Source organism: Thalia democratica, chromosome 5 (assembly GCF_965202585.1).
Source record: "Thalia democratica chromosome 5, ktThaDemo2.hap1.1, whole genome shotgun sequence".
Lineage (NCBI taxonomy): Eukaryota > Metazoa > Chordata > Thaliacea > Salpida > Salpidae > Thalia > Thalia democratica.
In genome coordinates this window covers 15199800-15271888 of record NC_139169.1, presented here as the reverse complement: position 1 = coordinate 15271888, position 72089 = coordinate 15199800, and the positions used below count along the sequence as shown (strand labels likewise).

At 24.0% G+C, this 72089-nt stretch overlaps 1 protein-coding gene across 1 annotated transcript; it reads right to left on the bottom strand.

The window, feature by feature from the left end:
• Window positions 1–36979: 36979 nt before the first annotated feature.
• Window positions 36980–40313, bottom strand: LOC145836276 (polyadenylate-binding protein 4-like). The gene is made up of 8 exons (XM_082944095.1): window positions 40136–40313; window positions 39735–39925; window positions 39379–39504; window positions 38590–38715; window positions 38300–38435; window positions 37974–38161; window positions 37389–37589; window positions 36980–37114 (listed from the first exon to the last, which is right to left on the bottom strand). Exons 1-8 carry the CDS (start codon window positions 40311–40313, stop codon window positions 36980–36982), a joined length of 1281 nt encoding a protein of 426 aa, XP_082800221.1.
• Between the last annotated feature and the right edge of the window lie 31776 nt (window positions 40314–72089).

Here is a 72089-nt window from a genome sequence, read left to right as displayed (position 1 = left end):
TTTATAACCCAGTAGCAGAGTTTGTTTGGTTTTGACCCATTTTACAAGTGAGATTTATGATAAAATTGAGGTTAAATTGAGTTCTTTAATTAGAGCAGAAAGTTTTAGGCAAAGTCAACAAATTCAACGGTCACTTTCTTTCTTAAAAATAGCTCGAGTCACTTTAGATATATTGTTTTTAATTCTAGTAATTTTTAAAATAAAATTTTATTACGCTTTTATTATTTTTGATAAGTATATAAAATTTAAATGTATATACTTTGTATGTTTATCAAACAGCTTTCGTATAAAATATTCTTCTGAAATACCTTTATATTTTTTTGAAATGTTCATGCGTAACTTAACACTTTTAATAAGAGACCAAAAATGATTAAACTGAAGTTTTTAAGATTTAGTTCACCAACTATTACATCTTTTAATTAAGCAAATAATATCCCTATTATGTTTAAATTAAAACTCACAGGTGTGAGATTTTGTTTTAAAATCATAACTGTTACAAAGAGTGTAAACTTTTTAAAAAATTGTTTAGATAAAGATCATCATAAATCAATCAACCAGGTTCAAAAGTAGCTCATCATATATATCAATCATTAATTTATCTACTAGTCTTTGGTGGTGAAGCATTCAAATATGTTTTATAAAACGTAAACAGTTATAGGACAAAGCTAGAAGTAGCTCAAGTAATATGTAAAACGTATAGCCGATAAACGTAAAAAGCATTGTCAACAGATGATAAAAGTAAATGGTTTTCTACGAGATATATGTGTAATTTAACCTTTGATGATCCTAAAGTAAAATTTATTTCAAACAATTTTTCTAAAACTAGCAAGAAAATAAAACGAATCAATATAAGAGCTTTTTTTTCATCTTAACACGCACAAATATTAATCGCGTTGTAGCTCTATTTGTAATTTGACATTCTACAACCTCTGATTTATTTATTTTTGCTTTAAATACGTTTCTATGAAAACATATACCAAAATTTAACTTAAATAGAAAGTCAAATGTGACATTTTAAAGTATATAGTAGAAAACTAAAGTATAATTCATGGAAATAAGAAATTGATGCATGTTAAATGAATAACTTCTGAACTTAAAAAACTAAATTATTATTAATTGATATAAAAATAATGCTTTTAAGTTGTTTTTATTTGTGTAAATAGAAGAAACATAAACAAAAACTAAACCTATTGACAATTGTTTTTCAAATCATTTGCGACAAACCTTAATCTTATTGTTAAGTTTACTGAGTTATTATAACTTCCATGTAGAAAATTTTTATTTTTTAAAACAGAAAAAAACAGCTGTTTAATTAAAGCAAAACCTAAAAAATGTAAACTTCAAAAAAAATGTAGCTCAGAATATGCAGTTTAGAGAATATTTTTCTTTAATTTTAATCTGGTTTGCCCTTAGTGAAAAGTTAATTTGAATATATTTTATAAACAAAAAACAAGACAAATTATTTTTTGGACTATTAAAAATTATATTTTAGTTTGTACAAGCTTGTCACTAGAAATATAATGACATTAAAACATTTTGTGATTATGTTTGAGTTAGTAAAAAGCTTAGATACAATTGTTAAACAAACATTATGTTTCAGTCATACTAAACTGTTTCAAGTAAAACATTCCACCAAATATTTTGTCATTTAATGTGTCACAATATTATGACCGACGTTTTGCTAAGACATTTCACTTACGTCAGTTGTTTGCGCGATTTTTTACGTTTGAATAAACAGGAAAAAAACGAATTTCAAAAGATTCGTAAATATTTAGACTTTTACACGGATATTCGGTTAAACAATCTTAGATGAATATTTATTTAATATCAAGCTATACGGTTTAAAAAATTAATGTTTTATTTTTTTTTGCTAGAAACTTGTAATTAAAACGTAACTCTTCAAAAACTTCTCAGAACAAATTTTGGGTAATATATATTTTTTGATTTAAAGAGATTCGCTTGAACTTGAAAATTCTTGCTAGCAGAGAACTTAAATGTTTTAAAGCAAATATTTCTACTATATTTTCAAACTGTTAAGTAGCTCTATATATTTTACCGTCTATTACTTCAAGAAAGTTCTTCAAAAAATTTATAAGTTTTTTTCTTTTACAAATATTTAAACTGTTTATACGCAACTTTAAGTGTATAGTTTGTACATGACAAGATTGTAACAACGAGGTTTGAAAATTTCTTGTGATTACAAATAAACTAAATTAAACATTTGTCTATAATTTTTTTTTTAATACTTAAAAATTTTGTTATTAATATCTTTTTATTTGTAAAATACTTAAGTACAACTTGACTGACCTATTTTATATATTTGTCAACGTCAAAATTGCATAAAAGTTTTAAATTACTGTGTGCACATTAGACCTAATTGTAATTGACATTTATTAATAATGAAATGTTCAATTATATTACAAATACGCATGAGAAAGTTTAAAGCTAAAAACAAAAACTCAGACATTGAGGTAAAACACAAAGTAAAAAAACAGTTTTTAAGCGTAATTAAAGTTGTTTTTTTGTCAATATGAGTGCTATAAAAATTAAAAATATGCAGGCAAAATGATAAAAAAAAGATATTTTTCAATACCAAAACAAACTAGTCAAAAAAGAACAAATGTAAATATAAGATAAATATGCATTAAAATCAAAAAAAAATGTTTTTCTTTGTATATTTTTAACTGTCCTTTTGGCAACATTTAAATTAAAATGAATTTATTTCTTATGTTTTAATTTCTTTGTTTAAGTAATTTTAAAAGTTTACTAGACAAATTTTCAATTCACCAAACTTAATATTCTAAAAAACAATTATTAAACTTTGTAGATTGTTTTTTTAAGCAACCATTTACTTGATAAAACCCAGTTTAGGTTACTTTATACTTCAATGAAAAATTCTAAGATGGTACATTTTTATCAATAAGTCTTTCTAGTAAAACAAACAGGACTTTTTTTTCTTTCAAACAATTAAATCGAGATATATTTAGCTAGTAGCAAAGATATCTGAACTCTGCATGTTTTTATAAGTTTAGGATTTTGGATAGAATGTAGTTAGAATAAGAATAAAAGTTTTTCAAATGTGAGCAAACTGTTTAATTATAAATAATTTTTAAGTGAAAAATAAATGTTTTGCTACTCTTTCTTTTTAAATATGTAAACCAATAAAAGTTGATAGTGTGTGGCTTAGCATAAACTAATTAATAGTACTTTAGGTATATAGTTTCAACGTATAAGACTTTGTTATATCGCTGTACAAAAACAACTATTTTCATACCTGATAAAGTTTTTTTTGCCTTTGAACAGATTATAACAAGTTTTTGTGTTTAATCTTGTTCTATATGCATTATCTTATCTAAATTAATAGCTTAACTTTAGCATACAAACCGGTTTTGTTAGTTTGAGATTCATCATTAAATCCTAGTAACGTTAAACTTTTGTAAAACATTTTCACAATCATAGCTTAAATATTTACAACATTTTGTTATATTTTAGTTTTAATGTTTTAACAATGGTCATTACTGGTTTAACTTATGCGTTATGTTTTATGTGGTTTTAATAAAGTCAGTAAAAATCGGCGTGAGCATTAGTAATGCTACATATAATGAAATCATTTAAAACTTGATGACTTTAATAGCAAAATTTTTCATAAATTTAATCTTTAAAAACAACATGCAATTTTAAGAAAGTAAGTAAGATGTTTCAACTATTAAATACTTTTTCAACGTAAAAATGAATATTTGTCAAATATAAATAATATCTAGGTATGTTTTTAGCCGGGTAATTTTATTATTCTATTACATCAAATTACTCTTTATTAGTAGATGTAACAACCTTGTGAAAAAGCTTTTAAATTTACATTTTTTCATTTATACTTGACGGAAAGATATGTAAAGTGATTTTTAAAAACCATTACAAATAGATTGTTTTCTGATCAGAACTTTTGAAGACCAACAAGCTAAGGTTAATTTAATAACTTATTAGAATCTGAAACAGTATTCTATTTTTACTAAAAATCATAAGTTAAAAACAATACTTATTATTATTAATATAAAGTTAAATATTGTAAAAAAATGTTACCTTTTAATGTTTAATGGTCGCAAAATATTTTCACTATATTGAAAACATGGATGCTCGATTTATTAAATTAAAGTAACACACATTTCAACAACTAAAATCCTTAAAAAAATTTATATAAGCGACAACTAGAAAAGTAATTTATATTTATTTATAAAAATTTGGTCTGCGTGTATTTAGTAACTACAAAACTTTAAATTAAATTTAAATTAATATTCTAATGAAGAAAGAAACAAGTTATCAAAGATAAATTAAAAACAAATTTTTATTAAATATAAAATATAGACCAAGATTTAAACACTGAAGCACTACTATGTATAAACATAAAACTAAATTAATTTTATTATAAAGTACTTAATGTTTTAAATTTTTTGTTAAAACTGTTGTTTATTTTTTTACAAAATTTGCTAAAAGTTACTTTATTTTTTTAACATAAAATATTAAAGCCTGCTTTAAAATCTAACCTACGACTTTATTGAGCTTACATACAGTTATATAATTTTTTTTAATATTAAAAATAAATAAACAATATTCAAGTTGTGTATAACTTTGTTGTTTTTTGTTTTTAAGTTGTATAAAAGACGACAATTATTTTTAAGAATTAGGTTACAGATTTTAGTTAAATAAATATTTATTTAAAATTTGACTATAACATGTTTAAACCTGAGTAAGAAGATAGCCTAATTCAAATATGAAGCCTAAGATAAAAAAGCCAAAAATAATCAGTTTATTAAAAGTAAAAATGAAACCAACAAGCATTTTAAATATAAACAAATATTAACCTATCATGTTTCACAATAATATTTTTTATCTGTAAGAATTAACTTAATAATAGCTGTTTTATTAAGTTTAAATTTTTGTTTAGATATAGATCACCATAAATCAATCAAAGTTTTCTGTCTATAGCAAGTCAAATTGCAATTGAAACTAGTAATAAATCAATCATGGCTAAAATAGATAAGCTCATAACTAATGCATTAAATAAAGTAAAAAACGGGTAAAAACAACACATTTCATAAAGTTATTGTTCACTAAAATATCAAAGTAGTAAACACAACACTAGTAAGATAGTTTTTAGATTCAATGTAAAACTTGACGTTTTAAATTTTTTAATTGCTAATTTTTGTCATTTAAATTACACAAAAAATTAGCGACTAAAAAATTAACGATGATCTTTTGCATATACTCAAATTTATTAAATTTTTTTAATGGTTATAACAGAATCATCTTAACTTAATATAACTTACTGGTAACCAGAAAAAAAAAATCAAAAATTTTCTTTTAATTTTGAATTTCACAAGAGTTTGACACTTTTCACATTGTTTTACAATGTGTGTTTATTAACTACTTAGTTAAATAAAATACAACTTAAGTCAAAATTAAATAAATCTAGAGTATTAGATTTTTATTTTCTTTGTAAGTTCTATGTAAATAAGTTTTGATCTGCAAAAAATAAATGACGAGTTCACATAAATGGTAAAATAAGTTAATTTATTTGTGTTCGTTTATGTGCTTATACCTTTAACTAAAGCTTGTAATATTTTGCCTTCTAACCATAGTAAACCGTGAAAAAGCATAAACGAACACTTTTTAGGTTAACGTGAACTTTTATCGGTAACTAGTTTCGTTAAACGGTGTTTGTTTATAAAACTAGATGAAAATAAGTTATCTTCTTGAAATAATACAACAAATACTGTGCACATGTTTTTACTTTAGTGCTTACGTTTTTGAAGATATCAGCTGCAATTTATTAAAAGAAACATTTGTTTTCTTGTTAGCTTGTATGCAGTTTTATTAGCTTTTGATTTCATTTATATCTGTTATATTTATATCTGTTTAATTTGATTCTAAAGATTATTCCAACGAACGCTTTTGAGTTTATTTACCTTTAATCACCGAACAAATCAACAGATTAATTTTCTATATTTGTATTTTTTAAGAAGCTTTAAATACTGTGTACATGTGTTTACTTTAGCGCCTACGTTTTTTGAAGATATCAGCTGCAATTTATTGGAAGAAACATTTGTTTTCTTGTTAGTTTGTATGAAGTTTTATTAGCTTTTGATTTCATTTATATCTGTTATTTAATTTGATTTTAAAGCTTATTACAACGCTTTCGAGTATTCTTTATTTACCGAATAAATTAACAGACTAATTTTTTGTAATTGTATTTTTTAAGAAGTTTCATTAGTATTTAGTTAATGTGAATAATATTAAAATGTTTATTTAAGAAATGTTGTCTGCTTAAAGTAACACTTAAAGTTTACAACACAGTGTAATCAAATTACTAAAGTAGACAAGTTAAAATAAGTTTTATAAAACAGATATGAAATTTTAAGACAAAATAAAAAAAAACACTGAGAATAACTTGTATATATTTTTGAAATGCATGAGAAAAATTTTATGTAATAAATTTGACTAATGGCTTATTATACTGAATGTATTTTAGAACAATTAATGTTCACATATAAATGTTATCTACAATTTACATTCATAAAAAACTTAATGTTGCAATTGTATTACGTATATTCATGTGAAAATATTATCCAAAGATTACAACTTATACATTTGGTATAATTTTAAGTTTACTATAAATTACATAATTACTTTATCATAAAATTATTTTCAAATTTTGAAAACATATTATTACTTTACTTGAAACATTTTTCAAGTATAGTTTTTTTACTTTAGTTTTTTAGAAACATTATAAATTAAAATTCGAACCTGAAACAACTTTAAATTTTTCAAAAAAAAATTGTTTGATTACATACACAATACTTTCTTTGTAGTAATATTTAACAGCTTTTAAACCTACTTCTTGTATTAACCCTAAACAGCAAAAATGTATTTTTTATGTAAATTAGACAATTAGTTAAAAAATAAATTATAGATTTTTTTTATTTTTTTTTTACGTTTACTTAATGTAGTTTGTTATAGCATTCTAAAAATTTTCAAGCCAAAAAGCAATCGTAAAAAAGTTTCGTTAACTACATTTAATAAATTTTAATAAACCAACTATATACCTAAAGTAAAATAATTACATTTTAAACGTAGAAATTTGTCTGAAATAACTTAACTTTCATGCCGATAGAATTATTCATAAAAAAACTTTATTTTGCTCATATCACACTACAACAAATTTATTGTCAAGGGTTTAAATGCGCTTTTAGCAATTTAAGTATATACACGCTTACCATCTAGACCTAGCACTTCAAACGAATTTGCCTTTAAATTAGAGTAATAGCTCGCAGGTGACATCAATAGAAGCTAGAACTTTTTAAGTGGTTTAAAATAAATGGTTAATTTTAACATTTTTAACAAGTAACAATATTTTACGTTGTCACAGCTTTGTAACACTTATACATTAATTATAAAGTTTATTCAAAACTGTTATTTTAAACATCATTTATTCATTCTTTAAAATTACTATTTTTGCTCAAGTTATTGTCCTTGGCGATCTTAACAATAATCGAAATATCTGCACATCAAACTGCAAAAATAACTAAGATGTAACTCAATTTTCTTATCATTTGAAATGATATTACGAAATGATATACAGATTAAAAATTTTTTAGATAATCAGAAGTTTAAAATATTAATCTATTTCAGTTTTCCTTATTTTTGAATTCGAATTTAGTTTATTCCTCTGACTATTTCATTACAGCAGATACGTAATGATACGATATGTTTGTATTTTAGATGTCAGCAAAAGCACACTTGTAGTTAAAGTTAAGTATTTTGAATACATTTTTGTTCCAGACTAAATAAGTTTTATAAATTTATATCAATGCAAAATTTTACTAGTGTATTTTTATCGCGAAGAACTTTAGGTTTGAACTTTTAAAACCCGTTTATTCTTTTAGTTTTAATATCAGATTAATTCATATAATCTAAACTTTAGGAAGTGTTTTTATTAAACTTGTTTTTACTATTGTCTAAATGATGAACTGCTTATTTATTATAATTGTTTTTTCTTTTGAATTATTTTATTATAAACTATAAAAGTTTTATGTTATGTTTAATTTTTATGTTACTCAATTTTACGATTTAAAATAGAATAATTGTAGTTTGCAAAATATTATCTTAATTTAATTATTAATTCATATAAGTTATTGAAGTAAATATGCTAAAAACTCTATTTTAAATAAAATTGATGATCTTATACTATTTTTGTTGTTCATTTGGTAATCTTTAACCAAACAAAAATTTACTCAGCATAAAAAGTAATGGTAAAAACTTTGAAACGCACCACAAATAAATGGTTTGTTATTAGATTATAAAAAAAATGTTTACTCAGATTTTATATATAAATAATAGTACTATTTCAAATGCGACAAATATTTTTATTTTGTACATTTCGTCTTCTTGAACTGTTTATTGTAAAAATTGTCACACATAAGTTAATAATTGAAAATTATCGTGTTGTTTGAAAATATTTAAAGGTAATAAAGGTTTTCGTATGTAAATATAAGTTTTAAAGATGTTTTGATAAAAACAACAAAAATAAATATTTTAGTATTATGATTTACTATACTTAATCTTTGTGAATGTAAAAAACTTAGGTAGAGAAAAAATGCTAGCTTTTATTTGTTTCTAAGATAAATAATGACATTTAATTAAACCAGATTTCATTCATACTTAAATGTCAAAACTTTTTCAACGGCTAAAAGTTTAACAAACACGACTAGTATTTAGAGGTTTTGTGAAAATAAATGTGAAAAATATCTTCTGTATATCTAACACAGCTTAATTTTTATGGTTTAAATTAACGGAGAATTAACCGAATTAAGCCTTTAAATGAAGGTAATTTGAAATTATTAAGCAAATTATTTACAAAAATCGTAAACAAAACTTTTTTAAACCTTTCGTCTACTGGTGCACACTAATAAGTGCTTTATCTAGAAAGTTACAAACAGAACTATAGGCCAGATGCATTAGTGATTTAAAGAATTTAATTATTAGTTTTGTATAAACAAAAGATAAAATATATTGACATTTGCTAATTAGTGCAAAACATTTTTTTTTTATTCAACTATTGCAAGAACAGAAATTAATACTATTTAAACAAAACTGTAAGGTTCTTAAACAATTAAAAGTAAAACATTTAACAACTAGCTACCAAATAAGTTTTTAACGGTTTTTGTAATGATTTATGGATGTCATTCGCAAGAAATTTTAATAACCTAGTGAAAATAAGTTAATCAATTTGTTAGTATTTGTTATATTACACCAATAAGTCACGTTTTAGTAATGATGAAAATAGTGATTTTTGTCAGAATTTTATTAGCAAAAAGTCACGTATTGGTTAAAAATAAAGTTTTCTTTGTCAGTTTAATCTTCTTTTCAACTTTTTGTTTGTTTTTCTGCTACTTTTATTTGCATTTTTACGGATGGTCAGGTTAGGTGAAAATAAAATAGCTGTACGATATCGTAATTAGATCAAAAGTAAAACTATAGTTAAGTATAAATATACCTTTTTATTATAGCAATTAATTTTCTAGCTCGATTAAACTCCTTTTTTATTTTTGATAATATTTAAAGTTTTTATAAAACTATAAACAAATTAGCAACTTTTTTTCTGTTTAAAACTTAATTTAAATTTATATCACTTAAATATTTTAAGAAAACATTTTTTTTTAATTTGATATCATTTAATTTAATTGATTTCACTATATAGTTTCATAAATAATGTTTCAAACTGAAAGATAAGTTTTATTAAGTTAGAAAATGAAAGTAATCAATCAAAGTTGAAGTTAAACGCAAGTGTCAAAAAGATAAAAAATATTTCTGTACAAGAGTTACTTGTTTGAAATAATTTGTTTTATATTACGGTGGCTTTTTTTGTAATCTCGTATAGCTGAATGTAATCCTATCAATTTCCGTGTTTGTCGACCAAATTAAAATGTAGTAAATTTAAATCTTTTATAGCAGTTTTAGGAAATTTCTAAAACTTAGTGTTAAGTTTTCACACTTATCGTATAATTAAATATTTCAGTCATATGCAGAAACAGAGTTTTGAAGTTATATTAACATATAAGAATATGTTTTTAATAAAATATGAACATATATTTGATTTATTTGATTTATTTGTACTTTTGTTAAATGTTTTTATTTGAAAATTAGAAGTATAAAACATAATTAAAACCATTGCGTTAACAAATATTTATAAAAACTAGATATCTTCAAGAAAACTCAAGTTTACTAACAACATAATTAATTGATTTTTTAATAGTTTTATCCGTCTAATACTTATAATTAGAAAGTTAGAATTTTTATAGCAGGTAAAAACATTGATAGCAATTTTTACTTATCGAAATTAAAAGCTCGATGTACGTGCATGCAATTAATTTAGTTTAAATAGTTGGCACCAAATACAAAAAATTGGTATTTGTTTTATAATACTTCTATTGCAGTTTGTAATCTTTCATTACTAATTTATTTTTATAAAACATTTTATATAACGAGCAAAAATGATAATACTGGTTAAATCAGAAACAATTGTAGTTTGTTTACAATGCCTATACTGTAGTTTGTAAACTTTTATTACATTATCTATCTATAAATATTCTAATCATAAATAGGAAAAATAACAGTGTTGAGTTAAATCAGAAAAACAATTGTAGTTTGTTTAGACTACTTCGTATTGTTTCATATTTTCATTGTTGTTTCTTTATATCACGGGTAAAGATTTGTTTATACTAGAAAAAAAGAAGATATTTTGTAAAATTTTAAACTAAAAACATCAAGAGATTACTTAAGGCGTTTGGCTTACGATTTTAATTAATTTCAATTTTAATTGCTTCAATAAATAACTTTAAACACAAAGAAGTTGTTGTTTTTAATCTAATTTATATACGTTAGTGGGCATTTCGTTAATGTTTTTACTGTTAGGTCTGACAAAGCTGTCGATATAAAAAAAAACTAAATCGATAGCTACTATTGCCTATTTTGAAAAAATAAAGTGGTTTCCTATTTTGATAAAACTTTTGAACAATGATTAATTTGAAGCTAATAATATAAGAAATGCTTTTAGGCAACGTTAACAAAAATATTTAAGAAACAAATTATAATGTTTTTTTTATAATCATGTTTGTATGCTTATTTAAAAAGTTTGAATAACTAGTAATAAAGTAAACATTATATTTTTTAACCACAAGTATCAACATCAATGTTTAACTTGACTTGAAAACTTTTTAAATATAACAATAAATTTATTACTTAAAAATTTTAATAGACTGACACTTAATAGTAACATTTAAACTACAATTTGATAATCAACATAATTCAGACACTTTTTTCAACCTTAAAAAACTTTCAGACTTTATTTAACGGTGAAAAATGCAAAAGTTAACTACATTAATCAATTAAACCGATTAGTGCATTAAACCTGTTAGAAATTATACCGGTTATAAGAAAACTAAAACTTTGTTCGTTTGAATCAAAAAAAATTCATTTAGTATAAACTAAGTTAAAATTGTTAATGCGTTTAATCAGCCAGTAAAAAACATTTACTTTAACATGCTTGATAAACCAAAAACAAAGTTTATATACTTTATAACTTTTTATTGAAATTGTAAACATTTTAGCGCTTAATCTGTCTACAGTAGAAGTTTTAAATGCATTAGTTAGAAAAGTATCTTAATCCGATAAATTTTTGCTGTTTTTACGTTTTTTTTCAGTTCATATTCATTTTACCTGTCTCTTTTAAAAGAAAACCTGTAATATTTCTAATCGGAATAGTTGTTGACACATAACATTTTGTTAATTTTTTAAACATTTTAAGAACCTTTTATATTGAGACCACCCAATAATTGGATTTTATAAAGATTTGTTTATGTTATTTTGTTTTAGATTATTTTTTTTCTATTTTTATTACAGTTTTATATCCTCCAATTCTAGTTTCAACTTAAAAGCAAATAAATTTTTGTTATAAAAGTAAGAAACTGTTTATCGTATAAATTGTGTTAGATATTTTTTAATGTATCAAAAACTAAAAAAAAAGTAAATTTTTAAACACTTTTATTTAGATTCTAGTCAAATTCTTTTAGTTATCCACTTATAGAAAACTTTAGTTACCCGCGAGTGAATTTTTAACTTTAGTTTTTATTAAGATAATATTTTTTTACATAATGAAATACTTTTAAAATCAGCATACGAGTTTTGTTTTTTCATTTTGCTTTTTTGTTAACATTGCAGATAATATTTTTATTCCAGGTAACTAAAAAAAAGTTCAATGTTGTCTGTGTATATTTTTTTCATTTGAAAATATGTACATAAATAATCTAATTACGTTGTTAAATAATAAAAGTATATTTTTTATCTGTATCAGACCGGGTCCTACTTTATAAACGAAAGCCGGTTCCGGACGGGTTTCATAATGTGGAGCAAAAATAAATGTTTTACTTTTAAGCCTTACACTTGGTATTACAAGGGAAACGGGTCTAAATTGCACAAAGATAACAATGTACAAGGAGCAAATTGCACGAGAAAAAAATTGCACGTACCAAATTGCTAGAGGGCCGAAAATTGCACGAGGGAACATAATTTCACGAAGACGATTTTGCCCAAAGGGTCAATTTTGCATTTTGCACGAGTTACAATTTTGCAAGAGAGTAAAAAAATACAAAAATTCATGACCTTTGTCACTTAAAGAATAGTAACCATATTTAGATAGAAGTTGAACACAACGAAATGGTAGTAGTTTATTTTAAATATTCAATATGCTTAAAACTTAAAAAAAATATTATGCTAAAATAGTAGTAATTCTATTTTTTTTTTAATATAAATCATTAAATTTCCGAGTAGAACAAATACTTGTACAATATCATAACAAATTAATGTTTACTGTATGTTTTAATATTAACCGATATTTTTATACAAATTATTTCTTTAATCTTTTAACTGAAGTTCTGCTTAACATTTTTGTTTATTGATTAGTTTTAGATTATATAAGACACAGCACACAAAGTTTGGTTGACTTTATAAAAACTTGTCTATCTTTATTTTCAATAGTTATTAAAGAAGTGTTACAGTAAAATATGAATAGATATTTAAAAAATAAAAAGTAACATATTTTTGAGTAATATAATCAACTTTGATATTTGCAAATTACTTCTTTAAAAACTGTCATCTTATCAAACAAATGCATTTAAGTAAGTAAAAGTTTGGGTGGCAAAATTGCGTGTTTTGGCAAAAACATTATTCTTTTGATTTATTATTTAGCATAAGACACTTTGTATAGCGTTTATTGTAAAGCGGTTTCTTTGGTAATTGAATACAAACAATAACATTTAAATGATTATAAAAATTATTATTTTAATACTGCTTTGAACTTTAGACTTTACCTACTGGAATAAGTAAAACAGTCTTTATAAGCTTGTGGTAGAAGAACTTATTGGATGAATGTAACCTCTCTTGTAGCCGGTACTTCTGAGAAAGTAACAATTTCGTCTGTTATCGATAAGCCTTTCTGGTAAAATAAATAAAAAATATGTTTATCGCACACAACGTGATACGTTTGTGATAAAGTTTGCTAAGATAAATTGAGCTAAATGTAAAATATTTCATCATTTACCTGTTTATAGATATAAAAAACTTACTTACCAACTTTCGAAAGTACAAATAAAAAAACAATAATTTTTTTATCATAAATATTGAGTTAATCTGTGAATCAAAAATTATTTCTTAAATTCTTATAAAATAAAGTTGTTTTATAACCTTTTTAATTTATAAATTTATTGGACTATTCTTTATACTCTTTTGGAACTCATTGTGATCTTAATAACAAAAAAACTAGTTAGACATGTTTGTTGTTATAAGACATAAATGTTTTTATGTTTGTTTACTTACATAGTAAAATTTGTGCCTTGCCATAAACCCATTTATATCCTTTTTGTCACACAATGTAAAATACTTGTTTTTCTTATTTAGATTCATAAGCCGCTATCTATAAAACATTTATTTTTAATCTAGTTTATTACTTTTTATTTTATTAATTTAGAAACGAAGCGTTTTACAATTTAAATCATAAGTAAATTTTTGAAGAAAATAATTACTTATTGTTTTATTTTCGTTTTTACACTACTATCTTAAGCTTTTATTTTATTTATTTTTAGTCTTCATTAGGTACATAAATTGTTCAACTACTGCCAACAATACTTTTCTTTTCATTATTTGTGCATATAAGTGATAATTTTGCAAAATAAATTTCTATATAAAACAGTAAAAACAATTGGAGCCAAATTAAAAGTGAATGTAGTAAATTATAAATTTATAAAATTTCACAGTAAATTTGTTAGTCTTTGGTTTTTCTGCACTCTAATCACTTACAGATAAAAAAGGTATAAATTCTCATGTCAAGTAAAATAAAATATTTGTCAAAAAGTTTAATAATGCTTAGATGTTTTTTAGCGAGGTAATTTTAACGTTTTATATTAGCCAATTATTTAAGGTTCGATTATATAACTTTGTTGTATACTCGTTTCTGCAGTCACTTATTTAAAGTTATTATCACTAGAAAAATTTGACAACTGTTTTCCTTTTCAAATTATAATATAACTATATTGAACACTTATAAAAATAATTAAATTATAAAAAGTATGCTCGAAAAATTTCAAAATACACACAACTAACTTTTTAAAACTTTTTTAGGCTATAAAAATAGTGTTAAGTTATAATAAAAAATTACAAAGAATTAAATATTTATATTTAAAAATAATAAATAGTGTTTATATTTTAAAGCTTAAAATTAAACATTTATTTCATTGTTATTTTTACATGATGTTTAATAAACATGGTAGGTGCAAATCTGCTAAAAACATTAGACTTAAATTATTCAAAATATGTAAGTTAGTATTTTACAAACATTTTACCATACAATAAAAAATTTCAAAGTTGTGACGGGACTAGTTTGAATTGTTTTTCTTTATTGCAGCTTTAATTGTGTTAAAACTAAAAAGAACATAAAATTCGAATTCGATATTAAAAAATGCTCAAAAAATATTTTGTTTAGACATATTATTAATTTATGTTGCACAAGCTGTTTATTTGTTAGATAAGTAATGAAGAAAATTTTCATTAGATTTTATAAGGACTAAAGAAAGTAAAAAATTATATTTTTAATGATTAAGAAGTGGAAATATTTTAAAGAAAATATCTTAAATAAATCAAAATAAAACTTTAGTTGAATTCATTTAATGTTAAAAAAACGGTTAAAGTTACTTAAATATAACTAGATTAGAATTTGTAATGGTTTGATTTAAGATTATTTATGTTTTAATAACTGTTTATAATGATAAAATAATGCGGTATATAATGAATATAAATTAAGTCAGTATAGTAAAACAAATGTTGAAAATAAGGAAATTTAATACTTTTTTTTTATTTGTTTTAGCAACTTTTAAAGTAAATATGTTGTGCCATAATTTTTATAACTATTTTAATATTTTTATTTTTAACTCTCACATTTATTACCTTTGTGTGAGTTAATAACGTTTAGTAAATATTTAAACAAGCGGTGTTTGATGTTTTATGTACTTAATTTTATTTATAATCTAGTGGCAGAGTTTGTTTGGTTAACCTATTTTAAAAGTGAGATTTATGATAAAACTGAGGTTAAAATGAGTTCTTTAAATTGTACTATGTTTAGTTGTTGTAATTCTTCAACATAAAAAACTTATTTTTTTGCTTTAGTTTCTTAAATTTAAATTTGTATAACTTTTAAATCAAAAAACAGCTTTTGAATTACATGTTAATTTTATAAAACTTTATGTTTTCAGGTTTATTTTCATAAGTAATTTTGCACTTTAAATTAGTGCCATTAAAATCAAAAATCGATTAGAATGAAGTTTATTGAAACTCTAAACTGTTTATATAGTTCAAAACTTAAACATACTAATATGAATTTTAAGTAAGCTAATATTTCTTATCCTGTTTATTTTGATACTGAGCAGCTGTGAGATAAAATAATCATAATTGTTACATAAAGTGTAATCTTTTAAAGAAAATTTTAGGATATAGATCATTTATGATGTGTTCAAAAGTAGCTCATCATATAGACCAACCATTAATTTATAGACGAATCTAGGGTGGTTTAATACTCAAGTTTGTTTCAGAAAATGTAAATAGTTATGGAAAACTCTTGTCAAAAGTGGATCCAATTAATTATGTTTACTGCATATATGCGTATTTTCGTCATTGATAATCCTTAACTGAAATTTTCTTTAAAATTACTTACGAATAACTTGCCAGAAGAACATTAAAAAAAGATTTGTTTGCAACGATTTTTTTTTTTAATGATAACACAAAAAAGTTTAAATTTTTTATAGCTCTACTAGTAGTTTGATATTTCACGAGATCTATTGTATTTTTTTTTGTACTAAAGACATTTTTTTTACTAATTTTTCATGAAAATGAACTTGATTAAAACACTTTAACTTGTAAAATAATTCGAAAGGTATTAATGCACTAGGGACACATGTAAGTACTCGATGGACGTTTTATAATATAACTTATCGTAATCATAATTTTAATTGATGCTAGTTTATTGAATACAGTTTTGTAAAAAAACGTAATAGTAATATTGATTGAGCTTTTTTATGAATGTTAATATGAAATAATTCAAACTATAATTTCCATGAACAAATGTATTACTTCACTAGTCTTAGTATAAAGTCTTAGTATAATAGTCTTAGCCTTAAACTTTATGATAGCTTCATACAAATTTTATAATTTTTTTATTTCAAAGCGTGAACTACATTGTAGTTTAAAGACAATAAAACTTTTAAATATTTAGATAGAAATCATAATAATCGTGCTACGTAAAGATATAAGTTTTTTATAAAACAACCGTCAAAAAACAAAGCAATATTTTTATTATCGTTAAAACTATCAATAACTATATTTGATTAGTAATATATGATTTTAAATCGCCAATTTTTTTGTTTTTTTCTAACGTATTAAAAGCTATTGTTTATTTTTGTGGTTTTCAGAGCCTGAACTACATTGCAGTTTCAAGACAATAGTCTTATAAAATATTTAGATTCAAATCATATTAATCGCGCTACGTAAAGATACAAATTTTTTATAAAAATTCTTTGTTATCGATAAACAACTGTCGAAAAACAAAATAGATTTTATATTATCGTTAAAATTTCAATAACTATCTGCAATTATTAATAGTGAATTTTATATCCTCGAAATAAATATTTTGTTTTTATTTAAACTTAATACCAGCTATTATTCATACTTGTATCAGTTTTTTACTAACAAAAAGAAAACAGACACTTTTTTCAAAAACTAGTTTTTACTTTAGTAAAAGTAAGTTATCTTCAACTAAATTTACCATTTGGTCTTAAAATCTTTTTTATTAATGTTAAACCAATTATAAACACCTAGTAGCTAAGTCAATTTGTAAAAAGCATTATGATACACTCTAGTTAAACTGGATAAAGAAATTCAACTTTAAATTAACTAAAAACAATTTGAAATACTGAAAAACCGGTTGAATTTTGTTTACTAGTTTAACTTTAATCAGCACTTTATAAAAATTTCAAATTTAAAATATCTCGTATCAGTTAGTATTAAGCAATAAAAATATTTTTATATCTTTCTACTGTTTAGAACAATATGCCAAAGTTTTAGTAACACAACAAGAATGTATTTGTAAAATAAACAATCGTCAATTTCATTAAGCATTTCTTCTTTTTTATATATAGGTTTAAAAAAAACTAGTATTAAAAAACTTTTTGTGATTATTTTTGTCACTATTGTGACTAAAAATTTATTTTTATGGTTTTAATGTACTTAGTTTTACTTTTAAAACGGTTAGAGATAGAACAGATCTAAATTACTACTATAAACTATCTACATTTGAAAAAAAATAATACAGTTTTTTGCAAAAAAAAAGTAAAAACTTTTATAGTGAAATTTAGTAGTAGTATATTTGTTTAATAAAAGACCATATTGAGTTGAACAACAAATTTATTCATGTGATTTATTTATGTTTAAAAGTAGTCGCAATAGTTTTAGTAGTTTTACAACGGGTTTTTAGTTGCTTTAAAGTTACAAGTAGAAGCCTTTATATTCATATAGCTTGAAGTTTACGTTGTAGTAGAATAAGTAATACTTAAATTGCAACAAAGCTAAGTTTTTCATAGAAAAGTAGTTATGTCAGTTCAAGAAAATGCAAAAATATTTTAACTTATTTGTATGAGCTTATGACATATACATTCTTTTATAAAATGAACAGAAATAAGTTTACTCAATTACAGTTATTTTTAAAGTAACTTTTGTTTGTGTCAATAGCAAAAACATCAAAATAACTAAAAGTAAACATAACTGACTTTAAATCTGAATAAATAAGTAAAAGAGCCTTTATATGCTTGTGGTGGAAGAACTTTTTAAATAGTAGTAATCTCTTATATTGCAAGTACTTCTGAGAATGGAACAATTTTATCTGTTATCGATAAGCCTTTCTGGTAAAATAAATAATATTTATGTTTATCACACACAACATAATACATTTGTGATAAAGTTGGCTGAATTTTTTCTAGTAAGAATAAAGCTATCTCACAACTTGAGCGTTTTATAATTTACTATTTATGAAAAAAAACTTATCTGTAAAATTTCAAAAACCCCTGAAAAAACTAATAACTTATATCAATATAAAACTACTTTGTTTATTAAAATATCTTGTTTAATTTTATAAACTTAAAAGCGCCTTGTAATGTATTTAGTCTAAAAAACGATTAAAATACTTTATATATTTTTTTAACTTATTCTGATCTTAAAATACTCTGATCTGATATTAAAAAACAAACTGTTTTGACAATATTTTACTGTCTTTCTTTTAAATACTGCATTGTTAGTTTAGTTAGATTGTAAGTTTTTTTAAATGTGCTATAAAGCGATTAAAATCTATTTTATCACCAATTCTAACGAGTCCGATTATACTGTAATGGTGTTTCCTTAATATTTGCTGAGTAGGAAAAACACAAAACTTCTTTTTTTTTTAATTTATAACCTTATTCTTAACCTATCTTACCCAAACATATAAAAAATTTGTCAAAAAGTAAATTCTAATAACTTAAAAAAAAAGAATCATCAAATATTAGGGGAAATATTACGACAATACCTTATTGTAACACATTTTTTTTTAATATATAGGTATTGATTTTGCGGAGTAAGTTTGAATTCAAAAATAAATAGTAAAACAAAAATTTTATGTACTAAATTATAAACTTATAATAAAAGTAAATAAATAAGTTAGTTGAAGTCTTTCCTGTAATCTAATCTGTTACTAAAAAAAAATAATACATATAAAGTTAAGCAAAGTTAATCCTATGTTTGTCAAGAAACTCAATCTTACTTAGAGGATTTAGCCGGGTAAATTTATTATTTTATTACATCCAATTATTTTAGGTTCATTTATGTAACTACCTTATAAATGCGTTTCTACACTCATATTTTTACGTTTATACTTTTTGGACAAATTAGTAAAATGGTTTTAAAAAATAGTTCAAATAAGTTTATCGAACATAAAAAGAAATCGAAGCTCATAAGTACTCTAAAAGGACAACGATATATGCGCCATTAATAAATTTAAAATACAGACTTGTTCAATATTAACAGATTTAATACCGAAATAGATTAATTTCTACCAATTTTAATTTGTAGTTTACCTAATAAACTATATCATAAATGATTTATAGAAACCGCTAAAAATGATATCCTAGCTTAGTTCTTACTTAAAAAAAAATTTTACTACCAATCGATCATATTTTTAAAACATAATAAAAAATGTTAAAGTTTTAACTGTACTGTAATATTGATTACCATATACAAAAATTTTCAACAGGACATAAATAAATGTATTTCAATTGAAAGAAAATACAATTTAAACTTGTTTATTGTATTTGTAAACTACTATTTAATAATCGTTTGTAAACAAGTATTAAAAACTAATGTTAAACAAGCTATTTAAACAAAAAAAGATGAGTTAAGAAAACTCTTATAAAAGTTTATAAAAATTAAATAAAAATTGTAGCTATTATTTTCTAGCGACTGTTAAAAACAGTATCAAATTTATATGTTGCAATCGAGAACAACTCATACAGAATAATTATATATAATGAGTAGATTCAACAATTGTTTGATATGATATTCGCTTATATGTATAATAAAAATTATGAGTATATATAAATATCTATATCTATCAATGTTTTTTAAATTTATTCTAAAAAATTATACTCTAAAAAAGTGTTTACAATAACGAATCAACATAGGTTGTAAGTAATACTAGTAAAGTGAAATATAGTATAACAAAATCAAACAATGTTCATTTAAAAGAACAGTTTTTTATTTCTACTTTTATAAGATTTGTATAATTTATTTAAGTTGAAAGATATTGCGCCATTACGTTTATTCCTATATCATTTTTAACTTTATATTTATCACCCATGTGTGAGTTAAAAACGTTGCGTAAATATCAGACAATTGGTGTTTGATGTTTTATACACCAAGTTTTACTTATCACACAGTTTGTTTGGTTTACAACTTTACAAGTGAGATTTATTATAAAACTCAGGTTAAATTGAGTTTTTGAAATAAATCATAAAAATATAAATGTGAGTAGTAGCTTTTACATTGTACTTTTTATTAATAAAAGTTGAATTTTATTTTGTGAACACATTTTGCTTATTAGTTTTATGAAGTAATAATTTTAGTTAAAAAAGATATAAGCATAGCTTTTGTAGCAGTGATTTTATTTATAGTACTTCTTAAGTTTTATATCTTAATCAATAATTACAAAAATTTAATAAAGCAAAAACTATTCTGTTGATTTTAAAGAAAATAAGCGTTTTAATATTATCGAATCTATATCAAGAATAAAAATTTATTCACAAACTATTTTTAAGTGTGCTAGTAACCGCCCATCTTAAGTAAATTAATACAGAGCAGCTGTAAGAAACCCTTTAAAAATTATAACTGTTTCATATATTTTATTAGTTCAAATTAAATCACCATACATCAATCAAACATTTAAGATGAATAATAATCAAATAAATCAATCATCGTTTTACAAACAAGTTGTAGGTGGCTGAAACACTTAAATCTGAATTAGAAAACTTGAGTAGTTGTAGATGAAAACTAGAAACAGTTCGAGTCGAGTAATACATAAAAAACAAAATGATGTTTGTCTACCAACTGTTTGCTTTTAGTTATTTGAATCTTTTTTAAAATAGCTACAGAGAAATATGCATGCACTATCGATTGCTTTTTAAGTATTTCCAAATATATGTGTAGATTTATTGTATATCGTACTTAATTTTTTTTTCCGAAATTTGTCCGAATAACTTACCAGAATAAGACTTTTGTGTTGATTTATACAAACGAGCACAAATTATTTTCGTATTTTAGCTCTAATGATGACTTAATGTTTTAATTTTACGGTTTTAATGTATTTATTTTTAATTTTAAAACTGTTAGAGATAAAATACATCTAGGTAACTACTATCAACTACCTACATTGAAAAGTGTACTTAAAGCTTTTTAAAGTATGTTTAAATTTTTAATTTATTATATTAAAAATATAAACTTACTAAACTTAGTATACTTTATAAAAATTAAGATTACTTGATAAAAAAGTACTTAATCTTTTTAAGCCAGAGCTGCATTTAAGTAGTATCATCTGACATATTAAAATAATAATGTTACAAAATATTTAAAAACAAATCACGATAATCGCGCTACTTACAGAGATAAACTTGCAATATTTTTTTTGTATTAAAGCGTATTAAAGCGTTTTAACCATAAACAACCATTTGAAAACAGAATATTTATATTTTTGTTGTAAAACTTTAAAAAAAGTCTGCGAAATTAATGTTTGTTTTTATACCATTGCCAAGAATGTTCTATTTCTTTCTAAAAAACGTTTTTTTCTTTAAATATATCTATGTAGCAAAGAACTAAAAAGTTTTTATTCGAAGTAATTTTACTAAATTTTTAACTTCTAAAGTGATCAGATTTATTGTCTTATACTTTAAACTGTTACTTAAAAGATTTTTGCATTAACTATATTTATGTAATTATTCTTTATAGCCTTATACGCATAAATTGTAAAAAACGTTTTTTTTTAACCTAATTACACTGGATAGTCACAAAATTGATTTCATATTTGCAAATAAGAAAACTTGAAATAACAATTTTTTAAAACGTCTAAACGTTTATTTAAAAAAACCTAAGTTTTTGTTTTTGTTTTGAGTATAATATCTATGTTATTTTAAGTTGTTTTTATATATAGAAACTTTAAACAACTTATAACTAACTAAATTGCGTATGTAAAAATTACATAATGTTGTTACATTACTGTATTCATATTTAACTTAAGTATAATTGACATTCATTATGATTATTATGTTGCAATTATATTACAAATACGCATGAGAAACATTGAAGTTTAAAATAAAAACTCAGACATTGAGGTGTAACGTAAAGTTTAAAAAACAGTTTATAAGCAATACATTATTATTTAAATTTTTTCGTCAAAATGTGTGATATAATATAAAAAATACAAAGACAAGTAAATAAAAATAGGTAAGATTTTTTTAATACTGAAATAAGCTTGTATAAAAAATAAAGGGGTTTATAAAAAGATATGTATCAATTTAAAAAAAAGTTTTATTTTGTTACTTAATTTTAAGTGTCTTTGCGTAAACGTTTAAATTAAAAATATTTTTATTTTTTATAACTTATTATTATTGTAAACGATCCTAAAGCTTTGATTTTTAAGTATAAGTACAAAGAGCAATTAAAAATGTTTTCAAGAAAAATCTTCATTTAATTGAATTTAAGAGAAAGCTAATATTAAACTTGATAAATTACTTTTCTAAGCAACCATTTACTTGATAAAACCTAATCTTAGTTACTTAATACTTTAACGAATATTTCTGAGAAGGTACAAACTTATCTATTATCAATACGTCTAGTTATAAAACAGTATATGTTTTTATCTTTCAAACAATAAAACCGAGGTATATTTAGCTAATAGCAAATGTATCTGAATTGTGTATGGTTTTTGTTAATGTAATTGTTAGTTATAAGTAATTAAGTAAATAAAATAAAATTCTAGCTATTCTTTTTTTAAACATGTAAACTGCGTACTTTATACTTTAAAGGTGGCAATTAAAGTTCTCAACTTGAATAAAATAAAAGGAGATTGATCAATAATAAATTTCAAACTTGATTTAACAAAACATTGTTTCACTCGTTTGAAAACAAGATCTTCAGTTGTTGTAAAAATTTATATAATAACATGTAGGAAGACATTATGCTAAACTTGATACGAAAGAAATTAAAAAAATAATAATAAATAAAATTATAACAAAAAACTAGTGATGTACCGGACCCACAATTTCGGGTCCGGCCGGACCCGGATCCGGACTTATTTTTCAAATTAGAATCCGGCCGGAACCGGATCCGGATTTTTTTTCAAATTAGTATCCGGCCGGAACCGGACCCGGACTTTTTTTTCAAATTAGAGTCCGGCTGGAACCGGATCCGGACTTTTTTTTCAAATTAGAATCCGGCCGGATCCGGATATCAGACAAAAATGGCAATATCCGGCCGGACCCGGACCCGGATAGTGAGTCCGGTAAATGACTAGAATAAACTAGCCTGAGTCAGAATGAGATTTTTAAAAACTGATTAGAAAGAACTTATAACAAATAATAAGTAGAACAGCTAGCAACAAGGTTTACAAATATAGGTGTTATTTACAATTGAAAATCTGAAATCAAGTTCTTGAACAAAATACACTGGAAAATTACAAAATATTGAAAACTAGATCAGCTCAAACTCATTCTAAATCTAAAAGAAAACTAGCCTGAGTTTTTATAAAAAACTAAACTAGCCTAGGGCAGTCCAAGATTTTCTAAAATTCCCAAAAATTTTCAAACTAGCAGGGTTGCCACTGTTTAAGTCAATAAAACTAGCTAGAGTGAGTATAAACAAGCCTGAGTTAGTATGAGGTTTTTAAAAACTGAAAAAATTACTTTAATCTAATAATCAGTAGAACAGCTAGCAAAGTTTGACAATTTGGTAGTAAAGTTGTTGACTGATTGTGGTACACTTAACTTATTAGTACTACCCATCATAATTAATTCCTACCTTATTTAATTAATATCTAACAAATACTAAATTCTAACTGAGACTACTTTCTATAATCAGACACGACAGTTTTGAATGATAAATCTTTTATATAAAACACAACAAGAAATACTAGCATATAAAAAATTATTAATTACTTTAGTAACACTTTAAAAACTGGAAGCTATTTAAATCTATATCAAAAGACTTATAACAAAAAACTAAAAATTAAATAAAACTTTTAGTAAACAAGAAACTGTAAAAATTTTAATAAACTATTAGACTATAAGCCTGGCTTAAATATTTAAACAATTAAACACCTGTTGAAATATTCACTTTTAAAACAAAACACTACTTACAATAAGCATTCACCAAAACGTTCGAGATATTTTGTTGCTTCAAGCTACACACCAAACTAACTAACTGCTTACATATATACTGCCTGTCATCTTCTGATTTTTTATTGCATCAGTATTTAGTTTGAAACATTTCGTCATATGATTCTCATTGGCTCGTACATTCAACCATATTAATTATAAATATTCTCTGAGCTCAACTTTAAGCAATAAATAATGCAAGAACTCATTGCAAAATTTTCAATTTTACAACATATATAAAGATTTGCATTTCATGAAATGTTTATTTCATAGTTTAAATGTAAACGAATGTAAATTAGTCACGTGTAAAAAATGAGCCAATCACGGTAGGTGTTGAATTTTAACTGACGAAAATGACTCATATTAATTTACATAGGGTTTGTTTTTGAAAAAATACCTTTCAGTATGCTCTTTTTGAATAACTAGATCCGGGTCCGGCCGGATTTCTGTTAGGATCCGGCCGGACCCGGATCCGGACTTTTTTTTCAAATTAGAATCCGGCCGGAACCGGACCCGGACTTTTTTTTCAAGTTAGAATCCGGCCGGAACCGGATCCGGACTTTTTTTTCAAATTAGAATCCGGCCGGATCCGGATATCAGACAAAAATGGCAATATCCGGCCGGACCCGGACCCGGATAGTGAGTCCGGTACATCACTACAAAAAACTGAATAAAATCTAATTAAAACTTATAGCTAAAAGTTACTAGTATACGAAGTTTATGTTGTTAGGTTAGATTTAGATAAATGTAAGTTACTTAATAATTATATAATCTTAAAACTTAAACAGTTAGATAAAAAATAAAATAAATAAAAATATCTATACTAACATTTTAATTTTAAATTCTTTATTACTACTACTTGTTGGTATGCTCTTTAATGAGTTACTTAAATTAATAGGTCTTAAGTCCCGTATACTTTTAATCATCTTACAAACTCTAAAGACTAAGATTAATTTTCTCGCTTTTTATCTACTATTTAATTGAGCTCTAATGGAATTCTCTTTTTTTATTCAAAATATTTATAAAACATCAATATTTTGTAAAGTTTTTCTATTGTTTATGAACAACTTTTTCAAAGTTACAAAAAAGAGAACTGTTAACGTTTAAATATAAGTTATGATTCTATAACTAAGTCTATACTGTATAGTTGTATGAAAAAAAAATTGGACTATAGTTTAATTTTGAGTAAAATGATAGGTTAATTTATGTTTGTAGCCTGAGATAAGCATAACGAAGTACTTTGTTATTGAAAGTAAAAATTTAAACTATAACGTTTTTAAAATGTAAAAATATTTACTTACCCAATTTATAATTAATACTTAGCACCTGTAGCAGTTTATTAAATAATGATAGCTCTGATATTCTTTTAAAAAGTTTTAGATATAAATCATCATACGTCAATCAAATGTCTTAGCAAGTCAAATTGCGATAAAACTTACTAATAAATCAATCATCGTTAAATGTACAAAACCGCTTAGAACTGATGTATCAAGTTATATAAAAAATGAAAATATTTTTTAATATTTTAAAGTAGTTTACACGATATTCAGTAAAGAGTTTTATAATTAAACGTAAAACTTGACGTTTCATATATTCAATTATTTATTTTTGTCTTTTCAATTTTATCAAAAAAAAACAGTAAATCACAAATGATTCTTATTTGCATATACTATAGTTTGTTCAAAGTGTTTTACAATTACAGTAAACTTTTTTGACTTAAAATAACCTATTGGTAACAATAAAAAAACATTAAAAATTACCGTTGTTTTTCGTTTTCAAAAAAACTTGATATTTTATATATAAGTTTCACTACAATATGTTTTTTGTTTAAACTATATGATGAATTGTAATTTAAGTCATTTAAAAATGAAAATAAGGTATTTGAAAAAGTTTCTTATTCTTTTTGTATGGTCTTTGTAAAAAGCTTCTGATAATCTGTGAAAAAAAACTAAAAAGTTCGTATTAAGTGGAAAAAGTAAACCTGTTTAAAAAATATTTTATGTTTTTATACTTATTAAAAAAACTTGTATTTTTTTCCGCACAACCACAAACATCTATAAAAGAGTAAAGGCAATAACTATTTACGCTATCATGAATTTTTATGGATAACTAGGTTTCATTAAATATTGCTGGTATAAAAAACTAGACCGAATATTTTTTATACTAAAAATTTAAAAGCAAATTTTGTTTGTTTATGTTCTACTTAGCTTTTACGTTGTTTGTAGTTTTTAGATACAAGAATTATAAAAGACTAAAGTTGTTACTTTATTTTCGTATACGTTTTTAGATTTTTAGTATTAAGCTGTATACATTAAAGCAAATAGAACTTTTTAAAACATTGTAAAAAAATGAATTGTTTTTAGTTATTTTCTGATGGGTTTAGTTTAATAACGTATAAAAAATTAGTTAAAATTTTTTCAACAAAGGTTAGACATTTTTTTGAAGCTCTATTTTATTTTCTCAGTTAATTCGTAAAAAAAAAACACTTGTAACTGATTTATAGCTTTAAAAAAATTTTCAATAATAAATAGTGGTTTGCAATTTTGTATACCGATTACATCAACAAATTAGTTCTCTGTATCAATAGTTTTTCTTACAAACTTAATTAGCATTCTATTTAAACAGAAAATTTTTAAGTTTTTCTTAAAGTCTTTTTTTCAGCTTTAAGTAATGTTTTAAAATTACATGAGCTAAAGTAATAAAACAAATTAAAGTTAAATAGTCAATATTTTTAGTAGGTGAGAGGTTTATAAACAATACAACAACAAAAAACAAAGATAAGAAAAACAAAAGTTGTATTTTTGTAATGCCTGAGAGAAAAATATGTAATTAATATGACTAATTGTTTATAGTATTGAATGTTGTTTTAAATCAATCACTGTTCCCATATTAATGCTATCTACAATTTAAATTTATTAAATATGTAATGTTATTATTAAATTACGAGTATTCTTGTGAAAGTTTGAGAGTAAAAACAATAAGTCAGACATTTAGGTAAAATTTTAAGTTGAAGATAATCATAATGCGTGTGAAAACTTATATTGTAAACAACCCAGACGTTTTAGTTTATCATAAAGTTTAGAATAAATTACACACTATGTGATTTCTAACAGAAATGTTGTGTAATAATTTTTTACAAGTTTTAAAAGTGTATTAATGAAACAAAGTTTTATGTTTAATTGATTTTTTTTAAATGTGGAGAAACATTATAGTTAAAAAGTTAAGAGACAAATATGCACGAAGGGGCACTTTTGCATGAAAACATTTTTGCACGGGTGGAAATTTTCTTTTTCTTTTTTTCTTTTTTAAATTAAAATTTCTTTCTTTTAATTTTTAATTATATTTTTTTATTACCACTGTTACCCTTAACCCTTATCTGCGGTCGATATTTTTTTTATAATTTAATTTTATTTACTAATTTTTCTTGTTAGTTTGTAATAATAACTTTTATTATTTTTTTATTGTTATTTTTACTATCACTGTTACCTTTAACCCAAACTCTCGGTCGGTAGCTTATTTTTTCTTTTTTTTTATGTTTTATTTTTTAATGTTCTTACTTTTTATTTTTTCAAAATAACCACTGGTGCAAAATAAAACCCTCCGTGTAAGAGTGTCTTCGTGCATATTTGACCCGTTCCATAGTTGGAAGCATGTAACCTAAATTTATTTTACTTATTTTAAGTTTTTTTCTACTTTAGTATGTTTTACCTGATTACATGAACAATGATGTTTTGTCGTAAGTAAATTTAAAGTATACGAAACAAAAAAAAATTATAAAATTAAACATTATACTTTAGATGTTATTCACTAGTAATAAAATAAATAAAACTAATAATAAACCAATAAAAAGTAACTTAGCAAAGTTTATATAACTTTGAAAACTTCATGACGATTTTTATATGTTCTTACTTATTTTATCTGATTTTTATGAAGCGTAAGTCAACTAAAACCTGTTTTTTCCTAAATATTTTTTTCATTTTGTATACATTATCTAACCATACATTAAATAACTATTTTTTTCTGATAAATTTTAAATCGTTTTTTATTTTCAGTGTCCAAGATAATGAGAACTCTTTTGTTCAGACAGTAAATAATATTAAAAAAGTATAACAAAAATATTGTAAAAAATACAATATTGCTTCTACTATCTTGAAAATGAACGAATAACACGCTTTTGATTCACTAGTATTAATTCTATTTGAATAAGCCGTTTATCGCTTGATAATGTTTTATTAAACGAAAGTACTAGTGAATCGAAGGCGTGTTATTTGTTCATTTTCAAGACAGTAGAAGCAATATTGTATTTTTTACAATAATTTTGTTATAACCAATTTTTTATTATATTACAAACATGTACTTAAATTTTTCCTTATAAATAGTGAACTAGGCAAATAAAATAAATAAGTTGTAAATAGAAAATACTTCTCACATATACACGGTTAGTTATAAACAACAATTATTTTTATTTGTGAAACAATCAAGCATTTATTAATATTCTATCATTTTAAATTATCATTTGACAATAGTATTGATATTTTATTCTACTAAACCTATTTAAAGTCTTTTTTTTTAAAGTTTGATAAATTAGTTTTTGTTTTCAAAAAACTAAAGTTTTTTAATTAAACTTTAAATTTGAAATATTGAATTTTTAAAGAACACTTTAAGTAGTTTGCATCTGTAAAATAAGCAGATTATATATTATTATACCGCTCATTTTTACACCTAAAAACAAACTATATTGTTTACAAATAACTTCCTTTAAGTTATTTCAATGTGCTAATCATGTTTTACACACAATATGTTTTAAAGTTTATAAAAACAATTTTTAAAAACTTCTCTCTCACACTACAATAATTTTATTGTGATCGACTAAACTACACTTCATAAAAGTTTAATAAATATACGCTTACCACCTAGATCTTGCAATTTTACGTTCAATAAGAATAATAGCTTGGAGGTTTATCAATAAAATACTAAAATGACTTAAGTGGTTTAAAATAAGTGTTTTAATATAGCATTTCTAACAATTCAAAGAAGTTTACTAAATCACACGTTTTAAATTAGACCACTTATAAACTAATTATACAACATACTCAAGTCTTGTATTCTAAACACGAGTTGTTCTTATTTTAAATTTGTAATGTTTAGCTTATAATGAAGGCTTACGTTACTTAATAATGTGTATAAACTATTTAACCCACAGGGAAACATACAACTTCTTTTTAACTTTCATGTTCGGTTTTCTAGTACTTTATTAGTTATAATTATATGACTAATGAAAGTTAAACTAAATATTTTTATAACAAATCCATCGTAACAATTTTTAAGACCGTTTTAAAAACCTATAAAAATTAAAATTTTAACAATTCGTTTTGGAAACTTAATTATTAGCTGATTAATATGGTAGCATTTTTTATTGTACTACTGATTTTGATTTAATACAGTTTCAAAGGCTTTCATAGTTTTGAATATTAACTTTAACATTCAACACCTTTAAACGTTAACGCTGAAAGTTATACAAAATACGCCATAGTTAACATTACAAAATAGTGTAATTTAAGTAACAACGTTAAAGAAATCAAAATATAATTCAAGCACCCCTATAAATAATTACCTACTTAACAGACTTATAATTTATTTGCCTACTTTAATATACAAAAATTAAGAGTTTAAAACTTAGCTTTGTTATTTAATAAATAATATTAATTATACATGTCCATATAACTGTGTACAATTATTTTATAAAAAAATTGAAAACTTTATTAAGCATTAGACTTATATTTGAGAATCTTAAAAACGGATAAACAATAATAATCCTAATTAAATCACAAAATTTTTCTATATCATAAAAACATTTGCCTATTGAAATTGATTTCAAATCTTTTTAGGAAAAAAAAATTCTTTTAAAGTACAAACATTACGATTTTCTAAAGTATTCAATACTCCCTAAGTTGTTTTTTGTTTTCCAATTACTTATAAATAAACGAAATCATGTAGACTTACGTTTTAGATATCTTTAAAATTCTTTAAAGTAGTTAGTGTTAATGATTAAAAAAAACTAATAAGTTTTGAAATTTTATTAACAAACCATATAATCTAAAAATGTTGTTTGGCTCTTTTTATTTATCATCTACTTTGTGATTTTTTTATTATTGATCTGGTTCAAATAATTTGGAAACAAACACAAAAAATGACAGTTGTTTATAGTACTTCTATTGTAGTTTATAATCTTTCATTACTCATTAATTTCTAATAACTTTCTATTAAAATGATAAAAAATAAACAATATTGGGTTAAATCATCAAAAAAGTGGTGGTCTGTTCACTATACCTATATTGAAGTTTGTAAATTTTCATTACTTATTTTTATCTATAAAATTTTCTTTTATAAAAAAAAACAACAGGCTTGAGTTATATCAGAAAACAGTTGTAGTTTATCCAGATTGCTTCAAATTATTTTCATCGTCTTTCTTTATATCACGGAAAAAGTAATTGTTTATACTAGAAAACATGTAAACTTTTGTTAAAAATCGAAACTAAAAACATTTAGAGCTTATTAAAGGCGCCTGGCTTAAGGTATTACTAAGTTTTTATTGTTTGAACAAATAAGTCTAACACTAAGAAGTAGATGTTTTTAATCCAGTTTATTGACATTGATGTGTATTTTCTTAATGAATTTACTGTTAGGTCTGACTTTTGACAAATGAAATAGCAAAAAAAAATTAAAGATTGTAGCTACTGTTGTCTATTTTAAAAATTCTGTGGTTTCCTATTTCAACAAAAATTTTGAAAAATAATTCAATTAACGCTAATGTAATAATAATTTATAAACTTATTTTAGGCTACGTTATTTAAGAAAAAACTAGTTATGTTTAACTTTTGTTATCATGTTTGTATGACTACTTTAAATAATAAGTATTAAGTAAAACTTAAGCAAATAATATCTTATTTTATCATTAGTATTGGCATAGATGTTTAACTTTGCTCAAACTTTTTTAAGTTTTATCAATAAGTTCATTTTATTTGATGCTAATGTATGCATAAATTGCAACTTATTACATGCAACATTAATAGAACTTTAAAAGAAACTAGTTATAATGTAACTGATAATTCATTTTAACCATAATTATATGTTTTACTGAGAATTTTAAATAAAAAATGATTTTTAACCATATAATATATTATTAAGTAAATAATATATTACATTATTACTAGTATCAGAATCTATGTTCAACTTGATGTAAATGTATTTAACATTTATCAATAAATTTATTAATTTAATAAACATTTCCAAATAGTGTACCCTCAAAATTTAATAGAAAAACCAGAATCTCAACTACTTTTTTTAATAAACATAACTTGAACACTTTATTTTTGTAACCTTTATATTTCAAAATCTCATTTTACAGTGAAAATGCAAAACTAAAACACATTAATCATTTAAAGCAATTAGTGCTATTAAATTTCACCGTTTATAACTTACTGCAAATTTATACATTTATTTTTAAAAACAACTTCATTTGGTTTTTGTATAAAAAATATCACTGCGGAAAACCAGACAATGAAAACATACATTTGATATGTTTGATGAACCAAAAACAAAGTTTACACATTTCGTCACATTTTATTGAAATTGTAAACATTTTAGCGCTTATTCTGTTTACAGTAGAAAGTTTTATTGCACTAGTAAGACAATTAAATTAATCTGATATATTTCTGTTGTTTTTACGTATTTTTTAAGTTCATACTCATTTTAACTGTCTACTTTAAACAAAATTTGTTGTATTTCAAACCGGATTAATTATTAAAAGATAAAAAATGTAAAAGTTTTCAATCATTTTAAATACCTTTTTTTTAAGACCACCCAATAATTGAACTGTATTTAATTTTATTTAAGGTTGATTGTAGTTTTAAAGTAACAAGTTTATTTTTTATAGCTGTGTAAACTATAAAAGTAGTTTCAATACTAAAGTAAATTAGTATTTTTAAAAAAAGTAAGATATTATTTTTTTGAAAAGTAAATGATTTTACCTAAATGTATTTAAAACTGTTAAAATTATTAGTTATGATCAAGTATTTGTATTTAGATTTTGCTAAATACTTTAAAATAGGCAAAAACCACCAAATTTAAAGTATATATTAGATTGGAGAATTTTTTTACAAACTTTAATTACTAGAAAGTGAATTTTTAGTTTAGTTGTCTCATTTAATACTTTTTAAATAACGTAATGCTTTCAAAATCAGTAAATGAAATTTGTGTTTTGTTTTAATTGCCGACAATAATTTTTTGCCAGTGATTAAAAAAAGTTTAGTGTTGTCTATATTTACTTTTGTATATACTAATATGCATAGAAATCGCTTTAGTTATAACTTTTATTTTAACTTAGTTATTACTATAACTCCAGTAAAAATAATATTAAAATTGGTAAATAAAAATATGTTTTGTATTCATTTATTTGTTAATAGATAAATCACATTCTTAGACATTTAAATTTACTTTTAATTACCTAAATATCTGTTAGAAAATGTTAAGTATTCAACTACCCGGATAATGAATTGAAGGTAATATTCAAGTTTTATTACTTTACACTGTGAGGAAAAAACTATTAAATTGCAAGTCGAGCTAATTTTAAGTTTCAACACAAAACAATATTAAAAGTTTAAAATCATTTTAAATATTTTTTATTATCATACTACCCAATTAAACACTGGGTTTTTATTTATAATGTTTTACTTTATGCATGACTAAGTTTAAATACATTTTTCATAATGTTAAAACAAAAATATAATTTGTCAGAATTTTTTAATAACTTTTTTCTCATAAAGATATAACTGGCTGTATTTTGATAAAATAATAGATATTTTAGCCATCAAATTTACAGATGGTTTTATCTCAAAGACAATTTAATAATAAAAGAAATAAAACCTTTTCCAATTTAGGTGTTAAGTTTCAAACGTTTTATCTTCACAAGACGTTTTTTAATGTACCATTGAAAAACAGTTTACGCTTTTTTCAGTTTACGCATTTTCCGATGAAAAAATAATATTTAAATTATAACAATTCCCTTTTCCTTAATTTTACGTATCAGACAACAGATAATTGTCAGTAAATTTAAAGTTTAAAAACGATAATTTTTGTATTGGTAATTTTTGACTACCTAAGCTAAAGTTGTTTAAGTTTTAACATTTTAAAAAGTATTTACTAAGTATATTGTAAATGAAAACAACTAGTTTTGTTTTAAGAATATGACTAAGATACATTTTTAGATGGTTTTACTAAAACGCATAACTAAATCGCTGTAACTACTTTAATTTTTTAATTTTAAACAATTTATTATTTCATAATTTATACTTTTAAAAGAAAGTAACTATAAAAAATGTTTAGAGGCAATATGTATGTGATTATGAAGTGACCAGATGTGATCGCATTCTACTGAAATCAATTCAATATTTACAACCATTTGTCAAACTCTGGCAAAAAAAAAATTGTTTGTTTATAAGGTAATTTGTTAAATTTTCATAAATATTTTTAAACAACAATATACTGATTAATGCTTAAAAACTCAAAATTGAGTAGAATTGACATAAAATGCAATTCTTCAAGCATTTATAAGGATTAATTATTAATTTAAAAAAAAAAAATTTTATAAGTGTTTTGTTAAAGTTATACTAGCATAGTGTTAGTACAAAACCTTTACAAGAATTTTAGGTTCCTTTTATTCAATAAAAGTAATTTTTTTTTTGTTACATACTTCTACTTAAGTTTGAAATAAGTTTGATCTTTACTTACAAATTCTAACAACGATAAATATAAGCAAGATAAAACAAACTCAGTTTCCAAAACTTATTCTAATTCTTAGTTTTAAAAAACAAACTCTAATTAAGTTACTAGCTCAACTTCTCATTAGAGCTTAAAAGATTACAAATCATTTATGACTAACCTCATATAAACTTATAAAACAATGCACAAAAAGCTTAACGATGTTTAGAAAACAAAGTTAGGAAGGTTTATCTGAAATTGAAAGTATACGTAACTTGTTTTCCTTAAAAAAAACCGTTTGTTTAAAACTAAAATAATGCTTTAAGTTAAAACCGATCGCTTTTAGATTAAACTTTGAAGTTTTTGATGAAACAAAACCAAAGGATTTTTTTTAAAACAAAATACCGAAATTAAACAGACTTATTTGTTAAAATATTTAAACACTTAAAGAATATAATTTTACAGATACGGAATAGGAAATTATATACCAAAAAGCAGAATAATTTGGAGATGCTGCAAGAATTTTGTTTTGAACAAACTTAAAGGTTATTGTGTTCCAGTAAACAAGAGTGTAGGTTTGTAAAAACATTAATACTAATTTACTGTTATTTAACGCAAATGTGCTACTCATAAAAACATTTGAACTCATTATTCTATTTAAATTATGTAATTTTTGAAAATTTTACTGGTAAAAAGCAACACCTACAAAATTTTTAAAAACTTCAATAAAATTAAAGTCTGTTTTTTCCAATATGACATTTGTGTTGAAGTTTTATTGATTTTTTATAACATTTACTCTGTAAATGTGTGAGTTGATTTGTGATAAAATTTTAGCTGAAAAGTAATGCTATTTATATATATAATATTAATTAATTCATTTACAACTTGACTAACTTTAGAAACAAGTCAAGGCTAATAAATACATTTTCGTTATAAAACTTGAAAAAAATAATTTAAACTGCAACAAGTTTACTTTTAAACTTTGAAGTTGATGTACACACTCATCATAATCATCTTAACCACTTAAATCGAAAAATGTCACAATAAAATGAGAAGTTAAGTTGTATTAATATAAACTACCTTCTGTTATTTCACAATTAAAACTAATTTTGGTAAAAACCTTTAAAATGCAAGTTTAAACGACTTTATTGAGAAGGTCTTTGATTAGTTTATTGAAAATTATTATATTAGTTTAACTTAACTTCACAAAGCTTTAAATATTTATTAAGACAAAAAATAATTAAGTTTTTCACAAAAAAAAGGTCTTGTATAAATAAATAAAAAAAATATATATATATAAGAGTTGCAAGTTAAAAGACTCAAATAAAGACTTAATTAAAAATGGGAAATACTCTGCAAGTCTAAAAGAAAACCGAAAAATAACAAAGCATGCCACTTATGTTGCCTAAAATAAAAAATTTTAGGTCAACAAAATTTAAAAAGAGTTATCATTATAATAAAAAAGAAAGGCACAACCCTGTCTCCCCAATCAAAATATGTATTTTAAAAAAACGAAAAAAACTAACCAATAACCAAAAATATTTTTATTTCGAATGGGATGCGGCCTATAAAATGTAAAACCACAGGCAATGAATGATATATTTTAGCCCTCAAAGCCAAATAATGGCCAACAAAATAATAATTTTAAGTTTAGTTTAGATACATTGCAGTTTTAAATGAATAGTAAATAAAATGGTCCGGTAAAAGTTACGATAAATTATCAATTTGAAAATATAAATCTCCATTAGTACACTTTCAATGGCTGTCAAGATCAGCGAATCTAGCGCGCCGATAAGAAGTTGTTAATTTAAACACAAAATGTTTTAAGATTTATAATGAAATTTTAAAATATCAACACAAGGTTCAATCGAAATAAGTCGATCATCAGACCATAAGCATCGGTAGACTGAGACTTGTTCTGTCGTGATTAGGACACATCAGTCAGCCAAAACCGAAAACCTTGCAGTCATCAATCTACAAACGACTTAAAATGCTAACATATGAAGCAACCTGTTGCTAGAATAGAACCGTAACGTCAACGTTGTATGCATTGTTCGATAGACAAGTACAACTGGTACGCTCGTATTGAAAACGATCAACGAAAACATTGGCAAAAGTATACTAATCCTAAGCTTTGAATCAGTTAATCTTTGCGTAGTGAACTACTGTTTGATTATCTCGAGTGTTAAGTTTAAACTAGACTACAAATATATAGGGACAATTTAAAAATAATCAATACTAGAAAGTTGAGAGTGGTAATTAGGGAAAGTTATAGTTAGTAGCAACTCTAGTATTTGATATGTATTTTGTTTAATCAAACATTAGTATTAAGGAAAACTTTAACTTTTTGCATCAAGTATAACTGCTTTTATTGGTCTATATTATTAGTATCATTATTTATGGATATTTGCGAACCTTCAAATTTTCAAAATATAAATTATTAATTCATACAACAATCATATCTTATATAAGGTACAACCTAATAGTTTTCACCACTGGTGTGAACTAAATAAATACTTTTTTAAACTAAAATTTATTCAGCGTGATAAACGCACTAAATGTCAAGGGGAAGCATCTTCTACGCGTTGAAACCGCGGAGTTGCTGCCCACTTGAACTGGACGTCTCACAAATAGTAGTGTTGGTCCATTTGTCTGCCAGGAAGTCCCTGCTGATGCCGGTTCATCGCGTTGTTCCCGGGATACACTGGGTGCACCTGGTTAATTGGTGGTTGGGCTGGGTTCAGCCCATGGTTCAGGTTCTGGTTGCAAAAATACATTGTTTATAATATTTTGACATAATATCAGGTCAACAACTTTTCTTATCGCATTTTGAAATTTGTATTTTTGTTGAAAAACAATACCCGTTTTGCAAAAAAAATACCTTATAGTTAAAAAAAATGCAGTTAATAAGTATAACAGGAGCTGATTTATTTTAAAATAGTATATTGTTTTAGATATAATGTTTTATGTCAGTATATAACTTTATATTCTGACAACCACATGATTAAAAATCTATTAAACAACCCGACTCACCATGTTACCCATTGTTTGGGCCAATTGTTCTGCCTCCAATTGCACTGCAGCCCTGCTTTGCTCTACCTCCTCTCTCGTCTTGTACGCTTCGACTTTGATGCTCATTGCACTGTTGTTAATTGCTGTTAGGGCAGCTTTAGCATCGTCAGCAAAGGCATAGTGGACAAAGGCAAAACTTGCTTTTTCATTTCTGAACACAACCTTTAAGGATAAAACGAGTTTTATTAATCAAAGTTTTGAAACTACTGCTTACAAAATTAGAAAGACCTTTGGTTGAAACAATAAACTAATAGAAAAACTTTTATTAACTGTTAAAGTTCAGAGCACAAAAAGTATTAATTTAATCAATAAATCATTTTAATTACAAGTAAATGTTCAAGTTACTTATTGATTTCTATCAAAATCTTTATTGAGTGTTACAGAAAAAAATTCACTTACTTTCTAATGAGTCTATTTCATAAACTTAAGGCAAACAGTTAAAATTTGTTATTAGGTTTATAATCAAAACTACTTTGGCATAACATAAAATACAATAAGAATTGTTATTTTAGTTTACGAGTAATTTAACGAGCTGATTGAACAAACCTTAATATCATTGAGGGCCCCATGGGCTTCGAAGATTGGTCGCAGATGGTACTCTCTCATCCACGCCGCAAGATTCTTCACGAACAGCGTGCAGTGCTTTGCGTTGACCTTCCTCTGCTCGTTCTGCTTCGTCAGCTCAACTTTGCGCTCAGTCTTTTTCTTAGCGCGTCCAACGTACAACTTATTTTCTGTTGATTAAACTCAAATGTAATGGGTACATTTAAAAAAGTAAAAGTACCAAAAGTATGCTTTGGTTTTACGAAGTTTGTATAAAAATATGAAACTATTTATTTAAACATTACATTAAGTAAAATATTTAACAAAACCTCCAACAAAACTGTTGTTGAGACTTCTCACTGCATTAAGTGCTGCTTGGTGGCTAGTAAAATCCACGAATCCGAATCCTCTGCTGTTGCCTGCATTGTCCTTCATTATCTTAACACTTGTCACTTCTCCGTGTACCTAAAATCAGGAGTTGTGTTGTGAACTAACATCACTTTGAAGCAGTATATAGTTACGCGCAAGTTTAAAACAAAGTACCTTAAAAATATCAAAAGACTTGCTATAAGTACTAAAAAGATCTTAGTATGAAAATAGGATAATAAAAATTATTTACTTCGAACTTTTCTTTCAACTGCTCTTCAGTGAGAGAAGTGCCAAAGTTTTTGACAAAGCAGTTGGTGAAGGTTTCGTCACTGTTATTTGCTCGCCTCTTCCTAGGTTTGTATTGGCAAACGACAACCTACAAAAGTGTATAAAACTTGTTTTAGATAAGCCACATGAATAAAACAAAAAGTAAACTTTTATATAATGATCAATTAATGTCACTTTCTTTGAAGCAACTTAGTACTATGTTAATTCAAGGATATAATAAGATATACTGTGTAACAGCATAAAAAACTAACGCCGAAGTAGAAAAAAGATTGAAATAAAAGTATACGCAAAACTCTTATTTTATATTTGTGTTTTTAGCTTTATGTAATACTAATCAGTTTAAAAAGCCTTATTGCAATCAAATATAATACCTGGCATATATTTTGACTTAAACAAATAATTTTGTTCAAGCAAAATAAGTAATTACGCTATTTTTAATCCTTAAAAAAATAGAAAATTATCTTATTTTTAAGATCAATTAGTCATTTAGGATTTTAGAGTTGTGCTAAAAAAGAGATAACCGAAAAGCAGCACATATACTTGAAACCATAATAATTTTGAAACAAAACTTACTTACTGTTTAAAAACTGATTAAATAAAATTATAAACCAGAAAACAAGTACAAAAATTGTAGTCTCAGACATACTTTATCAAAAATGAAGTTGAGTATTAGAATATAATATCAAACTTGCTAAAGTTCGCAGATAAACCGTTATTTAAATGTAATATAATAACTTCATATAAAACAAACCTTTTTTCCATCGAGTTCAGTCTCGTTCAATCTCTCGATGGCGTTAGAAGCAGCTTCTTCCTTTTCGAATTGGACGTAGCCGTGTTTTTGAGATGGTGTACCGTCCGGGTAATGACCTTGCATGATCTGTTTGTGGTAATAAAGTTTTATTTTATATTAAACACTTACCTTAGCAAAACTGATATCAATAAAAGTTATAAATGTGTTGAGCTTCCGTGGTACTATAATATTTGTTTTGTTCAAAAGCCCAAGTTGAAAGTTTAATTCATTTCACTAAGATAATAAAAAACACTGCTGAAAATACTACGTAATTTATTACTTAAAATTAGTTGTTAATAAAATTAAAGCAAACCTACCTTACAAGATAGCACAGCGCCATAAGCCTCGAAGGTTTCCTTGAGCTTGCCCTCATCGTAATTGTTCGGAAAGTTCTTCACAAACACATTGCAATTGTGCATACCTGATGTAAGAGTGTGGGAGCTCCACATCACTCTGATCTTCTGATCTTTCATCATGCTACCATTAAACTTCTTAATGGCTGCTTCAGCTTTAATATAACGATGTTTTATAGAAGCTTCTTAAAAATTTTCAAAAAATTTACAAAATTTACATAAATTAAAATTTTAACAACAAATATAAACATATGAATTAACAACTTAAAAAACGTATGATTCCTTAAGAAAATTTTTTATCATTTTAAAAATTTAGTAATCTTATACAAATGCAAACATCATTATATACAATACATCAATCTTACCATCAGCTTCTTGGCAGTAGTTCAAGTAGGCGTGTCCGAGCGACACGTTGCTTGAGATGTCCCTACATAATTTGATGTTGTGAGCATTGGTAAAAGTTTTACTCAGGTCACCCTCCTGCACATCTAGGTGAAGGCCTCCAACCCACAAACTGTGATTCGAATTATCAGTACTTTCCATATTTTTTTTATGCTTTTTAAAATTTATTTTCCAGCCGGTTTTATTAATATCATATATCTACTATTAATTATACATCAGTAAGTAAGCTAAGATTTGTCTCTATTAATAAAAAAAGCAAACCTAAGTAAAATAATTTACTCTGATTTACATCAAGCTAGCCTGAGTTCCTAAGCTTTTATATTAGTATAATTCAAATACATAATTTTATTATAGTTGGTGTAAATCAAGATTAAATACCTAAAAGTGGTAGTTTAATAACTACAAAAGAAAAATCAAACTACCTAATTCAGTCGGAGTTTTCAAAAATAACCTTACCTTAGATATTTTGTATTCTATACAAGTTTATATATTATAATAATATTGACAAACATACAATGTAGTCTATATGACAAACTAGCCTGTATAGCCTGACTGTTTAGAATTTAGATATATACATTTAACTATATAGTATTCTATTTAAACTTATACATTATACATTTATTCACTACAAATATAATGTGGAACAAATTTTTGCTTTCAATTTTTTCTAAAATTCTGCCACTTAAAATAATTCTATTTATTGTAACTTACAAAGTTAAATGTTATTTATATTTTATGAATCAACATGAGGTAAATAAATTGAAAAACATTTCACAAAACATTTTTATGTAAACTTTTAAAATACATAGTAATATAACATTATTTTTTAACAATCTACATTGTTGACATTTATATGATCCAAATACTGTCCTAGGTGAAAGAAACTTTTCTGGGATTATTTTAGAAATAAACTATCCTTAGACAGCCTGAGATTTAAAAAAAAACACAAAAGGTTCTGAAAGTATGGCAACCCTTAATGTGTACCAAGTTTTTATTTAAAACCATGTTAAAATTCAAAGCATAAATAAAATAACTTTATTTATAATAATAATCAGTAAAAAAATTGTTTTTATATATTTATTTTATATATATATCATAAAAGAATTATTAAAAATTTATGTTCACTAAATTTTGATACAGTTAAAGATACTACTAGAGTATCTTTTGGATAAATTTTTTTTAAAGTTCATGTTAAACAACATTTTTAATTAGGAGTTAAATTTGAACAGTAGTTAAATTTTGGTCTGTGAAACTTACTTTAACATATTTAATAAACTGTATATTCATATCTAAAAATATAAACACTTTTTTTTTACTCCTAAACTTCAGGCTATTTCTATAAATAGTTAAAACTTTCTTAGAGATAGTCACACAAATATTAAATTGTTAAAAACTCCCATTAGTCTTTTCTTTCATTTAATATAAAATACCTGATTTTTGAATTTATCCTTAATTTTTAAATTCCAGGTTACTTGGCCACCCTGTGTAGAAAAAATCATAACAGCAAGTTCAGCATAAATTTAAAATATGGTTGCCTCTGTAAGCTTCAAAACTTTCTTAAAAAACTAATAAAAACTAAACTTTGTAACCTAGAAAAAAGTCTGAGTTGTCCTAATTTTTAAATTCCCAAAAAACATATTTCTCTTTCTACATACTTTTACCTATAAACTATTAATGTTGAAAATAGCAAAAAGTATTTAAATTCTGCTTAGTTTATACTTGTTGAGAAATAGCTAGTGGGATTTAAAATAAATTGTTATCAAGCATTTTAATAAAGTTGGATAAATAAAACAAAATAAATATTAATAAAGTATTGTTCCTAGTTTATTTATACAATACTTCTTAGTATATGTAAAAAATAAAGTATATAAAACATAAAGTTACTATAACTTTAAGAGGCAGCAGTTGGTTATAAAGTTTAAAATTTTTCACAAAAACAGTTTGTACTAGTATAAACAATTTTTCATCTAACCAGGGCTAAAAAGAAACTTGTTTTTTTTTCAATTAAAACTTTTAAAATAAAAAAAATTTTGAACAATTTTCGCCTGTTAAACTTATAGTATCCATACATAAATGAACTGTATTAGAAAAGTTCGTACATTCTTTAACATTTCAAATGAGATTAAATAATAAAATTAAAATTGTAGAGACTTCTAAAATACTTAAACATATTTCAATTTACTAGGTTTCCACTCATTTTCTAAAAAACTTTTCCAGGTTTTTGAAATATTTTTCAGGTTTTTAAAAGTACAAATTTCTGGGTCTATTTTAAATTTAAAGTTAAGTTTAAGGTGACAACTGTTTTAAACAGTATAAAAAAGTTAAAAAGATACAGTAAAACTACCTTAAATTGTGTTTTAAATAAAAGTATTTTTGATGTTGACAAAAATATTTTATCAATATGATAGATTTAAAATTTCAAGTCTAAATTTTACTACTGAACATGTTAAGATTGTTAAAGATTTCAGAAATTTTCCAGGTTGTTTTAGTGATTTTTGTTCAAAAATCCTAAATTTTCTAGGTTTTTCTTAATTTGTCAAATTCCAGATTAGTCAAATATAAGTTAAATTCAAAAAAAAATAGTTTTAAGCCAATTTTTTTTTATAATTTTGTACTATTTTTATTAAATTATCATTACATATTTAATAAAGGTGTATACATATTAAATAAAGGTACATTAAATTACATACTTAATTTATACTAATGTCAGGGTTTCCAAATGTTGTTGGCAAGTTTTCTCCAGGTTTTTTTAATTTTCCACCTAATTTATAAATACATTTTTGGGTCTGTTTTAATTTAACAGTAAATATTGGGTAAAAAGCTTTGCTAAATAGTATAAAAAATTTAAAAAGACACTGTAAACCTACTTTATACGTGTTTTTTAATAAAAAACATTTTTGAGACTGACAAAATATTTTTATCTGTATGGTAGACTTTTTGTATGAAATCAAAACTTTTCTATTAAAACTATAAATATTGTTTTAAACTTTAGGTTGTCTAGGTTTATCCAGTTTGTTTTTTTCAAAATTTTTCTAATTCCAGGTTTTTCCAGGTTTTCAAGTTTTTTTTTCAACCCTGTAAGGTGCAATTTCAGTACAAACTAAACAAAACATTTTTAAGAATTAAATAGAATTTAAATAATTCAAATCTTGTAATTTACTTATTTTTATCTTATGAAAAAATCATTAAAACCTATTTGAAAAAAAGACTTCAACTTCTAAACTATTCCATGTATGAACACTAATCCTATTTTTGTTATCATTAAATGTACATCAATTATAACCAGTTTTTAAAAAGACATTAATTACTTTTTATTTTAGTTTACAAACAACTGAAGTAAAAATAATTCAAACTTATGAAAAAAAATTAAGAGCCAATAAAATTTAAAACATTTAAAAAGTTCATGAAAACTTTTTTTTTTATTCAAAATAATATTTTAAAATTTTATCGTTTAATGAGTGTAATATTTATTCTAACCTTTACTAATATTTAGTATCATGTTAAGACTTAAAAAATAAAATTTGGTACTTAAAACTATAAAAAAATTAGTTTAAATTTAATTTATTAAAATAAATTCTTTGAGGTTTAATTTTCTTAATTTTTTTTTTGTTACGTACAACACCACTATCTAAAATTAAACTATTTAAATATTCATTTATATATAAAATATACGTGATAAATTAATAATGTAATAATAAGTATGTGGAAATTTGACTTAATGAAAATGTTTATTTTAAAATACTTTTAAAATTTTAATGTAGAAAATACAAATCATTAATTCTTGTAACCATTTAAATAACCAATCCAGTAAATTATTATTTAAATAACTGAGTAAATCAGTATTACTAGACTCATGAATAATAAATGTAACATTAAGTTTTCTAATTGTTTAAAATTTATAATAAGATGCAGATAAAAAAAAACTCTGCTAAACTCATGAACTATTTTGGCTTAAAATAAACTCTGGCTAAAAGACATTTTTGAACTAGTATATAAGGGTCCTATTGTAATACCTAGGTGTTTACCCTATATTTGCTGAGTCAGCAAATTTTTATAGGTTATTGAAATATTTTATTTATTTATATTTTTACTTCTAACCCTACTTAGCCAAACATATTAGATATTAAAAATAAAACATTTTAATAGCTAAAAAAATTAAAATTTTGTGTAACAGATTTTATATTTGCTGACTCAGCAAAAATTGAGGGAATCACCTTCGTTTCAAAAAGTACTCTAAAAGTTCATAAAAGTTCTAAAAGTTTATAAAATTCGGTAATTAGGTAATTAATAAAATTAATACCTATTTGTAGTGTAGATAAGCTAAACCATATTTTAAACAAATTTTATGCTCGATACTTTAATAAACTACCTTATTATTAATTTATCAGTCTTTTACACGGTTGTTACTTTAAAAAAAATTTCTGAATTATATATAAAGTTTAATAAAAGTTAATATAGCTAAAAACTTTTTGTTAATCAAGCTTAAATACATAACTAAAATATCAATATTATAAAAAAGCACATTATGTTAATACACAAAAAACGACAATTAGTAAACTACACGACAGTCATAAAACAATTCTTAGTGTATTTTATGTTAGGTAAAAAAATTTTGATTATAAACTCAATAACAAATTTAAACTGTTTACTTTAAGTTTACAAAATAAACACATTATATAGTAAGTGAAGTGTTTTTTGTAGCATCCCAGAAAGATGTTAACGCAAATCAACAAAAACCCGGACATTTACTTGTAATTAAAATGATTTAATAAATAAGTTTATACTTTTTATGCTCTAAATATAAACCATTTATAAATAATTATTCTATCAATTGATTGTTTAGGGAGTATTTTTAAACTTGGTTTAAGCATACTCGTTTTATGCTTAAAGGTAATGTACGGAAATTAAAAAGCAAGTTTTGCCTTTGTCCACTATGCCTTTGCTGACGCTGCTAAAACTGCCCTTACAGCAATTAACAACAGTGCAATGAGCATCAAAGTCGAAGCGTACAAAACGAGAGAGGAGGTAGAGCGAAGCAGGGCTGCAGTGCAATTGGAAGCAGATCAATTGGCACAAACAATGGATCACATGGTGAGTCGGATTGTTGAATCAATGTATAATAACAGAATTTTTATTTGCTTTCAGAATTTGAACGAATGCCAGCAAAACTACTCAGTTCATCCTCCAGGGCTACCAGAGGGTTACAAGGTATATCTCCAACACGGAGTTTACTCTCAATGAGGCGTATCCCGGGAACAACGCGAACAAGATTATGTCAAAATATTATAAACAATGTTTTGTTTTAAACCAGAACCTGAACCCAGCTCAACCACCAATTCACCGGACGCACCCAGTGTATCCCGGGAACAACGCGATGAACCAGCATCAACAGGGACTTCCTGGCAGACAAATGGACCAACACTACTATTAGTGAGACGTTCAGTTCAAGCGGGCAGCAACTCCGCGGTTTCAACGCATAGAAGATGCTGCACTTTGACATTTAGTGCGTTTAATCGCTGAATAATTTTTAGAACAAAAAAGTATTTGTTTACTCCATATCCTTAGTGGAAAGAATTAGTTTGTATTTTTTTATAAACATAACAGAAACAACTCTAGCAGATATTTGTTGTATTAATTGATAAGTTATATTTTAAACATTATAAGGTTGACCAATGTCATTCATAAAAGCAATTATGTTTAATGCAAAAAGTGAAAATTTAACACTAATTTTCACAATTGATTAAGCATAATACATATAAAACACCAGAACTGGTACTCATTACAACTTTCGTTATAACAACCACTCCAATTCTTAATATTATTGGTTATTATTTTAAATTATCCATCTAATTTTATAGTCTAGTTTAGATTATACACTAGGTGTAATCTAGCGTTAGTTCAATAAGCAATAATTTAATGATTCTAGGCTTAGGCTCAATAGCCGATGTTTTCGTTTGTATTCAATACGAGCATACCAGCTGTCTTGTTTAGCGAATAATATGTTATAATGGTATGTCTTTGTAAACTGATGAACGCAAGTTTTTATGTTGCAACTGACTGATGACTCCTATTAAGGACGACACCAGTTACAGTCTACCGAATACTTGTGGTCTGATGATCGACTTGGTATTATCAAACCTTATGTTATCTTTTTAAAACTAAATCTTAATCCTAAAAAACCTTGTGTTAAAATTAACAAATTTTGGTTAGTGTCCCAGTTTTGCAGATCTTGAATAGGTTTGACGGGCATTTAAAGTGTTCTAATATAACATTACACTTAAAGTTTGTAATATCAGTAACTTTTACTTATGACTTTTTAAAAGTTTAATTAAAACCCCCATTGTATATAGTATCAGCTACAAAACGTTTACTTTCTTGGCCACATTTTAGATTTAAGAGCCAAATTATATCATTCGTAGACTTCAGTTTTACCTTTTATGTGCCTGCAGGCCAAACTTTTACCTCTTTCGGCAGAAACTCGCAGACCCCTGGTCTATATGAAATATTTTTCGCTATAAATGGATTTAAAAAAAAGGATTATAAGATAAAGTACTTAGTCAAAGTGTTCTGAAGTTGTATAAATTTATTCTGAGTGCATTAGAGTTAATAGAAATGGTTTAGACCAGGGTTTCCTAAACTCAATTTAAAAATCGTATCATTAACAGAAATTTACAAAATATTCGTCCTGTTGATACAAAATTATCATTACTTGTCGGTGCCCCTCATATCTAAAACTGTCCTTATGTGGGAAACTTTTTGAAATGGGAAACCGCCAATTTTTTATAAATCCTTGTATAGACTCTTGTCGTTATTTTCTCGTTATTATGTAATAGAACATTATATGTGCCTTTTTTTTTCATCTACCAAAGAACGTTGTTGAGAACTCATAATTGTTGCATACCATGGTTACTCAGAAACACCGGTTTTATTAGTGTACCATGAAAGCTTTTATATATTTTAACATGATGACCATCAAGCTATTAAAAGCTTAGTAGATGTAGTTCAAAAATCACAGCTTATCTAATTTTTGAGTGACCATGTTAAAAAAAAGAACGCAATAATGAAGACTACTAGGATTTAACAAAGTTTCTAAAGTACAACGAAAAACTTGTATATATTAAAGCTTGTTAATTTGACTAAACGGTTTAACTAGGTGTAGCTTTAATAAATAAAATTTTAGTTTATGAATAAACATTGAATAATACTAACCCTCTAAAAAGGATTAAGTAATGAAGACTTTAAAAGTACTATGAAAAAAATATATGATTTTTACACTACCTTTGCGCCATTATGGCCGTTATAATTTGAGCTTTTTTGCACGGTTTTAAAGTTTTACCACTCCAATTTAAGGTTATTAAATAACGGTATTTAAACCATTGGATAAAAGATACTAAAACTATGGCAACTCTGTTTGATTTAAAATATTTTTTAAGTCAGCAAAGCACTGTTCTTCATTGAAGTTAAGTAGAATTTATAATTATCGAGAATCAAGTTTACTAATTGTCGGTGTTGACTTAAGCGTATTATATTTTACTCTTTTATTTTATTTAAAAGTTGGTACCTAAATTTATTTTAGATACTTAGAGAAAATGTCAAAAAAAACTTTTTTTTCTATTCTGCTACAAACGGTTATGTTTATATTTTATTTAAAATAATTTAAAGTTGGTTTTGTTTGTTTGGTGGTTGAGTTATTATTTAAAACTACAAAGATTTAATAAATATTCCAGTAATTCGAAAATACTTTTTCTACGAAAAAAAAAATTAAAACATAAGTTTAGAAGATTCTTAGTTTAGGCAAATACTGCAATTTTTCTTGTTTTTCAAGTTGGCATCGAGTTTTCTGTTCAAATATACATATTTTTTTTAATTAAAAAAAAATAAATATTATGTACAACATTTACAGTTTTGTCTTAAGTGTTTTTATTTTAACTTTAGTCTTATTTAACGAGCTTAACTTACACTATATTTTCGATAGCAAGTAATAAATACAGCTTTTAGCTATATTGTTTACTACTAAAATACTTTAAAAAGATCTTACTTTGATTTTTTTAAACTCTACATATCTTTACACGAATGGAAACAAATTTCAGAATAACTTTAATCAAGATTTAAAAAACTTTATAAAAAACATAATGTAACATAAAAGTAAATTTTTAAATCCATTTTTAGAAAGTAAAAATTAAAACTAATAAAAGTAAAGTCTTTAAATATAATTAATGTCTGACAAAAATATGTTTGTCTAGGTTCTTTGAATAAAATTCAAAACATTCATTTTATTAAAAAAATATATAAGTTATAACATAAGAAAAAGAAAGTTTAATCTTAATTTAATTAAATAATAAACATAGGGATCTGAATTCAGAACAAAAACATGTAACGTAAATAATTTGTTTCTATAAGCAAAACTTTTATGAAAGTATACGAAATTTTTTCATTGAGCTGTTTGTAAAAACCATATTTATCTTAAAAAGCATAGTTGTCATAGTATCTTATTGAAATCACAATAAACAATACCTTGGCATTGGTACACTTGTAGTATTAGGCAATTTGTTTAAGTTAAGAAAACTAGTTAGTTAGAGATTGGAAAAACTGTTGACATTTAAATTAGCTTATATTGAGTTAGTTTTAAAATAAATTTACTAGTTTTAAGTATTTCAAAAACACACAATCTTGGTTTTATAATATATTATTTTAGATAGTTGTTAATAGTTTAATCTAATTAATTAAATAAAAAAAATATTTAGTTATCAAAAACTAAATTATTTAATAAAAATTGTTAATAAATAGCTGCTTTTAAATTGAGAAAAAGATGAAAGTAGACTAAATAATAATTATTTCTATATTAGATTTTATTTAGTAGTTCATTCATAGGTTTCATAAATACAAATAGCTTATAAAGCATAGATAATAAACATTGTAATAACTTTAATGTTATTCCATTAAGTCATTGCTTACCATGTATAATAAATTCAAAATAGTCAGCATACATCTATCCGTATTAAATCTGTAGATTTATCAGTAAAAATTAATCAATTAAAATAACCACACACGAAACAGTAAACTTAACTGCTGCTCAGCTACGCACTTTGAACATAGCGCAAAACAGCGTACCCAATCGGCAGTGCTTTCCGAAGAAATTTAATATTTGTTTACTAATATTTAGGTCGTAGTACATATTAAATTTCTTTAATAATGATTTTTTATACGGTTTTAACTTATATGTTTCAATCACAAGGTATGCAAATTTGTATTAAACTTTTTAGATTTTTAGATTAAATAAATTTTGTAAAACTGTTTAAATACTTCTATTCTAGTTGTAAGGTATACTAGTTTAAATTGTACTGGTTGTAATTCTCGCTATATAAGTAAGTTGTATTATATTTGGTTTTAAGCATTGGACTTGACTTACAATTTTATAGTTAATTTCTTTTAGACCTTATACTACTTGTAGCGTTTTCCTATGTGTCTGAAACGTTCTTAGCAGGGACGTTGCTAGTTCAAAAAAGTTACGACTCTGCAAAAGTTAAAACATCTGAAATAACGCGTGATAACGTCCTAGCGAGAACACAGCAATTTAAACTACCTCTAATGTTTTTGAATTTAATCTGAAAATATACAGTTATGTTAACACTTCAATAATGGAGTGTTGAAGTATGGGTGATAACTGTGTGCAAGGCAATTTATTTTGCTACACACCCCCTATGACTCTTTATGTCATGCCACTTGTGTAAACCCAGAAAACATTCTTTAAAAGTAAGTATAAAAAAATCACAATTTAACTCAATAACATTTAAATTGCAACAACAAGTTATGCAAATTTTTGCCACATAAAATTGTATGATTTTGATTTTTGAAGCTACAGCTTCCATTGAATCAATTTTACAATGCACCTTTTTGAAAAATTAATGATTTAATGTGCTAAAAAGTACAATTTGTTTGTATTTATTTCGTTTAATTTTTATGATACTAAAAATGCTAAAGAGTACATATATGTCTAAATTTTCTCTCAGGAGTGCATAACTAAGTATATATGAATAAAAAAGCTAAGAAAGCAGAGTCTTTTCAAGCTGAAATAAAAGCAAGTTTTATTTGCACATAAGTATACGTTTCTGTATATTTGCAGCAATGTATTAAGCTACGTCTCTGCTTCACACATATAACTGAAAATAGTATAAATTTCCAGCTTATTCAAAAAATGTTTTTTTTATTTTTCAACTTCAAAAACTTTTATTTTTGCCTTTATTGTTAAATTCCAGGTCTTTTTGCAACCCTGATTAGTTTATAATTTTATATTTATTTATATATATAAATAAAATGTGCTCTCAATTTCTAAAATTTCAAAAAATTTTAAAAATGAATAAAGTAAATGAGCAAATTTGAGTATCTCAACTAAAAAAGCTTAAAAAATTGTCTATTAACGCAAGGCAGGATGGTTCGAGGCGTTACTGCGCCGACTGCTGAGCGCGGTGTGCAATAAGGTCGTGGGTTCGAATCCCGCCAGTACCGTGTTTACTAGATGGGCATAAACTAAGATAGTCGTAATGTTGAAGAGAACCATCTCGTAAGCTGTCTCACCTCTGACAACCTACAAACTGGGTCTCAATTCAAATCTCAGAGATTGATAAATTCGGGCTACGAAAGACTGACATGCCGTTCTTTTTTAACATAATAACATTCAAAGTTAAAGAATTTGTATTATATAAAATGTTGTCAAGTTTTATTTTTAATCTCTTCAAAGTTTTCAAAATTTCTTCTGAAAAGCATTAAAATCGATTGTAAATTAATTTTGGAGGTGACAAAAAGAGCACAGTCAATAGCAATTGGTAATAACCCTGTTTGTAGGCTGCGATTTAAAAAATTAACAGCCGTTGTGTATGCGTTAAAAAAAGAAGGTTGTTTAAATAAGAGGAGTGAATTCATATCGTCTTGTCGACATATGAACAAGCTTCTCTTAAAATACAATAAATTTTTAAGTATTTCATGGTCACTTAACTGTGGCTTATTTGAATTTTATTTGTTCGATTAGTTAGATGGAAGACTAATTTTTGTACCGAATTTTTCTTATGTGCAATATTCAATTTTCATGTCATACTGTTTTCGTTATTTTGTAGAATTTTGCATCTCTGTTTACCAATTTTTTTTTTAGTTTTAAATTGAACTAGCTGATGATAAAAGCATTTAGCTTTATGAAACACATGTACTAGTATTTTTAAAATTGTATTTTTCTAATAAACTATTTAAAAGCCTTTTAAGTGGGCTATGTAAAAAGTGTTCAAGTTTGAATAATCACACTTATATATATATATATATATATATATATATATATTTATTTATTTATTTTTATACATACATACACAAAGAAAAAAAGTGTAAAGTTAATATTGTTTTGCTTGCAGAACACTAACTTAAACAATTTATACAAGTATGTATTTAAATTCAATAAACCATTTAGTACATGAAAATTTTTTAAAAAAATAATAATTTTTAGTTTATGACTAAAATAGTTTGATAGCAATATAGTAACGATAGTCAAGTAGTACACGTACAACTTAAAACAGTAATTACTTGAATTATGTAATTTTCGTGCATTTAACAAAAAATGTTTAAATCATGCAGTAAACCTATAATAAGGAACACAATCATTTTAAAAACTTCGATATATGGTAGCTTAAATTTGTCTTTTTTTGGTAAATATTGTGCAAATTTTGACATACACTTAGAAAAATAAGAAGTGATTTTAACAGGGTTAAAACTTATAAGTATTTTATGTTTTCAAAAGTTTAATTTGAAAAGTAAAACCAAAATTTAAAGTCATTACTTTATATGCTTCTAAAGCTAAATTAATTTAATTTTCTCAGTTTTTGCGTAAAATATATATACAATTATGAATATTTTAATCAGCAAAATAACATGAAACTACCTAAGCATATAAATAATTACCAACTACTTTCCAAAATGAAAATAACTATCACTTAGTTTCAAAATGAAATTAATTATCACTTTTTTACAAGCATGTAAATAATTACCAACTACTTTCGAAAATAAAATTAATTACCACTTATTTTAAAATGAAAATAATTATCACTTATTTTCAAGCATGTAATTAACTACCACTTATTTTAAAGCATGTAAATAGTTACCACTTATTTTCAAGCATGTAAATAATTATCACTTATTTTCAAGCATGTAAATAACTACCAGATACTTCCTAAAATTAAACAATTTTCTTTTTAATAAATCACATAATCGCAGGACCAGAAGACTACAATGATATCTATTTTAGGTAATAGTTAACTATTTTAACTACATTTTAAACATATTCTAAAACTATTTACCGTTAAAACTACTTACCGTTACGTAAAACCAACTGATGTTTAAACAGCAAAAATTTCTAGAAAATTAAGTAAGTTTGAATAATTTTTTTTTTCCAAGCTAAAACGTCAAATTAAAAATCCTTATTACGAATTTTTAACAGTTTTGTGAAAAATTGGAAAAATAATTGAAAAGTTGAATTTTTTTTTTTATCATTTCAATTCTGACTAAACAAAAAAGTACCTTTTAAATCTTTATAACTATTTGTTAATCTTAAACAGTATGTATGAAAATGTTCTCAACTATGCTCGGATAACTTTAAACATTTTTTAAATCGTTACAATATGCTGATTTTAGTGTTTATGTAATTTGTTATGTTTTTATGAAACTGTGAAAGTTTTGTTTATAACTGTAACTCATCAGAAAATATTTTTTACAATTTTTATATACAATAAGTCCTACACAACCCTAAAGACATAAAAATTTTAACGTAAACAAATTGTAAATTTTTTGGACTTAATAATATTTAAGTAACTAATAATTAATAACAAACTAAGAATTTTTACATTAAAAAGACTAATATCTGAAATCCTACCATCTTATATCAATTTTTTTCATCAGATTTTATTTGCTACCAAAAAATTTCACCTCTGCGTTTCCAAAGTGGTTTTGGTAAGTAGTCGCAAGATTTCTGTTCATTCTGTAATCACTTTTACGTCATAATCGTTTTGCGTGAGATCATTACTATCTTTTATTATCAAAATCAATTTGTTTCTCTGTATCGGGACTACCTGATCTTCAACGTTCAAAATTTCATCCGCATTTTCAACATTTTTCTTCAATTTTTTATCAGATTGTTAAGCATTAATTGTCAGATTCCAAGTTTTTCTAGGATTCAAGTTTTTTGGCAACACTGATTGTTCACACTTATAGGTATACAACTAATATAAATGATATTTCAAATTGTATTTGCTGCAAGACTTAAAGTTTAAAATAAATTATAAGTCAAACCAACACTGTGATTGAACAAAACATACAGCATAAATTTAATTTGCAACTCTTTAAAGCAAAAACGATGGCCTAAGTGACCAAAAACTAGTTTGATATTTGAGTATACAAAAACTGAAAAACTGACTAAATTGGCCTGAGATTTGAAGTCTTCAAATAGTCATAGTTTGAATTGCGACAATTTTTTACTTTATGAAATTCAAATTATTTTGATTAACAATGTGCAAACTTAAGAAACTTACAATCTCTTAATTTATTTTGTATTAAATAAGTATTTCCAAAGAACAGCAATTGTGTATATTAGTATGCAACGCATAAAAATTAACTTAATTTGCCAAAAAATATTGTTTGAAAAATTAAAAAGTATACCTAACAAAACTATTTTTATTTATGTCATATATATTTTTTTAAATGTGTCTGTACACAATTAGATATTACATGTAGAAACAATAATGCTAGAAAGTTATGCATAAACGAACTTGACTAATTGTTTAAGTTAAAATTATTAAGAAAACTAAATTAACAATAAAACTTATTACGCCACAATGAACACAAATAAAATCATTTTTATTTCTTTTTTAAATTCTATTTTTAACTAAATAAAGCCTAAGTAAGCTGTAGTAAATTTTTTTTTATGTCTAACACAAAATTTTAAAAATGTTATCAGAAAAACTGTTATTAGTATTTTGTTGAAGTTCAGGGTTGCAAAAGATTTTATGAAAATATTTGAAAAGTTTTCTGAATTTCTTCCAGATTTAAAAAATAACACGTTTTGGTTTATTTTTAGAACAAAATTAAACTTGGCGGATAAACAAAACTAACTTAAATAGTATAAAAACATTGATAACATACTGTTTAAAATTCTATTTTGTGTTTTTATTTAATAATAATTTTAATACCAATTTTTTTTTATCTATATGATACATTTTGTAGCTACTTTAAAGTTTAATACTTCACATATAACTAAATTGGTAAAAATTTCCTTGTTTTTCAAAATATTTTTCTTTAATTATTCAACTTCAAAGACTTTTTTTTTTTGCCTATATTGTTTAATTCTAGGTGTTTTTGCAACCCTGATTAGTTTATAATTTTCAATAAATATACAAATAAATGTGCGCTCACCTTATAAAGTTTAAAATTTACTTGCATAGTTTATTAGTTTAAAAATGAGAGAAATAAATGAGCGAATGTGTGTATTTCAACTATATAAGCTTAAAAAATTGTCTACTAACGCGAGGCAGGATGGTCGAGGCGTTACTGCGCCGACTGCTGAGCGCGGTGTGCCTTAAGGTCGTGAGTTCGAATCCCGCCAGTACCGTGTTTACTGGATGGGCGTGAATTCCTGAAGTAAAAAACGCTAGGGAGTTTGCGTAGGACTCGGGGGCATTTGGAAGTCTGACTGACGGACAGTTCTCGCGGTCACTCGTAAGCTGTCTCACCTCTGACAACTTACCAACTGACTCTCAAGTCTCAAAACCCAATTCAAAATCCCAGAGGTTGATAAATTCGAACTAATTCGACTGGCACGCCGTTTCTTTTTAAATATAAAAAGTTGAAGCAATTGAATTACTATACAAATGGCTGCCAAACTGTATTTGTATTTTTATTGTAGATTTCTTTAAGTTTTTTGGTCCATTTAAGTATAAAATTCAATTAAGGTAAAAAAAAATGTTTGAGATAGTATATAAACATTGAAAAGATACTGTAAACCTACTTTACATATGTTTTTAAATGAAAAAAACTAACAATATAACATTTTTTATTGTTTTTGACGTGGTTTTTTCTTTAACTTGTTAAAAAAACCAATTTATTTTTTAGTTGTTTCACAATTAATTTTTACTAGTAATGTAATAATATTAGTTAGAAAATATCTAACTTTGTATAAACCATATACTTATCCGTTAAATTATTTAATTCAGATTACTAAGTATATGCAACAATTTTTTATTTGTAAAAGTATGTTTAGTTTAAAAAAATTGTTTATTGCCGAAAAAAAGCCTTATATTATGTTCGATCTATAAACTTTTTATACCAAAACACCTTCCGGCTATTCAGTCATACACTACTTGGATACTGTTTGAACGTCTTGTTTAGTAGATATCAAGTATTGAGTCTACAAGTTATTATAACTATGGAACTAAACTACAAAAAGAATTGTTTAAACACACACAAGAATCACATAAAAACAGCAGTAATTTAAATGGACAAATGTTTGACTGAATTTGAGAACTATCAAAAAAATCTTAAATTATAAACAATTTTTACACGTAAAGTAATGAAATTGTGATTTGACACAAAAAATATACCATATTAATGTATTTTATTAAAAAACACATACAAAGTAGCTTAACAGTATCGTTTAAATTTTTCTATATTATTTAAGAAAGTTTTGTTTTTATTTTCAACTTAAATATATACTAAAAATAGAAGCAAAAGTTTTACTTTTAAAGACTTTATATTGGTGCTTTGCACTTTTGCTTTAAAATGTCAAAACTAGTAAACCCACCTGTGATAAAAATTCTAAAATGAGGAACACCTGTTGTATCAGTTCTCACATCTTAACAAATTTATTTAAGTCATAGTTTGGTTTATGGGGCTTTATAGTCTTCAGACATTTCCTAAACACGATTTCTTGTTGATATTAAAGAAAAAAAACAAAAATATTTTACTAACCCGACACAAATTATTTAAATAAGTTTTTACTCTAAACTGATACTCTAAATAGTATCTTTTTTTAGTAATTACTTTTGCTACTTTATAACTTGCCTTGACAGTTTTTTTCTGACCAGTCTGTAGTTATTAAAAATAATCATGTGCATTGTTGAAATTGACGTAAGCGATTTACTTTTTTTTTCGTTTCTCGCAATAACTCCAAACTAATGTATTATATTTCTAGTAGCTCGTCTTACAATTCACACTGCTCTTTTGAAATGCAATATTTTTGTTGCAGATAGAGAATTGCTATAATGCTCTATAAATAACAGTTTTTTTGTTCTTAATAGCTCAATAAATTTTTATACATTTGTTAAAAATGATTTAAAACTTAATTGTACATTGAAGCTGAGTAATAAATTTTTTAATTATATATTTAATTCACTGTTAATAAACTTCGGTATTTCTTTCTTTTGTGAAGTTTATTCTAAACAGGGTTACCAAACAAACAGGCTATTTTAATTTATTTTTTAATCAGACTAGGTCAAAACTGTTTAAGAAATTTTGAGAAAAATCAGGTGTATCTGAAACTTTTGTTTCAAAGACTTTAAAAGAATCTTCGAATTTTCAGAGTAGTTTTTATGACTCTAGTATAGTTTACTAGTTGTATTTTTTTTGTCTATTTACATATTGTGTTTTTTTGTAATAATGATATTTTAGTTATGTATTTAAGCTTGGTTAACAAAAAGTTTTTAGCTATTTTAACTTTTAGTAAACTTTTAATACAATTCCGAAATTTTTGCTTTTAAAGCGGTAACCGTGTAAAAGACCAATAAATTACTAATAAGGTACTTTATTAAAGTATTCCAGCATAAGTTATGTTAAAGAATTTTATATAGCTTATCTACAGTATAAATAAGTTTTAATTTTATTTAAGTAACTAATTACTGAGTTTTCTAAAGAATACAAACTATTTAAGACCCAAAAAATATATTTTAAAGGTAAAATTTTTTTAATATGAAAAGGTGGTTCATAATATAAAAAATATATAAAAGTGACTCATAATTTTTTCTAAGGTCGGTTTTTATAGAGAGTTAGGTTGTTAGTAAAATAATGAAAATATTTTATTGAGTTTAACTTATTAAGTGTTAAAGAACATATATTTTATTAAGACTTAAGTATATTAACAAATGTTAGTTGTATTCCAGTAGATATTTATATATTAAATAGGTATTTATGTGTAGGTAAAAGTAATTTAAAATGATAAAGTGAATAAACGTAAAACTATCTCTGGTGTGACCAAAACTAAACCCATAAGATTACTCAAATTTCACTACAACTAAAACTGTGGCCCGCGAAGATTTTAAAAACTTGAAGTTTGGCCCATAAGCACCAACTGCCTGCCGACCGCTGATCTATATCTTAACATTTTTTTTAAAGATTACACTTTATGTAACAACTATGATTATTTTATCTCACAGCTGCTCAGTATCAAAATAAACAGGATAGGAAATATTAGCTTACTTAAAGTTCATATAAGTATGTTTAAGTTTTGAACTATATAAACATTTTAAAGTTTCAATAAACTTCATTCTAATCGATTTTTGATTTTTATGGTACTAATTTAAAGTGCAAAATTACTTATGAAAATGAACCTGAAAACATAAAGTTTTATAAAATTAACATGTAATTTGAAAGCTGTTTTTTAATTTAAAAGTTATACACATTTATATTTAAAAAGTTAAGGTTTTACCTATATAAAACTAAAAAAAGCAAAAAAAATAAGTTTTTGATGTTAAAAAATTAGAATAACTAAACATAGTACATTTTAAAGAACTCATTTTAAACTCAGTTTTATCATAAATCTCACTTGTCAAATAGGTCAAACCGGACAAACTCTGCTACTAGGTTATAAATAAAATTAAGTACATAAAACATCAAACACCGCTTGTTTAAATATTTACGATACGTTATTAACTCACACAAAGATAATAAATGTGAGAGTTAAAAATGAAAATGTTAAAATAGTTATAAAAATTATGGCACAACGTATTTACTTTAAAAGTTGCTAAAACAAATGTTACAAAAGTTTTAAATTTCCTTATTTTCAACATTAGTTTTACTATGTCTGACTAAATTTATATTCATTATATACTGTATTAATTTATCATTATATACAATTATTAAAACATAATTAATCTTAAATTAAACCATTACAAATTCTAATCTAGTTATATTTAAGTAATTTTAACTGTTTTTATTAGACATTCAATGAATTCGACAAAAGTTTTATTTTGATTTACTTAAAATGTTTCTTTAAAATATTTCCATTTATTAATCATTAAAAATTTAACTCTTTACTTTCTTTAGTCCTTATACAATCAAATGAGTGTTTTCTTCATTAGTTATCTATTAAATAAACAGCTTGTGCAACATAAATTAATAATATTTTTAAACAAATAGTTTTTTTAGCACTTTTTAATATCGAGTTTGAAGTTTATGTTCTTTTTAGTTTTAACACAATTAAGGCTGCAATAAAGAAAAAAAATTCAAACTAGTCCCGTCACAACTTTGAAATTTTTTTATTGTATGGTAAAATGTTTGTAAAGTATTAACTTATATATTTTGAATAATTAAAGTCTATAGTTTTAAGAAGATTTGCAACTACCATTTTTATTGAACATCATGTAAAAATAATAATGAAATAAATGTTTACTTTAAAGCTTTAAATTATAAACACTGTTTATTATTTTTAAATATGAATATTTATTTCTCTGTAACTTTTTCTTGTAACTGAATACTATTTTATAGCCTAAAAAAGTTTTAAAAAGTTAATTGTGTCTATTTTGAAATTTAACGAGCATATTTTTTATAATTTAGTTATTTTTATAAGTTTTTTAATAAAGTTACATTATAGTTTGAAAAGAAAAACAGTTTACAAATTTTTCTAGTGAGTATAACTTTAAATAAGTGACTGCAGAAACGAGTTTACAACAAAGTTATATAATCGAACATAAAATAGTTGGCTGATATAAAACGTCGAAATTACCTCGCTAAAAAACATCTAAACATTATAAAACTTCTTGACAAATATCTTACTTTACTTAACATGAGATTTAATACCTTTTTTATCTGTAGGTGATTAGAGTGCAGGAAAACCGTTACTAATAAATTTACTGTGGTATTTTATAAATTCATAATTTACTAAGTTCACTTTTAATTTGGTTTCTATTGTTTTTATTGTTTTATATAGAAATTTATATCGAAAAATTATTTCTTATATGCACAAATAATGCAAAAATAAAAGTTTTGTTGTCAGTAGTTGAACAAATTATGTACCTAATGAAGACTAATAATAAATTAAATTAAATAAAAGCTTAAGATAGTAGTATCAAAACGAAAATAAAACAATCAGTAATTATTTTCTTCAAAAATTTAGTTATGATTTAAATTGTAAAACGCTTCGCTTTTAAATTAAACAAATAAAAAGTAATAAACTAGATTAAAAATAAATGTTTGATAGATAGCGGCTTATAAATCTAAATAAAAAAAACAAGTATTTTACATTATGTGATAAAAAGGATATAAATGGGTTTATGGAAAGGCACAAATTTTACTATATAAGTAAACTAACATAAAAACATTTATTTCTTATAATAACAAACAAGTCTAACTAGTTTTTTTGTTATTAAGATCACAATGAGCGCTAAAAAAGTAAAAATATTAGTTTAATAGTTTTATAAATTAATAAGGTTATAGAACAACTTTATATTTGTAAGAATTTAAGAAGTATTTTCTTATTCACAGATTAATTCATTATTATTATTAAAAAATTATTGTTTTTTTTTTTTTGTACTTTTGAAAGTTGGTAAGTAACTTTTTTTTATCTATTATCAGGTAAATAATAAAATATTTCACATTTAGCTCAATATATTTCGGCAAACTTTATCTCAAATGTATTATGTTGTTTGCGATAAACATAAATAATATTTATTTATTTAACAATAAAAGCTTATCGATAACAGATAAAATTGTTACTTTCTCAGAAGTACCGGCTACAAGAGAGATTACATTTACACAATAAGTTCTTCTACCACAATCTTGATGATGACAAGTTAAGTCTAAAGTGTAAAATAATACTTTTTATAATCCTTTAACTTATCTTGTTTGTTTTTATTGATCTAAGGAACCGCTTTACAATAAACGCTTTACAAAGATTGTTACGATTTACAATAAATCAAAATAAGTAGATTAATGTTAAAGCCAAAACATTCAATTTTGCCATCCGATCTTTTACTGACTTAAATGCATTTGTTTGTTAACATGGCTGTTTTTAATTAAGTAATTTGTAAATTATCAAAGTTGATTATATTACTCAAAAATATGTTACTTTTTATTTTTTTATACATCTATTCATAATTTACTGTAAAACTTGTTTAATAACTATTGAAAATGAAGATAGACAAATTTTTATAAAGTCAACCAAACTTTGTGTGCTGTGTCTTATATAATCTAAAAAATTCAATAAACTAAAATGTAAGGCTGAACATGAGTTTAAGGTTAAATAAATAATTTCTAGAAAAATATCAGTTAATACTAAAACATAAAGTAAACATTAACTTGTTACAATATTGTACAAGTATTTTTTGTTTCTGAAAATTTAGTGATTCTCAAAAAAAAAAAAAACAGAATGAATACTATTTTAGCATATTTTTTTTTGTGTTTTAAGCAAATTGAAAATTAAAATTTAAAAAAAACTATTATCAATTCCTTGTGTTTAACTTCTATCTAAATATGGTTACTATTCTTTAAGTGACAAAGGTCATGAATTTTTGTATTTTTTTACTCTTTGCAAAATTGCAACTCGTGCAAAATTGACTCTTCGGGCAAAATCTTCTTCGTGGAATTATGTTCCCTCGTGCAATTTTGTGCACTATAGAAATTTTGTTCGTGCAATTTTTTTCTCGCTAAATTTTTCCCCTGGTGCAATTTTATCTTTGTGCAATTTTGACCCGTTCCATTTGTAATTCCAAGTGTAAGTCTTAAAAGTAAGACCTTTAATTTTGCTCCACATTATGAAATCCGGCCGGAACCGGCTTCTGTTTTTAAAGTAGGACCCGGTCGGATACATATAAAAATAAAATCTTATTTAACAAAGTAACTAAATTATTTATGTACAAATTAACACATAAAAAAATATACACAGACAACATTGAACTTTTTTTAGTTACCTGAAATACAAATATTATCTGCAATGTTGACAAAAAGCAAAATGAAAAAAACAAAACTCCTATGCTGATTTCAAAAGTGTTTCGTTAGTTAAAAATGTTATCTTAATAAAAACTAAAGTTGAAAATTAACTCTCGGGTAACTATAGATTTTTGATATTGATAACTAACAGCATTTGACTATAATCTAAATAAAAGTGTTAAAAAATTTACTTTTTTTTTAGTTTTTGATAACTTAAAAAATTTTTAACACAATTTATACGATAAACAGTTTTTTACTTTTAAAACAAAAATTTATTTGCTTTTAAGTTGAAACTAGAATTGGAGGATATAAAACTGTCATAAAAATAAAAACAATTAATCTAAAACAAAATAACATAAAAAAATCCTAAAAAATCCAATTATCAGCTGGTGTCCTCAATATAAAAGGTATTTAAAATATTTGAAAAATTTTAAAACTGTTATTTGTTAACAACTAATCCGATTAGAAATATAACAGATTTTACTTCCAAAGAGGCAGGTAGAATGAATATGAACTGAAAAAAAGCGTAAAAATAACAAAAATTTACTGGATTAGGATAACTTTCTAACTAATGCATTAAAAACTTCTACAGTAGACAGATTAAGCGCTAAAGTGTTTACAATTAGAATAAGAAGTTATAAAATATATAAACTTTGTTTTTGGTTCATCAAAAATATTAAAGTTAGTGTTTTTACTGTCTGAATAAACGTGTTAATAATTTTAATTTAGTTTTTACTAAATGATTTTTTTTTTCGAAATAAACGAACAAAGTTTCCGTTTTTTATAATCGGTATAATTTCTAACAGGTTTAATGCACTAATAGGTTTAATTGATTAATGTAGTTAAGTTTTGCATTTTTCACCGTTAAATAAAGTCTGACAGTTTTTTGAGGTTGCAAAAAAGTGTCTCAATTATCTTGATTATCAAATTTTAGTTTAAATGTTGATATTAAGTGTCAGTCTATTAAAATTTTTAAGTAATAAATTTATTGATAAATTTAAAAAAAAATTTTAAGTCAAGTTAAACATTGATGTTGATACTTGTGGTAAAAAAAAATGATAATTACTTTATTATTAGTTTGTCAACTTTTTAAATAAGCATACAAACATGATAATAAAAGCAACATTATAATATGTATCTTTAATATTTCTATTAACATTGCCTAAAAGCATTTCTTTTATTATTAGCTTCAAATAAATCATGTTCAAAAATTTTATTAAAGTAGGAAACCACTTTATTTTTTCAAAATAGGTAACAGTAGCTATCGATTTATATTTTTTATATTGACATTTCTGTCAGACCTAACAGTAAAAGCATTAACGAAATGCATTTCAACGTAAATAAACTAGATTAAAAACAACAACTTCAGAAGTTATTTATTCCAGCAATTAAAATTTAATTAAATTAAAATCTTAAGCTAGACGCCTTAAGTAATCTCTTGATGTTTTTAGTTTGAAATTTTAACAAAATATCTACTTTTTTCTAGTATAAGCAAATCTTTATCCGTGATATAAAGAAACAACAATGAAAATATTAAACAATACGAAGTAGTCTAAACAAACTACAATTGTTTTTCTGATTTAACTCAACACTTTTATATTTCCTATTTATGATTAGAAAATTTATAGATAGATATGCAATAAAAGTTTACAAACTACAGTATAGGCATTGTAAACAAACAAAATTGTTTCTGATTTGTCCAAATTTATCATTTATATTTGTTAATAAAAAGAGAAGTTTTATAAGATAATTGAGTAATAAACATTACAAATTACAGTAGAAGAATTATAAACAAATATTAAATTTTTGTATTTGGTACAAACTATTTAAACAATATAAACTGCTTGCACGTACATACGAGAAGAATAAATTGCTATCAATATTCTTACCTGCTAAAAAAAATCTAACTTTTTAATAATAAGTTTTCGACGGATAAAAAAACTTAAAAAAAATCAATTAATTATGTTATTAGTACATTTAAGTTTTATTAAAAATATCTAGTTTTAATAAATGTTTTTAATATTATAGTTATAATTATGATTTATACTTTTCATTTAAAACCTACAACACTTAACAAAAGTACAAATAAATTAAATATATGTTTTTATTTTATTAAAAGTAAAATCATATTATTTTATGTTGATATAATTTCAAAATTATCTTTCTACATATGACTTAAAGATTTTAACTATACGCTATAAGTTTAACAATTTTAACACTAAGTTTTAGAGATTTCCTAAAACTGTAATAAAAGATTTAAGGTACTTCTTTATAAACAACTATTATTGGTCGACGAACGCCGAAATTAATAAGATTACAATCAGCTATATACGATTACAAATAAAACCACATAATAATATAAAAACAAATTATGTCAAACAAGTAGCTTTTGTACATAAATATATTTTATCTTTTTGACACCTGCGGTTAGCTTCAACTTTGATTGATTGCTCTTACTTTTAACTTGATAAAACTAATCTTTTAATTTGAAACATAATTTGAGCAACTGTATATTAAAAAACAATTAAATTAAATGATATCAAATTAAAAACTCTTTTCTTAAAGTATTTGTGTTATATAAATCTAATTTAAGTTTCAAAAAGAAAAAGTTTATGATACTTTTACAAAAATTTCAAATAGTTTTAAATATAAATAAAAAATATAAAAAATCGAGCTAAAATAATTAACTGCTATTTTAAAACGGTTTGTTTGTAGTTAACTGTAGTTTCACTTTTGATCTAATTACTACGTCATACAGCTATTTTATTTTCACCTAACCTGACCACCCGTAAAACTGCAGATAAAAGTAGCAGTAAACAAACAAAAAGTTTTAAAAAAGTTTAAACTGGTAAAGAAAACTTTATCTTGTTCAGGTAAGTGACTTTTTGCTAATAAAATTCTGAGAAAAATCAGTATTTTCATCATTACTAAAACGTGACTTATTGGTGTAATATAACTAAAACTAACAAATTGATTAACTTATTTTCACTAGGTTATTAAAAGTTTTTGCGAATGACATCCATAAATCATTTTAAAATCGTGTAAAAACTTTTTTTATATCTAATTGTTAAATGTTTTATTTTTAATTGTTCATGAACTTTACAGTTTTGTTTAAATAGTATTAATTTCTGTTCTTGCAATAGTTTAATAAAAAGAAAAATGTTTTGCACTAAGTAGCACATGTAAATATAGTTTTTTTTATGTTTATACCAAACTAATAATTAAATTTTCTAAAACACTAATGCATCTGGCCTATAGTTCTGTTTGTAACTTTCTAGATAAAGTACTTATTAGTGTGCGCAAGTAGACGAAAAGTTTAAAAAAGTTTTGTTTAGGATTTTTGTAAATAATTTGCTTAATCATTTTCAAATTACCTTCATTTAAAGGCTTAACTCGGTTAAATTCTTCCGTTAGTTTAAACCATAACAATTTAGCTGTGTTAGATATTTTTTAACCTTACTTTTAAAAAACCTTTGTCATGTTTGTTAAACTTTTGGGTGTAGAAAAAGTATTGACATTTAAGTATGAATAAAAAAGCTGGTTTAATCAAATGTTATTATTTATCTTAAGAATAAATAAAAGCTAGTATTTTTCTCAACCTAATTTTTTTACATTCACAAAGATTAAGTATAGTAATTCATAATACTTAAAACCCTTTTTTTTTGTTTTTTTTTTTAATCGAAACATCTTTAAAACTTATATTCATACACAAAAACCTTCATTACTTTTAAATATTTTCATAAAATACAATAATTTTCAATTATTAACTTATATGTAAATAAGTTTTACAATAAACAGTTAAAGAAGACGAAACGTACATAATAAAAATACTTACCTCTTTTGAAAAAATAGTTTTATCATATATAAAATCTGAATAAACATTTATTTTATAATCTAATAACAAACCATTTGTTTGCAGTGCGTTTCAAAGTTTTTACAACTACTTTTCATGCTGAGTTATTTTTTGTTTGGTTCAAGATTACCAAATGAACAACAAAATATAATACACACTTAAAGTCAAAAATGGTATAAGATCATCAATGTTATTTAAAAAGAGTTTTTAGCATGTTTACTTCAATAACTTATATAAATTAATAATTAAATCATGATAATCTTTTGCAAACTACAATTATTTTATTTTAAACCGTTAAGTTGAGTAACATAATAAATAAATATAACATAAGACTTTTATAGTTTATAATAAACTAATTTAAAAGAAAAAACAATTATAATAAATAAGAAAATAGTAAAATTAAGTTCAACAAATACACTTTTTAAAGTTTAGATAATATGAATTAATCTGATATAAAAACTAAAAGAATAAACGGGTTTTAAAAGTTCAAACCTAAAGTTCTTCGCGGTAAAAATACACTAGTAATTTTTTAAAGCACTACAAATGTGCTTTTGCTGACATCTAAAATACAAACATATCGTATCATTATCTACTGTAATGAAATAGTCAGAGGAAAACACTAAATTCAAATTTAAAAATAAGGAAAACTGAAATAGATTAATATTTTAAACTTTTGATTATTTGAAAAACCTTTAATCTGTATATCAGTTTAGGCTACTTATTTTAATTCTTTATCTATAATACAAGCAAAGTTTTTTTTCTTAGTTATTTTAACGTTCGTAAGTTGTTAAATAGATAAAGATGAAGAATAAAGTAAGTTAGGCTTTAGTACAGACATAGAAGTCTTCACAGTAATTATAATCTGAACAATCCAAAAAAGTTAAACTAAATTTAATAATATGTATGTATAAAACGTTTTATAATTAAAAAACTGTTATAAGTGAACATAAATTAAACTCAAGTTTTAAAACGTAATAAGATTTTTTTCAACAGTTTGTCACTTAATTAAAACTCTGTCATCTAAACAAGGCTTATCAGAGCTTATAAGTTACAAAATGAAATTGAAGCACACAAGTATATAACAACGGCAAATAAATCGATGAACAGATTAAGCAGTTTATACCTAATAATTTAAGTAAAAAAGATTTTGAAAATTATTATTTTTATAATTTTTGGCTAAAATACAGATTAAAGATAAACAAGTGTTATTTTATTGAACTTTATATCGGAAACTAAATTTAATCTTTTACCATTGCAGTAGTCATCTTCACATACAGATATTTTTGAAGTTTTATTTACATGCCTCGTCTCATACCTCCCTTCATTTTGACTTGTATTATTGTAATGTAAACATTTAAAAAGTATTTCGAAGAAAAAAAATTTCTAACACAGCAATTTATTGGTAAATCAGGATTTCGAAGGAAACATTAAAACAGAAATTGTTGATAGTTTCATTACAAGTTCTTACAATTTAGTTGTCGTACTTTGGTGAGCTGGAACAATCGTAATAATAATCTTCACTTTCGGTGGAATTTGTTGCAAGAAAAATTGTTTATAAACAAAGTATGACGGGGTAAAGTAAAAAGTAAATGTGACTTTAAAATAAAAAGTGATTCAAAAAAATTCTGATTTGTTTATCAATGTTTACTCATTTTTGTCATCTTATTAAATTGATAAACATATAATTGGTCATTAAAAAAAAGGTAAAATTTAGTATGTTTTTGAACATCAAAGTAATTATTATTGTTTTTATATGTTCTTAAAAAAAATCCCAAAAATAAAAACTTTAGAAGTTTGAACTTATTAGACAACAAACTATTTTTTTTTGACATTCATTTAATACAATAACGATATAGATTTTCGAGTTGTATAGAAAATTCACGATAACTATCTACAATCATTAGTAGACTGTTAGTAGACAATTATCACTGCTTAAAAATTAAATGTGTTAGTGTCAGTGTAACGTTTGTTTATAGATATTAAAACAGTAAGTTAGTGCTTAAATAAACGATAAATATTTAATACTTTCACTGTTGTTATCAGCAACTAAATTTAGACATAATTTTGAGTGTTTTTGAGAATTCTCACTGCATCAACTGCTGCTTGGTTGTCAATAAAATCCACGAATCCTCTGCTGTTGTCAGCATTGTCCTTCATTATCTTTACACTTGTTACTTCTCCGTGTTCCTAAAATCATGAGTTGTGTTGTGAACTAACATTAGTTTGAATATATATTTTATTAGTGCAAACACAAATTATTTTAATAAGTTGTCAACTATAAATTGTATATTTTATTAGTAACTACTTTTGCTACTTTATAACTTTCCTCAACAGTTATTTCTAATCAGTCTGTAGTTACTGAAAATTATCATGTGCGTTGCTAAAACTGACTTAAACGATTTTTTTTTTTTGAATAATCCCAAACTAACGTATTACAGTTCTTATAGCTCATCTTCTAATTTACATTTGCTCTTTTTAAATGCAATTTTTTATTACAGATAAAGAATTGCTATAATGATTAATAAAAAATAGGTTTTTCTAATTCATTAATAGCTTAATAAATTTATATAACTTTGTTAAAAATGTTTAAAAACTTAATTGTCCACTCAAGCTAGCTGACCTATAATATTCTTTTTAGTTATATAGTTAATTCACCGTTAATAAACTTCGATATTTTTTTTTTATTTTGTGAACTTTATTTTAAACAGGATTGCCAAACAAACAGGTTAGTTTAAAAAAGTTTTAAAGTCAGACTAGGTCAAAGCTGTTTAAGAAATTGTTATAAAATTCAGGTGTATCTGAAACTTTCATTTTAAACACTTTGAATAAATCTTCAAATTCTCAGAATAGTTTTTATGACTGTAGTGTAGTTTACTATTTGTAACTTTTTGTATATTTACATATTGTGCTTTTTTATAATAATGATATTTTAATTATGTATTTAAGCTTGATTAACAAAAAGTTTTTAGCTATATTAACTTTTGTTAAACTTTTAATATAATTCAGAAATTATTTTTCTAAAGTAACAACCTTGTAAAAGACTAATAAATTACTAATAAGGTAGTTTATTAAAGTATTCGAGCATAAATTATGTTGAAAAATTTGATTTAGCTTATCTACAGTATAAATAGTTATTAATTTTATTGATTACCTAATTGCTGAACTTTATAAGAAGTGGTACAAACTATTTAAAATGCAAAAACTATTTTCAATAGTTGACATTTTTTAAATATGAAAAGGTTATCCATAATATTAAAATTTTATAAAAAGTAACCCATACATGTTTTTCAAACTTGGTTTTTATAAAGAGTTAGGTTGTAAGTAAACAAAACTTATTAAGTTTAACTCTTTAAGTGTTTAAGAAAATACAGATTTCATTAAGACGTAAGCATATTTAACAATGTTAATACTATTACAATAGATGTTTATATGTTGAGTAGGCATTCCATGTGTAGCTAAAAGTCATATAAAGTAAAAAAGTGAATAAAAGTAAAACTATCTCTGGTGTGACCAAAACTAAAGCCAAGAGATTATTCAAATATCACTAAAACTAAAACTTTGGCCCGCGAACATTTTGAAAACTTGAAATTTGGCCCGCGTGCACCAACTGCCTGCCGACCCCTGATCTAGTTCATTCGAATGACATTTAAAACATTCATTTTAGCTAACATTTTTATACGTTATAGCTCAAGAAAAAATTAGATAAAGTCTTAATTTATCTAAATAAATTTACATAGTCATCTGAACTAAAATAAAAAATATAACGTAAATAGTTTGTTTCTTTGAAAAAACTTTTATGCAAACTCTAACTTTATTTTTTGTTAACCTGTTTTTAAAACCCATATTAAGCTTAGCAAATTGAAAAAAATACATAATATTTTGATATTTTGATAGTCGTTTTTGAAACAAAGATGATTCCGTAAATATTTGCTGAGTCAGCAAAATAAAAAATATGTTTTACATAATTTTTTAATTTTTAGTTATTTAAACATTTTATATTTTATATTAATATGTTTGGCTAAGTAGGGTTAGAGATAAGGGTATAAATAAATAAAACATTCCAATAACCTATAAAAAACCTGTTGACTCAGCAAATATATGGGTAAAACACGAAGATAGTACAATATAATAGGACCCTCATATGCTAGTTCAAAAATGTCTTTTAGCCAGAATTTATTTTTAGCCAAAATAGTTCATGACTTTAATAGTGTTTTTTATAATATACATTTTATTATAAATTTTAAGCAATAAGAAAGGTTAATGTTGCATTTATTATTCATGAGTCTAGTAATAATGTTTTACTTAGTTATTAAATATTAAGTCACTGGATTGATTATTTGAATAGTTACAAGAATATATGAGTAGTATTTTCTACATAAAAATCATTAAAATATTTAGCCTTGTTAAAATAGACATTTTCATTAAGTTAATTTACCACATAATTATTATCACATTAATAATCTATCCTGTATATTATATACATAAATGAATATTTAAATAGTTTAATTTTAGATTGTGGTGTTGTACTTAACATTTAAAAAAAATTAAATCTCAAAGAATTTACTTTAATGAAATTAAATTTAAACTAACTGTTTTATGAATATAAGTACAAAATTATACATTTAAAGTCTGAACATTATACTGAATATGAGTAAAGGTTAGAATAAATTTTACACTCATTAAAAAATAATTATAAATATTTATTTAAATTAAAAAAAAGCTTTCATAAATATTTAAGTGTTTTAAATTTTATTGGCTCTTAGTTTTTTTTACAGAAGTTTGAATTATTTTTACTTTAGATGTCTTGTAAATTAAGTTAAAAAGTACTTTTACATCTTTTTAAAAAACTGATTATAAGTGATGTACATTAAATGATAAAAAAAATAGGATTACTGTTCATACATTAAATATTTTAGTAATTTAAGTCTTTATTTTCAAATAGGTTTTAATGATTTTTTCATTAGATAAAAATAAGTAAATTACAAGATTTGAAATATTTAAATTCTATTTAATTCTTAAAAATGTTTTGTTTAGTTTGTACTGAAATTGCACCTTACAGGGTTGACAAAAAAAAACTTGAAAACCTGGAATAAGAGAAATTTTGAAAAAATAAAACCTGAATAAACCTGGAAAAACCTGAAGTTTAAAACAATATTTATAATTTCAATAGAAAAACTATGATTTAACACAAAAAGTCTACCATATAGATAAAAATATTTTGTCAGTCTCATAAATGTTTTTTATCAAAAAACACATTTGAAGTAGGTTTACAGTATTTTTTTATTTTTTAATCTAATAAACACAGTTTTTTACCTTGTATTTAATGTTAAAATAAAACAGACCTAAAAATGTAATACCTGGTAAAAAATTTAAAAAACCTGAAGAAAATTTGCCAACAAAATTTGGTAGCCCTAACCTTAATGTGAACCCTGAATAAAGTAAGCTTATTATTTTCTGAATCATGAATCATAAAAATTTGAGTAATTGAATTACAAAATCAACTTTGCTGAATATGTAGTGTTTAATCAGTAAAAAAAGTACAAAATAAATTAATAAAAATTACCATAACATAATTTTAAAAAGTTTAATTTTTATTTGACTAAACTGGAGGTTTACAATTTAAGAAAAACCTGGAAAATTTAGAATTTTGAACAAAAATCACTAAAACAACCTGAAAAAATCTGAAATTTTTAACAACCTTAACATGTTCAGTAGTAAAATTTAGACTTGATACAAAAATTCTCTCATATAGATAGATATAAACTTTTTGTAATCATCAATTTTTTTATTAAAAACACAACTTAAAGCAGTTTTACAGTATATTTTCAACATTTTTATACTGTTTAACACAGTTGTCACCTTAAACTTAACTTTAAAATTAATGTGTACTTTTAAAATTCCGGAAAAAAATTCAAAACCCTGGAAATTTAAAAAAAACTAGTGGCAACCCTGTAAATTTTTATATATTCAAGTATTTTAAAAATCTCTACAATTTTAACTTTATTATTTAATCTCATTAAAATATGTTAAAGAATGTACAAACGCTTCAAATACAGTTCATTTAACATATGGATGCTATAAGTTTGACAATATATAGTTATGACAATATTTCAACAATTCTTGTATTTTTAAAGTTTTTAATAAAAAAAACAAGTTTCTTTTTAGCCCTGGTTAGATGAAAAATTGTTTATAGTAGTACAAACAGAAGAAAAAGTTTTAATTTTTATTTAACAACTGCTGCCTCTTAAAGTTATAGTAACCTTATGTTTTATATACTTTATTTTTCACATATACTAAGAAGTATTGTATAAATGAACTAGGAACGATACTTTATAAATATTTATTTAGTTTTATTTAACTAACTTTATTAAAATGCTTGACAACAATTATTGTTTAAATCCCATGGCTATCTCTTTTTACACTTTTAAAAATTGACACAAAATAAGTTTAACAAGCATCAAATTAGTACAATTTAAATAGTTTTTGCTATTTTATAATAGAGAAAAGTTTATAGGTATAAGATTGTAGAAGGAGAAATAAGTTTTTTTGGGAATTTAACAATTTGGATAACTCAGGCTTTTTTAGGTTATTTATTTTTTTTTAGTTTTTCAGGACAGTTTTATAGCTTAGAGAGGCAACCATAGTTTAGATTTTTGCTGAACATACTGTTATACTTTTTACTACACAGGGTGGCCAAATAACTTGGAATTTAAAAATTAAGGAAAAGTTTAAAAACTAGGTATTTAATACCAATATAAAAAAACCCAGAAGTTGAGAAAAAACTAATTGGATAACTTGTAGTTTTTAACACTATAATATCAGTGTTACCGTTTTTGAAAAAT

Coding starts and splice junctions, on each gene's coding strand:
- LOC145836276 (XM_082944095.1), bottom strand. CDS start 40,313: ATGGAAAGTACTGATAATTCGAATCACAGTTTGTGGGTTGGAGGCCTT. Junction 39,505..39,734: donor GCGCTGTGCTATCTTGTAAG/GTAGGTTTGCTT, acceptor TACCACAAACAG/ATCATGCAAGGTCATTACCC. Junction 38,436..38,589: donor AGTTGAAAGAAAAGTTCGAA/GTAAATAATTTT, acceptor TCCTGATTTTAG/GTACACGGAGAAGTGACAAG.